The 72,089-nt window shown below is 42.6% G+C and overlaps 1 pseudogene across 1 annotated transcript; it reads left to right on the top strand.

The window, feature by feature from the left end:
* The first annotated feature begins 20,683 nt into the window (after positions 1-20,683).
* LOC308512402 (centriole and centriolar satellite protein OFD1-like) lies at positions 20,684-54,005 on the top strand (annotated as a pseudogene). Its single transcript has 5 exons — positions 20,684-20,756; positions 49,027-49,145; positions 51,151-51,224; positions 52,804-52,898; positions 53,799-54,005. The product of its transcript is annotated as a centriole and centriolar satellite protein OFD1-like (transcript).
* Positions 54,006-72,089: the final 18,084 nt, after the last annotated feature.

The raw sequence follows: 72,089 nt of genomic DNA, 5'->3' as shown, positions 1-72,089 counted from the left end.
TGGCTATCTTCAACAAATCAACAAACGACAAGTGCTGGAGAGGATGTGGAGAAAAAGGAACACTCGTGCACTGCTGGTGGGAATGCAGACTGGTGCAGCCACGATGGAAGACAGTCTGGACCTTCCTCAAAGAACTAAAAATGGAACTCCCATTTGATGCTATGGTCTCACTTCTAGGAATATATCTCAAGAAATCAGAAACACCAATCAGAAAGGATATATGCACCCATATGTTCATAGCAGCACAATTCAACATAGCTAAGATCTGGAAACAGTCCAAGTGTCCATTAGTAGATGAATGGATTAGAGAACTGTGGTACATCTACATGATGGAATACTATGCTGCTGTAAAAAAGAAGGAACTCTTACCATTTGCAATGGCATGGATGGAACTGGAGAGCATTATGCTAAGTGAAATAAGCCAGTCAATGAAGGAAAAACAGCACATGATCTCACTCACTCATGGATAATAAAGACTATTATAAACTTAAAAAAAATAAGAAGACTATTGGCTCATGAAAGAGTGCACTCATTCATTCTTTAAAAAACATACTGAGATCTTAATGTTTCCAAATAATACATATATTTATTAAAAAAGAAAGAGAACTGTGCTCGTTTCGGCACCACATGTACTAACATTGGAACGATATAGAGAAGATTAGCATGGCCCCTGCACAAGGATGACATGCAAATTCGTGAAGCGTTCCATATTATTTTATATGAAATGCTGAAAGGTATTCTTTAAGAAGAGGAAGAAGTAAAGGTAAAGATAAAAATTATGAACAACAAATACATGTCTATCAACAAGTGAATCTAAAAATCAAGTGAGTAAAAAATCTGATCAGAGTAAACTGGTGAATATAATATAAAATTGGGCATAGAGAGGGGGTGGACTGAAAATTCTTGCGGAGGAAAGGGATGTGGGGGGTGTGGGGAGCGTGGGAGGAGACTGGACAAAAATCGTACACCTATGGATGAGGACAGTGTCGGGGTAAGGGCAGAAGGTGGGGTGGGAACTGGGTGGAGGGGAGCTATGGAGGAAAAAGAGGAACAACTGTAATAATCTGAACAATAATGATAAAATAAAAAAATAAATGAAGCAGCGTGTTACTTCTTCATGGCATGCTGCCCTGTTTCCAGTTAGGGAGAGTAAACAATTTACATATTTTCCTTGGAAAACCTAAATGGAAAAAAGGATTGGGGAACCTCCACCAAAGCTGCAAAACAATTCTTGACCTTCTTCCTGTGACATTTTGTATGTCCTCAACCTTGAAAGGAATAGTATAAATAGGGAAATATTGCATACGGAATGATATAAAAGTTTGAAGAAGTCTAAATGTGGGCATCCTTTTGCTTACTTAAGTGACATCAGCACTTTCTGAAGTGGTTATACTAAGATTGAAACAGAGATTACCACTTAAATGGAACCAGTTAGCTTCCTGACTATACTTCTGAACGGAGTGAACAAAAGTGCCCCTAGATTGTGATATGTATTTTATTGGAGAACTATTCAGGCACTTTCTCTGCAACTATTTGACATTTAATGTACCACAAAGGGTATGATCATTCAAACTCTGAGTTATCTTGAATCCTCAGTATTTTTATTAGTGAATATAAACAAACATCATGAATGGGAAAGGTTTTTAAAAACTCACCTCTTGGACTGTTGAGTGTATAGTTATCAACAAGCCTTCCAACTTCAATTTTAAATATTACCCCAATAATGTGTGTTTTTTTAACATTCTTTTTATTGAAATAGTGTATGTGAAATTAGTTGAAAATTTAGGAAGCTTGGACCTCAAAATTTTAAGGATTTTAAAATGTAGCCTGTCAGATTGCACGTTGTGGGGTGGAACAAACCATGAATGGCATGGCTCAGTGAGCCCATTTTTCATTGCCAGCTGGCATGCACCTGGATTGGTGAAATACTTAGTAAAGCCATTTGGATGCCAAATTTACTCAGCCTAATTTTTCCACTGTAGGTTTGTATTAATAACGTATTATGGTACAGAGAAATACAACAAGACAAACAATACAAAACGTCCCAGCATGAAATAGATCACTTTATATACAATCCCATGGGGAAGTGGACTAGAAAGGAAGATTAAAGGGGAAGAAGGAACAGCATATAAATCCTGACCATGACAAAAGGCTCTCTTGTATTTCTAAACGGATATTCAGGGTATCAAAACCCTAAACTATGTACATACTTTTAGATATATATATATATACATATATATATATTTATTTATTGATTTCACAGAGGAAGGGAGAGGGAGAAAGAGTTAGAACCATCAATGGTGAGAGATAATCATTTATTGGCTGCCTCCTACAAGACATCAACTGGGCTAAGAGCCCACGACATGGGCATGTCCCGGCCTGGGAATTGAACCCTAACCTCCTGGTTCACAGGTCAAAACTCATCCAATGAGCCAAGCATGTCAGGCTTTGGCTCTTCTTTATTCAGAGTCTTCCCTTTGACATTCGTGTGCTCCAGCTGCCCTGTATCCAGCCTGCCTGACTGCGGTGCAGATTGGTGGACTCTAGGGTACATTCTAGTAGTAAGGAACCTATTATGTGTGCCTTACTCTCCCTGCTTGCTTTCTGATGCCCTAGAGACCCTGCCCAAGGGCCTTCATGTACAAGATGCCTGTGCACCAGCAGTCACCTCCTATCCAGGCCCCTTCTGCGCCCAACTTCACAGATGTAGTCTCTATCTAAGCTTTCTCAGCCTCATTGCCTTAATACTATGCTTTTCTGAATATTTTATAGAATAATCCAGATTCCAATAAAGAATTTTGCTAGATTTCTCACTGTGGTCTCCAGAACAAATAAAGCGTCAAGTGCAGGACACTTGGTTTTAGAGGCAACATGCAGCAATGAGTTTTCTTTTGTTGTGTTTTAATATGGTGGGTTTTTTAAAATTAATTCTTTAGAGAGAGGTAAATGCAGAGAGACAGACACAGAAGCATGCATTCCTGTGAGAGAGAAACAATGTTGGATGCCTGGGGACTGAATCTGCAACCTGGACATGTGCCCTGGCCAGAAATCAAATCAGTAAACTTTCTGGTGCACAGGAAAATGCCCAGACACACTGGCCAGTGTGCACTGTCTTTCATTTTCTTCCTTATCTTGCATCTGGTGGATAATAAATACCATCAATGCTAATAACAGTGGGCAATTCCAGAGGAGGACATGCTGACAAGAGCTTTACATAAGTTGGCCCCACAGGTGAATCTCCACACAAGGTAATGGGCACGATCTCTTTGTGCAGAGGAATTAACACCCAGACCACAGGATGTTTTGCCTATGCCCTTCCTCCCTAAGAACCTGCCCATTTGTATACTTTTCCCCAAATTCCAGAGGTTCTGATTCCCATTATGGACACTATTTCCTGTTAAGGTGGGAATGGGAAGACAAGGTGCATGTCAGACAGAGGGACAGGGAGAGGGAGATGGAATAGGAGAGGGAGAGGAAGAGAAAGAGAGCGTTTGCTGTAAGAGATACACATTTTCTGAGCCTTGTTCTCTTATCCTCTTTTTTGGGGGAGTGGGGAGCTCACAGACTGTTACAGAGACTTCAGCATTTTCTCTTCCCACTAGAAGAAGCAGAGTGTGATGGCCAGTGTGGCTCAGTAGGCCTATGAACCAAGAGGACATGGTTCAATTATCAATTGGAGGAGGGGCCGGAGTTTATGTTTGGATCCCCAGGTGGATGTGCAGGAGAAAGCCAACCAATGATTTTGTCTCATTATTGGTGTTTTATCCATCTCTCCTTCTCCCTTCCTCTCTGAAATCAATAAAAAAATGTACTTAAGAAACGGGAAAATGAGCTCCTACTCTGATGGGCCCAAGCTAGAAGACTGGAAGGTAGAAGACAAAGACAGGAAGAGCAATAAAAAGAGAACGAAGGGCCAGGTGCTGTATGTGACAAGCTATGAACTGCTGAAACCCAGCAGAGAGCAGCAAGCACATGAGTGGCTGGCACTGAATGAGGAGCAGTAGAAGTAGAAAACGCAGGACTGACTTCCTCACAATTAGGGAGACATACAGGCAAATGGAGTCCTGCCCCTGGGCCTGGATGTGTGGCCTTCTCCCTACGTGCTTTCCGGCAGGCCACACAGTGAGCAAACTGAGACAGCCTAGGGCCAGAATGCAGTGGCAGGTGGGCAGGGAGCCTTTTCCTTGCTGGCCAGCTAACTGTCCATTGACTGTGGGATCCAACAGCACACTAGGACATCTCCCTTTCACTTGGTTGTATTGACCCTCAGGGTGGCCCTCCATACCCCTATCTCCCCGGTGTGACCTTCACCTGTGTCCACTTAAATGCTCTCTGGGAACTGGCTTGGGGTTGTCCACTCTTCAGACCCAGGGCCTGTCACTGGCTGAGAGTTGCTTTACCACCTCCTTGATTGATGGGAAGGAGGATCATGAGGGATAGTCTTCGAACATTAGACCATCCTCTACAAAAGGTTGTCCTATTCTAGGGCGGGACACAGAACAAAGCAGAGGTTTATGCCAGCTTAATATTTTGCTGAAAAGAATGTAAATGTGTTTCCAGGCCACAGGAACTTGAGTTCAAGTAGGGCCTTGATCCAGGGGAATAACAGGCATGGACTGGTGAGGCCAGGGCTCTGGGTTCCTGACAGGCTTATGTCCCTTTCAGTATTGGGGGCCTGACTTGTGTACAGGGAAGCCCTACCATGGAGCCGCCACAGGCAATTGGGGAGGAGTGTTGGAGACCAGGGCCTGGACTAGTTACCGGTGACAGCCCCAGAGAAGTTGTACCTCGGTGGTGCTCACTGGAAACCACTTGTTCCAGTCCCTATGGATGCGCCTTGTGTGTGCTGACCCAGTACAAAGAGACAGAGAGGCCCAGATTTTCTGTAGGCTCTTCTGTACCCCCTGCATTGTGATGCCCCAACAACTTCATATTCCAGGCAGAGGGACCACATGACAGATTAGCACAGTGGTGTTGTCCAGAAAATTTCAGACTGGCTGTTTAGGTTTCTGGAAGAGGTGCAAACTGTAATGAGTTCAGCAGTTGAGCCTAGACTTGGTATCATGGGATTTTAGCCTGAGGGTGCCACCTGGGGGCTGAGATTTTCTCTTTAACACAGACATTACATGTACCAGGCAGAAACTGGAAAATTATAGGAGCCCAAGCTCAGGCTGCCTCTATGAGATCCCAGTGTCCAGGAGATACAGGGAGGCAGGATGGACCACTTAGAATGACCTAGAAACAAAATCTGAGCCCAACATGCCTTCTTCATGAGCAAGAAACACTCCTCTATCCACGCCCCCCATGCGGAGCCAGCTTTACCCAGGCATGTGCTATGGCACTGTGGGCAGGAGAACTTCCTGCCCAGTAATGGACAGGCCCTGCCGACTCCCAGCACCCACACATGAATTTGGGGGATGTTTTCACCACATCCTGGTCACCTGCCACCTGCTCTCATCATAGCCCTCACTTACGTACAGAACACAGTAGCCTCTGAGCCCACGAATAGGGCCGTCCTTTGCAACCTGCTCCAGTCACAAAATTCCTACTGCGATCCCAGGTCATCTGCCCTTGTGACCTTTTTTGGAAGAAAGGGGGTCCTTAGAATGTGCTCCAAGTCTGGGACCCTCTTTATGCATCCCTGGAATGTCAGTCAGCCCATCAGAAATCTCATGCTGGGGACACCCACTGATAACAGAAATCAGGAGTTCTCCCCAATTCTTCTGAGCTGTTTTGGAGAACGTGACAAGCTACAGTGTACAGAAGGAAAATCAACATCCCAACTGCCTTTCTGGATCCAAAGAGGCACCAAAGAGGCAGGAGGATGTCCTTCCTGGGTTCCACAGCAAGCCCTGCCTCTATGGGCCTTCAGAGGCCCTGGGGACCAGTCCCCATGCATGGGCTTTCCCATCGTCCGCTCTCTTAACCCAGCCTTCGAGCAGACAGCCTTCCACCTGGCTTCTTTCCCTCTGCAGTCAGACCTCTTCCTACCCTGACATATTTTGTCCTCTGTGCCTTTTTCAAACTCACAAGTCTCTGCTGGCACTACCTGCCCTGCCCGTGCCCAACAAGACCTGGTTCCAATGACATCTAGACCTAAACAAGGGATTGCCCCTCTTTTTTGCTCCCCAAGGAGAACATGCCTCATATCCAAGACATGCCTGGCTCTAGCCATTTAATGCCAAGGGCAGTGCTTCTAGAGGCACAAGGGAGGTGCATGAGGAAGAGCACTCACTCTGGGCTAGAGGGACAGGGCAGAAAATGGCCCAGAGAATCCCAAAAGGGACCCAGAATGAGGCACAAAAGTGAAATGGCAGCAGAGCATGGGCCAGTCTTGCTGAATCTGTGATCTGCATCCCTTAAATATCAGAGACATAATCTACCAGATTATGCAGACAGCGGTGGTGTTGGGGAGGGGTTGGGGTGCAGGGTTGGCCTGGCGTAGATGAAGTGCCAGTGACATTCCCAGATCCCAACCCCAAAGGCACTGGGTCATTCCAATAGAGAGTGCAGGGCAAGGTGGGGAGAATGGCACACACCGATCCTGGACACAAAGAAGACGAGAGGTCGAGAGGGAAAGGGAGGGCCCGACCATGGCATTCAGGCCTGCAGAGGGATGCTTCTGGTGAAGATTGCACTTCTGCCTCATCAGATGGTAAGAATTATGCTTCTGACCAGAGAAGGAGAGAATGGTTCCTGCTACTGCATCCCTGTCATCCACTGACCCTAAATCTCCAACTCGAAGCCAGAGGAAGACTATTGTGGCTGAGAGGAAAACCAGATGCTATAGGCTGTACAGCCCGTTCCACTGCTGATTGTTCCCCTGGAGACGGTTCCATAAGACTCATGGCCACAAAAGTTCTGTATCCATACTTGACAGGAAATCCCTCTATGCCCTATGTGAGGGCTGGCAGGAGGCACTGGCACAGAGTGGACATCTTCTCAGGGATGTCCACGGGTCAGCTGATCCTCACCTGCCAAAGCCAGACACCTCTCCTCGCTCTTCAATCCTTGATTTACTCCAAAAAATTTACTGAGTGCCTAAGGGTACATCCACTGCTATTCTGGGTGATCAGCTCGGACACCTCATGAGACGTTCATGATCTTCCTCAGGGTATCTCTGAGCCATGAACCCTCACTAGATTGAGGAGACCAACAAACAAACAAAACAAATGAAATGCAAAATGAGTAAATCACAGACTAGTCTTGCTTTGCACTGTAGAGCAACCCACATAGAATAGTACCTCCAGCTAATACCCTGCCCAGCAATCCAAATAACCATAGGAAAAGTTGTTATTTTTCAATGGCTATTACAGAGTTATGTCACAACATTAAAAAACTGTTATAAACATACCATACATGTAAATAAATAAAGTAGTAAAATCACTAGTTAGCACTCTGTGATTTTAAATATTTGAGAATTAAACACTGACATGCGCCTTTGCAAACTATTTCAAGAGTAGTTTAAACATGGCTTGAGGGTCTTCTGCTCATACAACTTTCCACACAGAGTGAGAGTCTTTTCCATGCCCTGGTGAACTGTCACATTGCTTACTAGTTTTGGATAAGCTTCCAAGGTCCCATCCTTCCTGCTGCCTACGTGGGCACCCGTCTCTGGGAGAGTTCCTTTAGTGTGAAGCTCTTTGGCCTCATGGCTTGCCCTGGGATCTCTCCATCCTTTTTTTGGTCACAACCATGTTGCTCATTTACACTTGTCTGATAGCTGGCCATTGTGAACCTGAAGCTGGATTCTGAGTCAAGATGATGAGTAAAAGTAATTCCTCATGTTCGGCAGAATTTAAGAAATTACAGAAGCATTCCACTTTCCAAGTCTCATTACTTCTCTCTCCAGGCAAGAGACCTTGGCAGGGGCCATCAATTGACTTCCTTCTCCATGTTCAGTATCTGATGCCTGAATCAGTCGCCTGCACTCGTATCTCTGAGTGGGTCATGGGACGGTGACACAAGAACAAGGCACTGGTTCCTGATGTAAGGCTCCCATGTCCATCACCTGGGCCAGCCTGATGGGAGTGTGCCTAGAGAAGTCACCGGAGAATGGGAACATGCCACTCTATGTGTGGCAGCGGTGGACATGATCAGGGTCATGGGCAAAAAGCAGGAGTGTACATTTAGGTGACCATCACTCACCGCAATCCAGGTTCTCAGCAGGTCTGTGCTCAGTCTTGGTCTATAGACCCAGCCAGTTCTTCCAGTCAGATGGGGGAGGGGAAAACATGTTGGAAGAAATAACGACAGAAAACTTCCCTGATACAGGCCAGAAAATAACTATGCAAGTCCAAGAACCACACAGAGTCACAAATAAGATGAACCCAAAAAGACCAACACCAAGCCACATCATAATAAAACATTAATGCAAAAGTAAGAATCATAAAGGTTGACAGACAGAGACAGAAAGTTACCTACAAGGCATCTCCCATTAGAATATCAACAGATTTCTCAACAGAAACACACCAGGCCTGAAGGGAATGGAATGAAATATACAAAGTGATGTAAAACAAGGGGCTGAATCCATACCCAGCAAGGCTATAATTCAAAATTGAAGAACTAATAAGGAAATTTACAGACAAAAAAGGGCTATGAGTGTTTATTACCACCAAGTCAGCAATGCAAGAAATGCTAGAGGGATGGAAGTAAAAAGAAGAAACAGAAAGGCAAGGAGAAGCACACACATGAAGAATAAATATGACAAACAAGTACTTACAATAATAACATTAAAGGTAAATGGATTCAGTGCTCCAATCAAGACATGAGGCAGCTGAATGGATAAGGAAACAAAACCCATATTTTGCAGTCTGCAAGAGACTCACCTCAGAGCAAAGGATTCACACAGATAGTGAAAGAGGGAAAAATAAATTTTCAACAAATGGAAATGAGAAAAAAGCTGGGGTGGCAATGCTTATATCTGAACAAAATAGAACTCTAATGAAGGTCATAGCAAGGGATAAGGAAGGCCACTACACAATACTAAAAGTAGCAAATCAACAAGAGGATATAACTCTGGTAAACATATATGCACCCAGTACAGGAGTGCCCAAATACAAAAAACAACTTCTGGAAGGTATCAAGGGATAGATAGATAGCAATAGTATCAATGTAGGGTACTTCAATACCTCACTGACACCACTGGATAAATCCTCTAAACAAAAAACCTCCAAACAAACAGCAATCCTAAATGACTCTCCAGTTCAGATGGACTTGACATCTCCAGAACATTTCATCCCAAAGCTACCAAATATACATCCTTCTCCAGTGCACACGGGACATTTTCAAAGATAGGCCACATATTAGGACACAGGCAAAGTCTCTTCAAATTCAGGAGGATAGAAAACGTAATAAGCATCTTCTCAGGTCACAATGGCATAAAACTAGAAATCAAGTGCAATAAAAACAATGAAAAAAATCAAACACTTGGAGGCTAAATAGCATGCTATTAAACTATAGTTGGGTTACCAAAGAGATCAGAGAAGAAATGAAAAGCATCCTGGAAACAAATGACAATGAAAACACACAATCCTAAAATCTATGGGACACAATGAAAGCAGTCCTGCGAGGGAAGGTCACAACTCTACAGGCCTAGCTTAGAAAACAGGAAAAAAATGGTAATAAATTAAGTAATCTTCAACTTAAATAATTAGAAAGAGTGCAACAATAAAAGCCCATATTACCAAAAAAGAAAGAGATAATAAAGATCAGAGCAGAAATAAAAGCCATAGAGACCAAAAAAATAATACAAAAGATCATGAAAGCAAGAGCTGGTTCTTTGAAAAAAAGAAAAAAAAATTGATGAACCTCTAGGGAGGCTCACCAAGAAACTAAGAAAGGGGACCCAAATAAACAAAATCAGAAATGGAAGACTTGAAGTAACAAATAACCCGGCAGATATACAAAGGATTGTAAAAACTATAAGAACTCTACTCCAACAAATGGAAAACCTGGACAAAATGGACACATTTCTAGACAAATACAAGCTTCCAATACTCAATCAGAAAGAAGCAAAAAACCTGAACAGGCCGATAACTACTGATAAAATTGAAACGGTAATCAAAAAGCTTCCAAAAAACAAAATCCCTGGACCAGATGGCTTCACAGGGGAGTTTTTCCAAACATTCAAAGAAGCACTAAAACCAATCTTTTTCACACTATTTCAAATAATTCAAGAGGACGGCATACTTCCAAGATCTTTTCATGAAGCCAGCATTACCATAATCCCAAAACCAGAAAAAGACACCACAAAGAAAGTGACTTACAGGCCAATATTCCAGATGAACATTGATGCTGCAATCCTCACCTAAATTCTACAACCCGGATACAACATTACATTAGAAAGATCATACACCATGACCAATTGGATTTATTCCAGGGATTCAAGGATGGTACAATATCCACAAATCAATGCACATGAAACATCGCATAAACAAATTGAGAGAGAAAAACCACACAATCATATCATCTGGTGCAGAAAAAGCATTTGACCAAGTGCAACAGCCTTTTCTGATAAAAACAGTCAGCAAAGTAGGAATAGAAGGATCATCCTTCCACATAATAAAAGCCTTATATGACAAACCTACAGCCAACATCATACTCAATGGGCAAAAACTAAAACCATTTCCCTCTAGAACAGGAACAAGACAGGGACACCCACTTTCACCACTCCTGTTCAACACAGTACTGGAAGTCCTAGTCACAGTGATCACACAAGAAAAGGAAAGAAAAGGTTCCCAAATTGGAAAAGGAGAAGTAAATTGTCATTATTTGAAGATGACATGATACTGTACATAGAAAACCACAAACACTCCTTCAAAAACTTAGTAAACTTAATAAATGAATTCGGCAATGTAGCAGACTACAAAATTAACGCCAAGAAATATATGGCATTTTTATACACCAATAGTGAACTTACAGAAAAGGAGATTAAAAAAAGAATCCCATTCATCATCCCACCAAAAAAATTAAGATAACTGGGAATAAACTTAGCTAAGGAGGTAAAAGACCTCCAATCAGAAAACTAGAAGATGTTGAAAAAAGAGATAAAGGAAGACATAAACAGATGGAAGAACATACCTTGTTCATGGATTGGTAGAAACAACATCATTAAAATGGCTATACTACCCAAAGCAATCTATACATTCAATGCACTCCGCATTAAAATACCAACAGCATATTTCACAGACCTAGAATGAACTCTCCAAAAATCCATCTGGAATAAAAAAAAGATCACGAATAGTGGCAGCAATCTTGAGTAAGAAGAACAAAGTAGGAGGGATCTCAATACCAGATATCAAGCTGTATTACAAAGCTACTGTGTTCAAAACTGCCTGACACTGGCACAAGAATAGACACATAGGCCAATGGAATTGAATAGAGAACCCAGAAACCAATTCAAACAACCAAGCTCAATTAATATTTGACAAAGGAGGCAAAAACATACAATGGGGATAAGACAGTCTCTTCAATAAATGGTGCCGGGAAATTTGGTCAGACAAATGCAAAAATTAAACTAGGCCACCAACTGACACCATGCATAAAAATAAGCTCAAAATGGATAAATAACTTGAACATAAAGCTGGAAACCATAAAAATAGTAGAGGAATCCATAGGCAGCAGAGTCTCAGATATATGCGGAAGCAATATCTTCACAGACACAGCTCCTGGGGCAATGGAAAATAAAGTTAAAATGAACAAATGGGAAGACATCAAAATAAAAAGCTTCTTCATAGCAAAAGAAACCATCAACAAGGCAACAACAAAGCCCACTGCATGGGAGAACATATTTGCCAATGTTCTCTCTGATAAGGGTTTCATCTACAACATTTATAGGGAACACATACTACTTAACAAAAGGAAGATAAACAACCCAATCACAAAAATGGGCAACGGACCTAAATAGATACTTTTCCAGAGAGGACAAAAGGAAGGCCAAGGGACACATGAAAACATGCTCAGAGTCACTAATCATCTGAGAGATACAAATCAAAAGGACAATGAGATACCACCTAACAGCTGTCAGAATGGCTATCATCAACAAAGGGCAAGTGCTGGTGAGGATGGCGAGAAAAAGGAACCCTCCTTCACTGGTGGTGGGAATGCAGACTGGTGCAGCCACTATGGAGAACAGTATGGAGTTTCCTCAAAAAACTAAAAACGGAACTCCCATTTGACGCACTGATCCCACTTCTAGGAATATATCCCAGGAACCTAGAATTACCAATCTGAAAGGATGCATGCTCCTCTATGTTCACTGCAGCACAATTTCCAATAGCTAAGGTTTGGAAACAGCCTAAGTGCTCGTCAGCAGATGAGTGGGTTAAAAAGCCCTGGTATATCTACATAGTGGAATAGTATGCTACATCAGAGCAAAAGCTGGCCCAGTATAAAACAAAAAGGAGCGGTTGGGAGCTTCAGTCACCCGCCAGCCTGAACACAACCCTCAGCCCCTCACCCAGACTGGCCAGGAACCCCAGTGGGGACCCCCACCCTGAAGGGTGTGTGACCAGCTGCAAACAGCCATCATCCCTTCACCCAGGCTGGCCAGGCACCCCAGTGGGGATCCCCACCCTGATCCAGGACAGCCTTCAGGGCAAACCAGCCGGCCCCCACCCATGCACCAGGCCTCTATCCTATATAGCAAAAGGGTAATATGCCTCCCAGCACTGGGATCAGCGTGACAGGGCAGAGCGCCCAAACCCCCTGATCACCCAGCAGCTCTTTGTGTGACAGGGGGCATGGCCACAACCTCCCTATCTGCCCTGCTCTGTTCATGACAGTGGAAGGCGCCCCAACCCCCTGATCAACCCTGCTCTGTGCCTGATAGGGGGGAGCTCCCCAACCCCCTGATCGCCCTGCGGCTCTGTGTGTGACATGGTGCGGTGCCCCAACCCCCTGATTGGCCCTGCTCTGTGTGTGACAGGGTATGGAGCCCCATATGGAGCCCCTCTGTGTGGGGTGCAGCACTCCAACCCCCCTTCTCTGTGTGTGATGGGGTAGAGCCATAACTTCCCCATTGACTCTGCCATGAGTGTGACAGGATGTGGTGCCCCAACCCCCTAATCCGCCCTGCTCTGTGTGTGACAGGGGGCGGTGCCCCAACTCCCCTATTGGCCCTACTCTGTGAGTGACAGCGGGGAGCTCCTCAAACCCCTGATTGGCCCTGTTCTGTGCATGACAGGGGGGAGCTTTCCAAACCCCTGATGGGCCCTGCTCTGTGCGAGACATGGGGTGACTCCGCAACCTCCCCATCGACGCTGCCTTGAGTGTGACAGGGGGCGGTGCCCCAACCCCCCAATCGGCCATACCCTGAGCACGACTGAGGGTGGTATGGCAACCTCGCAATCCACCCTGCTCTGTGCATGACAGGGTGCGGTGCCCCAACTCCCCAATCAGCCTTGCTCTGAGCCCGACCAGGGGCTGCACCTAGGGATTGGGCCTGCCCTCTGCCACCCGGGAGCAGGCCTAAGCCTGCAGGTCATTATCTCCCAAGGGGTCCCAGACTGTGAGAGGGCACAAGCCAGGCTGAGGGACCAGCCACCCCCCCAGTGCACAAATTTTTGTGCACTGGGCCTCTAGTTCAAGTATAAGGGGCTTTCAAAGTTGCGGAGGGAGGTATGAGAGGAAATCAGGGGGAGATGTGACTTCAGTAGAGTCACAAGATGCAATATTCCTGGCTTTTAATGATGAAGGAAGCGGTCACCAGTCACAGAATATGGGTGGTCTCCAGAAGCTGGAAAGAAAGTCTCCCCAAGAGCCTCCAGAAGAGAATGCAGCCTCCTGATACCTGGATTGCAGCCTGGTGAGCCCCACACCAGACTTCTGTGCTAATAACTGTAACACATTTGCATTGTTTCAGGCCACTAAATTTGTGATAATTTTTTACGGCAGCAGTAGATAACTAACACACATGTCAAAGCTTAAAAAAAGCCTTGCAGGCATGAGGAAAAAATATTTAAAGAAGTGTCAGCAAAAAGGTAAAAGAAAGTGAGGATAGAGGGAGTTCATTTACTATGGCACATGGATTGTAAAACTTTGTCAGAAAGGTTGGTCTGAGCACAATGCTGCATCAACGTGGAGCTACTTACAGCAATATGGAGAAAGAGTATGGAAAAGAACAGCGTTGTGTTTTTTTCCAGCCTGATTCCCTAACACTGAGACCAGGATATAATAAGTGCTCAATGTTTGCAGAATGCAGCTGCAAGGAGGGGACTGTAATTTAGACAGTATAAGATGACCCTGAGATTAGGGCAGAGGTAATGCTGGCATGAAAGGCAGGGTGGGATTGACTAACTCAGTTGAGGACCTTTGAGGGCATGGAGGAAAGGGGTGGTCTCAGGCCTGAGAGCTGAAGTCTGTGTTTGAACAATTATCACCACCTTTTTGAGAACCGGCTGAAGTTGTTAAGGTCCTTACATAAAGCAATCCTCATTACAAGGGACAGGGCCTGTTGCCTAAAGGTAGGGGAGCCCTGACTGGCTCCTGTGGGGAAGATAGCATCTGTCTCGAGTAGCTAGGGTGACTTTGTTAGGGGCAGAAATAGAACATTCAAGACTAGCTACCCTATATAATAAAAGGTTAATATGCAAATCAACGAAAAGGTGGAACAACAAGTTGCTATGACATGCACTGACTCCAGGGAGCAAATGCTCAATGCAGGAGCTGCTCTCTGGGGGTCAGTGCACTCCCACAGAGGGAGCACTGCTTGGCCAGAAGCCGGGCTCATGGCTGGCAAGTGCAGTGGCAGTGGCGGGAGCCTCTCCTGACTCCATGGCAGTGCTAAGGATGTCTGACTGATGGTTTAGGTCCACTCCCCAAGGGCTCCCGGACTGTGAGCGGGTGCAGGCCAGGCTGAGGGACCCCTCACCCCTGAGTGCCTAAATTTCGTGCACCAGACCTCTAGTTAATTATAAAAAACATTAGTCATGTTCTGCTCACTGTGATTGTTTTGTCCTGATTAAAGAAGGCACATTCTAACCTGGCTGGGAGTTGCAAGCAGGACTTAGGACCTCACTTGGAAATACGGCCCATCCTCCACATCCAGTGATGCCTTCCCCAGGATATAAGTGACACATTTTCCCATGGAACTCTGAATTAGTACCTTTCCCTCTAACTTTCTTCAAATTAAGAGAATCTATGGAGTTCCCTATACTGCACAGTTTTAATGAAAGAAAATAAGACTTTCTAAGAGCATCAAATACATGTGTTTTTTTTATTTATAAACATACATACTCCTCTCTCTCTCTCTCTCTCTCTCTCTCTATCTATCTCTCTCCTCTCTCTCTCTCTCTCTCTCTCTCTCTCTCTCTCTATCTCTCTCTCTCTTTCTCTTTAAAATATATTCTTACTGATTCAGAGAGGAAGGGAGAGGGAGGGAGATAAAAACATCAATGATGAGAGAGAATCGCTGGTCGGCTGCCTCCTACACACCCCGTAGTAGGGATCAGGCCAAAACCTAGACATGTGGCCTGACCTGGAATCAAACTGTGACTTCCTGGTCATAGGTTGATGTTAACCCACTGAGTCACACTGGCCGGGCTCAATTCTTATTTATAAATTCATTCCAAGGACATATACAGCTTGAAAAGCTTTGAAAGCAGTTTAAAAAAAACAACAACAACTAGCTTTTAAGTAGCAAGAAAACAGTTATAGAAGAAAGTTTAAATTAAAAGAAAAAATAATTGTTTTACTTTATTCAAGAGTGGGAACATCCTCCATGAAAATGTGTACCTTGACTGAGGATGGCTGGGTGGCCTTATCACACCTTAGGAAATCAAATGCTTTTTACAATGACAAGAAAGAGAGTTTCATCTAATTTCTCTCCCAGGGTAGATGTCTGTCAACAGAAGGTGGACATGAATAAAAGGAGGGGCTTGCACAATCAATCCAGAAAATCAGCAATCTATGAGTAATCCAGAACCCAGTATTTATCTCCTCTGCCACACACCCTCCCTCCCAGCCAGTGAGCAAGACAATTACTCTCAAGTCAAGCTAAGTGCCCCCCAGTCACAGTGGCCCAATGGTGACATACAAAGCATACAAATAATTCTCACTCTGGCATAAAAGTGACAACTTTCTTGGAAGAAAAGCAGATACTGTAAATTTCTCAAAGTCTTCCTGAAACATTTTCTAAAGTAATTTTTACTTCTTTAGAAAAAATGCATACCTGGCAAACCATCTGTAATAAAAGGCCCATTCTATAAAACCTTACCTGGTCCTACTCATATCTGCAATCATAATCATATTTACAGACAAATATATCTATACTAAGAAAAGAGCAATATGCTAATTAGACTGGGAGACCTTCCAGGAGACCTTCCAAATGTTCTTCTGGACAAAGCCATGGTGGTGGGGCCAAGGTAGAGGCGGTTAGAGGCCAAGAGGGGAGGGCAGTTGTGGGTGATCAGGCTGGTGGGGGGCGGGGCTGTTGGGGGTAAGCAGATCAGCAGGGGGGCCAGTTGGGGGCAAGCAGGCCATCAGTGGGGGTCAGTTGGAGGTGATCAGGATAGCGGGGGTGGGGGGCAGTTTGGAGTGAGCAGGCCAGCAGGGGGACAGTTGGGGATGAGCAGGCCAGTGGGGAGGGAAGGGAGGGACAAGCAGGCCAGCAGGGGCGGAAGTTTGTGGTGATCAGGCTCGTGGGGGGGGGGGGGGCATGTGGGTGCAAGCAGGCCAGCAGCGGGGGGCGGGGGGAGGTCAGCTGGGGTCGAGCAGGCCGGCAGGCAGAGTGATTAGAGGCAACGAGGCAGGCAGGCAGGCAGGTGAGCGGTTAGGAGCCAGCAGTCCCAGATTGCGAGAGGGATGTGTGACTGCTGTAAACTGGCAGTAGGACATCCTTCGAGGGGTCCCAAATTGGAGAGGGTGCAGGCCAGGCTGAGGAACACACTGTCCCCCGTGCATGAATTTCATGCACCGGGCCACTAGTAAAAATATAAACAAACAGATAAAAACAAAGATAACATGCTAAAGACCACAAATTTATTATATGGCAAAAGTCAAGATTCAAAAATATCTCCCCTACTAGCAGAATTAGGTGGGAAATTAACAAAGTAGAATTTAATAGGATGCAAAATAAAGTCTCGTACTAGGGCTTTAAAAAAAAAAAAACCTGCACAACAGGATAACCTAGTTTAAGACCAGTGCATCTACAAAAACACATTTTCGTTTATTGCAAGCTCAACAAGAGGCAGCAGTCTGAAACAGTGGTCCCAAAAAGCTAATGCAATTCTAAGTTGCATTAAGAGAAGACAATGTCCTCTTCACAAATAATATCATCCTGGGGACCATACTCAGTTCTGGGAATCACATTTTAAAAGAATCAATAACTGAACTGTGTGTTGGGAGAAGGGTGGGATCTAGCCTAGGGAATATTCTGCACAAAAGCTAGTGAAGGAACTGGGGATGTTTAAACTGTTTTATTTTGTTTTTCATCTCATCTGTAAAGAGGATATGCTGCATAATGGAAAAGGGAGTGGACTAGGAATGGCAAATGGGTTTCCTTTCCTGAGCCAGTTCTAATCAACTGGTAGTGACTCCCAGGACCTGGTGCTGAGAAAGATTCTGAGAGTAGAAAGGAGGGAGTGAGGGCAGAGAGAGAGACATCAACTGGTTGCCTCCCACATTATCCCAATCTGGGGATTAGGGGAGTAGAGGAGCAAACTGCAACCAAAGTAGGTACCTCTGACTGGGAATTGAACCCAGGACCCTTGGGTATGCTGCAATTCTCTAACCACTGAACAACACCCGCAAGGCTTCAGTGCATCTTAGTTCCTATACCATTCTCTGGCTATGTTTTTATTACCGTGTTAACATAAGAAACATTCAAACCTGTAAAGAATTTTGTGTTTATTTGAGCAAACTGTCGACAAGTGCCTGGAAGCAGTACCTCAACGGATTGGGAAAGTGCTCTGGAGAGTGGCGGGTTTTCTTCTATTTTTATACATTACAACCAAAGGAGGAGACATAGGTAGGTTACAAGAAATTCATTGGTGATACATTAGAGAGGCGGGAGAAACCAAAGGGGGTTTGGGGGTGAGGGAGAGAACCTGTGGGACTGGATAAAAAATAAAATGATAGACACATACTTAGAAGGGTGTAGGATAGCCAACAGTCAACAATTAACATGAGAACAATGAAGGAATTAGTGGTAACTGTCCGGGAGCCCAAGCACATTAGGTTGTGCCACAAGGGGCCCAGAAAAAGGGAAGTTAAAAGTTACCCAGATATTTCAAGGGTATCCTAGCTAATAAAAGACAAAAGGGTAATTAACCGTACCTCCGCTATGCTTCCCATTGGCTAATCAGGGCGATATGCAAATTAACTGCCAACAAAGATGGCGGTTAATTTGCATACATAGGCACAATGATGGGAGGCGAAAGGGGAAGGACAGAGGAAGCTGCCTGACGCTGACAGTGATCGGAAACCCAGGCAGCAGGCAAGAGCCGGGTGGCAGGGCAAAGGTGGAGAACCTGGGCCGCCTTTGCCCTGCATGAACTATGCAGCTGGGAAAGGGGTGTGCGGCCGCTGGGAGCAGGGCGGGAACTTCCCGGGGTTTGCATCAGGCAGCCGGGAGAGGGGCGAGAACTATGCAGCCAGGAGAGGGGCACCAGGTGGCTGGGAGCAGGGCGGGAACTTCCCTGGGTTTGCAGCAGGCAGCTGGGAGCGGGCGGGAACTTCTGCCGCATTGTCATGGCAATGCGGCAGAAGTTCCCGCCTCCTAGCTGCTTGCTCATTCACTTACTCGCTCATTCATTCACTCATTCACTCACCCATTATTCACTCACTCACTCACTCACTCAGCAAACCATCTCAGGTCCCTGGCACCAGGCCAGGCACTGAAGTTGAAGAAGGATAAGACAGAGCAATGTCCTCAAGATGTTAGTAATTCAGTAGGGCGAAGCAGGCACATGAACAAGGCAGTTGTACGCACAGATGCAGTGTACTGGGTTCAGTGAGAGCAGTAACTAATGCCGACTTTGTTCTCTTGATACAATGGGGCCTCGGGAGCCAGGCCGCCCCAAGCCTGTAGGCCTGTGCCTAGGCCAGGAGTGGCTGGGGTCCAGGAACATGACAGAAGGCGCAGGTCGGGCTGAGGGGTCTGACCCCACCCCTCACCCTCACCCCCGAGTGCACAAATTTTTGTGCACCGGGCTACTAGTCTATATATATAAAAGACTAATATGCTAAGTGTCCTGCCGTCAGGGTAATACGTTATGTCGCAATGCCCAGCTTCCTCTCCCTAGCGACTAGCCTCCTAGAAGTTTCTTCAGCCCAGGAACACAAGTTGCTTTATAGCCAGGTAGAAACATTCACAGTTAACCAAATGTCTGTGAAGTATTTTCCTGTGCCTCATCTCATTTGATCCTCACACAAGTCGTGGAGTAGGTAGATCGGAGACTTGGTAGAATCCTATTTTCTTTTCATTAAACAGAAAATGAAGATTTAGAAAGTTTAGAAACTCGACCCAACTGAAAAGAATTGAGAAATGGTGGGCCCCCACCCCCTCCCCCAACCCCCCCTTCCCCCGCTCAAAAAGAAATAAAGAAAAGAAATGGTGGACCTTAAAAATGACTTCAGGTTTTTTCACTGCACAAAATATAGTCAAACACTGCTGCAAATTAAATATTTTACCCTTTGTTCTCCCTGCATGATCTACAATAATAATGTGCTTCTTCGTGTTGATATTTACTGCTGTGTTGCTGACAATTACCTGAAAAGAAGTTGGAGTGCTTCACTGGGCTGGAAAAAGTTTAGCTAAATCAGAAAGCAGCTCTAATTAACAAGTTTGTTTTATATCTATAAAAGGCTAAGTTGACTCGCACATGGGTGATACATATAAAGCTCTCATTGGCAGCAATCACATGCATTTCAATCTGTCATTGTCGATCATGAATTTGGTTGACACTTCTATTATTGAGAAAGGGTGAACAGGGATATTAAAATATTTCTTCTAATTAATTTCCTTTCAATGTGCACAAATTCATGCACCAGGCCTCTAGTGTTATTATAGATGCAAAAAGACAGATAGGCTCAGTGAAGATACTGTCCTAGAATGTAACTACCCACTATTACTGCTTTTGGTTAAAGTTTAATTTCCGATCGTCCTTTGTGGTTACTTCAGGTCTTTGAGTTTGCAAGACCATCATACAGGCCTTCCCTGAGCTTGTCAGGTTACCATGTGGCCCCTTTCACCCACAGCATCTTGGTAAGCCAGCTTACCTTTATCTTCCTCGGTATGCACAAGAGTGGGTACTTGCCATGGCCTGTGTTGCTCGGTGGTTAGAGCATCAACCTGAGCAGCAGAGTCACCTATTGGATTCCTGGCCAAGGGCACATACCTGGGTTGCAAGTCCAAGCCCACAGTGGAGTGGAATGCGGGTGCTGCAGGAGGCAACCTATAGATGTCTCTTTCACATTGGTGTTTTTCTGACTCCCCCCCCCCCCGCCACCCCCCCTTCCTTCCAGTCTCTAAAATCAATGGAAAATATGTCCTTACTCCTTGGGAGAGGTACAAAGAAAACCAAAAACCAAAAAACGATAAAAAGGTAGATACTTAAAGTTTAGCTCACTGATTTTCAACCAGTGACTTTTGCCTCTCCAAGAACATCAGGCAATGTCTGAGACATTCAGTAAGGTCAGAACTGGTAAGAGGCGCTGCATTTAGTGGGCAGAGAGGCCAGGGATGCTGCTAAATCACCCCGCGGTGCACAAGACGGAGCCCCCTACAAAGGGTTTTCGGGTCCCAAAAGGCAACAGTGCCGCGGTTACTGCGTGACTTAATGAAAGGCAAAATAAGCAAAGCCCGAGCTGGCGGAGCTCGCTGGGTGCAATGCCTGGGCTGTGATGGGACCAGCTGGCCAGGGGATAGCCAGGTTGGGTCCAGCGCCCTAGGCCCAACAGGATGAAGACACAGGGTTAACACCCAGATCCCGCAGGCCCCGGATGTGGTGCAGAGCACATGGCTTCTCCTCCAATCCCCGCTCTAGCCCAGCGGTCCTCTCGGGACTCGGAGGCCAAGCTCTCGCGAGAAGTGGGCGGAGCTTCCGGCGGTTGTTGGCATTGACTTGGCTGTAAAGCTCTGGGTTCCCGATTCCCGGATTCCCGGATTCCCGTGCTGGGCTGGCTGGGTCTCGGGGAGAGGGCGGGATCGGCTGTGAGGCCCCCACCCGCCGCGAGGTGCCTCCACTTCCAGGGCCGCGGGTTTCACAGCCTCGCTCGGTATCTCTACTCTCCAGCCGCTGGTGAGAGTCGCGCCCGGTACACAACCCGCTCACCCGTGGCAAGCCGAGGGGAGGAAATGTGTTTATCCGCCATTTCCTAGTTCGAGTGGGCGGGAGAGCCTTGAGGTATACCCGTTCCTCTTGATTCCCGGCCCGCGGTTGGGCTCTGAGGACAGGTGAGGAAAAAGTACCGGGAGCACACGTGAGGAGATGTAGCATCTTGTTTGTTTCCGTTAAAGCACCAACCCGGTGCGCGGGTGAGGAGGCGAACCTTCTTGCTTGTTGTCCTGCAAGCGCCGTCCCCGCTGGGCTTTCGTGCTTTCCCGCTTTCCCGAAGGTCAGCCACTGTTCCGTCTTCAGAAATTCCCGTGCCCTCTGCCTGCCTGGTAACCGTTGGCATCTTCTCTTCCAGCTCACCGTGCCCCCCAAATATGACGTGTTGAGTCAAGACGAACTACGCACAAAGCTGTCCCAGACCTTCAAGCGCCGAGGTATCCTGGACTCCCTCAAGGTGTCGGCTTGAGGCATATCTGTTCTGTAACTTTTACAAGTGGAAGCGGTGACAGGGAGTCCGCATTTAAACCCACTGGGTCTTGGTTTTAAAAATAATATGATATGCAGGTGGTATTGGGGAGTGACGCTTTTATGTTTTGTAGAACTCGTTATCCTGGAAAGCATTCTCAAACGGTTGAGAGTTTGCCCGGTCTTCATATTCAAATAGATTTATTGACTGACATTCAGGTAGGAGCGAGTAGCTGTATAAAATGAAAACATTTTAGCAACAAGGCAAGTTTTGTGAAACTGGTTTGTAGGTTCTTGAATTAATACGTGGTTTTGTAATAGTCATGTTTGGATGAAGGATATTGAGACAATATAATAAGCATTGTGTGCTGCTTACAGTACAATAGTCTGGAGAATGACAGCTTTTTTCTTTAAAATATAATGAAAGCTCTGAAGGTTTCACTTGGGCAGCACATACGTATAGTACGAATTAACAGCAAGGAGTAGGGTTACCTCAAATGTGTTTTCATTACTATATACAGTTAGACGTGTATTTTACACTTATCAGGGGAAATACTGAGTTTTTCCTTCTCCCCCCATTGTTTTCGTAACTTAAAAAACAAAACAGAACACTTTATACCTATCTGAAAAACCCATAAAAACATAGAGGAAGAGAGTCTTTTCTGATTCAGCTATTATTGGCACAGTGGTGTGTGTGTGTATTCTTAGTTCACTGTTGTATAGTGAGCATTTTCCTGTGACCCGAAAAGTTCCTTGAAACCCTCCATTTAAGTGTCCCATGATTGGATGTATGGGTAATTTATGTAGCAGTCCCTGGTGAATGTTTAATCTTGGCAGAGAATAATTTACTAATACACTTTACATGTAAAGTAACATCAGGAATAGAATTGGTTTAAATGTGTTTTCATTACTACATATATTTCAGAAGTATATCTGAAATATAAATGCTGAATAGGTTATAACCAGGTCTGTGCATCCTTCAGTTGCATTTCTCATTTTTGCCTAGGTTACGTGGCATTCTTACATTCTTGTATGACTTTATCTATATAGAAAAGGCTAATATGCAAAGTGTTTCCTTGGAGGTTAGCCCGGGAGACCGGGAATTCGATTGCTCACTATGATGTGGTCTGACCATCGGGGGTCGCACAGAAAATTGCAGGCAGCGAGCTGGTGTTGGCGGGGTACTGAGGGAGCAAGGAAAGGGGGAAGCAGGAACAGGGGAGGGGGGAACCGCGTGGTGGTGGTGCATGAGGGAGCAGGAAAGCAGGGAACCTGATCAGCCGTGATTGCCAGCCAGGCCTAGGGACCCTACCTATGCACTAATTTCTTGCATCAGGCCTTTAGTCCTGGAAAATAAAAGGCCATAAGCATTTTTTTAAAAATCCATTTTATTGATTTTTTAAAGAGAGGAAGGAAGAAGGGTAGAGAGTCAGAAACATCGATAAGAGAGAAACATCGACCAGCTGCCTTCCGCACACCCCCTACCCAGGTACATGCCCTTGACCAGAATCGAACCTGGGACCTTTCAGTTCTCAGGCTGATGCTCTATCCACTGAGCCAAACCTGTTAGGGCCGTGGTTGCCAAACTGTGGCTCGCGAGCCACATGCGGCTCTTTGGCCCCTTGAGTGTGGCTCTTCCTAAGCCTTAGGAGTATCCTAATCTACACTAATAAAAGAGAACAATGGTAATTGGCATATGGCGATACCGTTTTTATTGGCTAATCAGGGCCATATGCAAATTAACTGCCAACAAAGATTGGCCGTTAACTGCCAACAAGATGGCGGCTAACTTGCATATGTAGGCACAATGCAGGGAGGCGAAAGGGAAAGCAGGAAGAAGCCCCCTGCCACTGACAGTGGTCGGAAACCCAGGGGGGAGCTAAGAACTGGGGGGCAGGGCAAAGGCGGCCCTGGGGCCGCCTTTGGCCTGCCCCCCAGCCATGATCGGAGAATCAGGCGCCTTTGCCGCCCTGGCCAGTGATAGCAGGAAGTAGGGGTGGAGCCAGCAATGGGAGCTGGGCACCGTCAAAGCTGGTAGTCCCGGGAGCTAGGGGTCCCTTGCCTGGGCCTAATGCGAAGCCCACGATCACGGCGCCCCCCGCTGCCACTGCAGGTCCCCGCTGCCCGGGACGGACGCCTAGGCCAGAGGCGTTAGGCCTGGGCAGGGGCGGAGCCTGCAACCGTGGGGAGCTGGGGTTCCCCTTCCCAGGCCTGACACCTCTGCCGGAGGCCTCAGGCCTGGTCAAGGGGCCGATCCGGTGATTTGTGATCGGAGGGTGATGAGGGTCAACTCCTCTGGCTGAGGCGTCAGGCCTGGGCTGGGGGTGGAGCAAGCGATCAGAGGGAGATGGGGGTCCACTGTCCAGGCATGATTCCTGGGCCAGAGGCCTCAGGCCTGGGCGGGGGCCAGAGCCAGTGATCGGGGGGCAATAGGGGTCCCCTGTCCAAGCCTGACACCTCTGGCAGAGGCGTCAGGCCTGGGCAAGGGTCGATCAGGCGATCGGAGGGTGATGGGGGTCAACGCCTGAGGGCTCCCAGTATGTGAGAGGGAGCTGGCTGGGCTGAGGGACACTCTCCCCTCACACACACACCCAGAGCACGAATTTCGTGCACCGGGCCCCTAGTTACGTTAATAACAATGTACCTACCTATATAGTTTAAGTTTAAAAAGTTTGGCTCTCAAAAGAAACTTCAATCGTTGTACTGTTGATATTTGGCTCTGTTGACTAATGAGTTTGCTGACCACTGGGTTAGGGCAAAGCATTTTTTTAAGGCTCTTTGGCAGAGCATGTGTATTCTTCTCAGTATAAATGTCTTTTGTACTATAGGATTTTTGATGTGTAAGTACTGTTCTGAACTTGTAGTTATATACTCTTGTTCTTTTCAGGTGTAGGATAGAAGATAGAGGTATAGCAACTCTATTTGTTTCCTGCTTGTATAGTATTGATATGAATACGTTGCGTGGATATAGGCAACATAGTCTTGAGCTCTGCTCAATTAATATGTTTCCAGATTATATGCAAAGTAGATTAGGACAATATTCAGTAGTTCAGTTAATTTAGAGGTTTTCTTAAAACTCAAAGGAAAACTAACACATTATAACCTTGAAGAAAATTACCCACTTTGAACCTAAGTTTTCATATTTATAAAATGTGGGAAAATTACTGTATTTCACAGTGCCTTGAGATGTAAATAATATATATGGAAGTGCATTTTTAAAAATATATTTTTATTGATTTCAGAGAGGAAGGGAGAGGGAGAGAGAGATAGAAAAATGAATGATGAGAGAGAATCATTGATCAGCTGCCTCCTGCACACCCTCAACTGGAGGTGGTGTCCTGCAACCTGGACATGTGCCCTTGACCAGAATCGAAACCAGCACCCAATATTTCTTCCAATATTATTTTCATAGTCTTCATCAATCCACAGAGAGTTGAGGAAGCAACAGAATTTTCTCTTATACATGCTATCTGAATCAAAGACTGCTGAAATGGACTCATAGGGAAGATAGTTAGAGTCTTCATGTGTTCTGACTAAGCAGCAATTCACTTGGAAGCAGGTGAAAACAGCTTCTCTGGCCAGAATCCATGGGCTGCTTATCTCATAGAGTAAGACAAAGTGTGCAGCAGAGTAGTACTAACTTTTGGCCATGGATCTAAAACAACTCCCCCATCAGACCTGCCTTGAGTGTGACGGGGGGCGGTGCCCCAACCCCCCAATCGGCCCTACCCTGAGCATGACTGAGGGTGGCATCACAACCTCCCAATCCACCCTGCTTTGTGCATGACAGGGGGCGGCGCCCCAACTCCCAAATCAGCCCTGCTCTGAGCCGGACCAGGGACTGCACCTAGGGATTGGGCCTGCCCTCTGCCACCCGGGAGCAGGCCTAAATAAAACGATTCTAATAAAACGATTCTAATTTGTGTGGCAATTCTGTGTATTCCTAGTGCAGCAAACCTGAAAGTTTGTTCCCATTTGTTTTTTTTTTTGTTTTTTTCTTTTTTGTCATTGAGCTAGACACAACTGAGAAAGCAGGTCATTCACGAATTGATGCACCCTGTATTGAGTGGAAGTCCTCCACCATTTCAGTGGAAGGGAGTGCCCTCTTCTTTTTAAAACATATTTTATTGATTTCAGAGAGGAAGGGAGAGGGAGAGAGAGAGAGAAATATCAATGATGAGAGAGAATCATTGATTGGCTGCTTCCCGCATGCCCCCCTACTGTGGATTGAGCCCACAACTTGGGCATGTGCCCTTGACTGGAATCGAACCCGGACCCGTCAGTCCCCAGGCCAACGCTCTATTCACTGAGCCAAGCCAGCCAGGGCAGGAGCACCCTCTTAATAGGCAGGTATACCTGTGTCCCACATGAGAAACCAGAGTCTGCAGAAGTGGGTAATTTGCTTAAGGTCACAGGATTTCAAGATGGCAACACAGGGCAGTAAATCTAGATCTCTAAAATGTGCTCTTTAGATAAGAGAAATAAAGAATACATTAATTTTTTTGAAACCTGTTTTAATCCTCAAGTATTAAAACATATGTTTACCACTTCTTAATTATTTTAACTGTATTCCTACACCATTGCCTTTGAACATATTAGTTACATTTTATCTTAAAGGCAGATATAGCAAACTTTCCATATATTTTTTAAATTGACTTAATATTTTAGAGCAGCTTCATAGCAAAATTGAACAGAACGGAGAGTTTCTGTATGTCTCCTCCTCCTTCATGCACAGCCTTCCCCATGATCAACATTTATACAGTCAATGAGCCTACATGGTGGCATCATTGTCACCTAAAATCCATAATTAACATTAGGGTGCACTCTTTATGTTGTCCCTATGTTTTAATTCTCTTTCTATTAGCTGTAGTTGTCCAAAAGTTTCTTATTCAGAAGTTTTAAGAAATCTTGAACAGTGTTAGTATTTGAAAAACTTGAAACTTAAATATGCTGTATTTAAGTTTGCCTGAGCATTAGTCAATTACATAGTTACTAGAGGCCGGATGCACAAAAATTTGTGCACTGGCGGGGGTGGGGGGTGTCCCTCAGCCCCACTTGTGTCCTCTCACAGTCTGGGACCCCTCGGGAGATTACGACCTGCTGGCTTAGGCCCACTCCCGGGTGGCAGAGGGCAGGCCCAATCCCTAGATGCCTGCACCGCAGCTCCTGGTCGGGCTCAGAGCAGGGCCGACAGGGGAGTTGGGGTGCCGCCCCCTGTCATGCACAGAGCAGGGCAGATCAGAAGGTTGCGATGCCACCTCCAGTCACGCTCAGGGTAGGGCCGATTGGGGGCTTGGGGCACTGCCCCCTGTCACGCTCAGAGCAGGGCCCATCAGGGGGGTTGGGGCTCCGTACCCTGTCACACACAGAGCAGGGCCCATCAGGGGGTTAGGTAGCTCCCCTCTGTCATGCACAGAGCAGGGCCGATTGGGGGGTTGGGGAGCTCCCCCCATCATACACAGAGCAGGGCCGATCAGGGGGTTGTGATGCCACCCTCAGTAACGCTCAGGGTAGGGCCGATTGGGGGGTTGGGGTGCTGCCCCCTGTCACACTCAGGGCAGGGCTGATGCGGAGGTTGCGTCTCCACCCCGTCACACACAGAGCAGGGCCCATGTGGGGGTTGTGGCGCCGCACCCTGTCACACACTGTGCAGGGCCCATCAGGGGGTTGGGGCGCTGCCACTGTCACACTCAGGGCAGGGCCAATGGGGAGGTTATGGCTCTACCCTGTCACACACAGATTAGGGCCCTGCTCTGTGCGTGACAGGGGGCAGCGCCCAAAGCCCCTGATTGTCCCGGCTCTGTGCGTGACGGGGGGTGGCGCCACAACTTCCCCATCAGACCTGCCTTGAGTGTGATGGGGGGGCAGTGCCCCAACACCCCAATCGGCCCTGCTCTGAGCCGGACCAGGGACTGCACCTAGGGATTGGGCCTGCCCTCTGCCACCCGGGAGCAGGCCTAAGCCAGCAGGTTGTTATTTCCCGAGGGGTCCCAGACTGCGAGAGGGCACAGGCCGGGCTGAGGCATCCCCTCCCCCCCCCCCCCGAGTGCACAAATTTTTGTGCACCGGGCCTCTAGTACTAATATAAGGGTAATACGCTAATCAGACTGGATGTCTTCCAGACATCCTTCTGGACAAAGCCATGTTGGTGAGGGCTGAGGCAGAGGCAATTAGGGGCAATCAGGCCAGCAGGGGAGAGCAGTTGGGGCAATCAGGCAGGCAGGTGAGCGGATAGGAGCCAGCGGTTCCAGATTGGGAGATGGATATTGGACTGCCGGTTTAGACCCATTCCTGGCAGTTGGACATTCCCCGAGGGGTCCTGATTTGGAGAGGGTGCAGGCCAGGCTGAGGGATCCTCCCTCACCACTCCCTTACCCCACTCTTTCCCCCTACCCCGTGCATGAATTTTGTGCACCGGGCCTCTAGTATTATATATTTAAATGAATTAATCGTGAAGAACATAGTTAATTAAGCACCTGTTGATTGAGATTTTGTTGTTTTATTGTTTGGGTTTTGCCATTAGAAGCGGTGTGCAGTGTACACTCTTTGTTTCCCTGTGGAAGTGTAGCTGTGTGAATTCCTAGAGGTGAAAAGACTAGGTTAAAGAACACATGTCTTTTTGAATACACAAACACTAACAAATTTCCCTCCTGAGTGATTGAACCTGCCGACTTCCCCGCTTTCTTGCCAGCACTTCAAGTATGATGAGAGTTTTAATCTTAGCAGTCTTATTGGGAAAATAGGACCTCTTTGTTTTAGTATTAATTTGCATTTTCTTAGGATTTTGTTTATCGACATTAAATTGTCTTACTGATTTATTAGATCTCTTTAATATTATGAAAGTTAGTGTGCTTTCTCCTCATTATAGCAAATATTTTCTTCCAGTGTGTCATTTGTCTTTTGACTTTATTTCATGCCATATATAAGTTCTTAATTTTTATGTTATTAAATATTTCTCTTTATCACTTCTAGATTTTTGTATCATGCTTGGGAAGGACTTCCTTCAGAAATTATTCTTAAGAGATACATAACGTACAACAGGATAATGTCATAAGTCCAAAATTTATAAAGTGACTGAGTAATGGTTGAATGAAAGTTGTGAGACAAAACTATGTACATTGTGTTTTTTAGGTTTTCTCGTGGAGTTTTTAAAAGAAATGGCAGAATATCATCAGGCTAAAGAGACTTGTGACATGGACCCTCAGACAAGTGCAATTTTGCCTAGCAAAGACTCTCTTGGTAATTTCAGGCTTTTTTCCTGATTCCAGGTTTCTATTTTCTTTTTGAATGAAGAAAAAGATCTGCTTTCCTATGTTGTGTGTGTTCCTAAACTGTGTGCAGGTGGAGTGCTCATTTCCCATTGTGTCAGCACAGTCCTACCTTCAGTGCTGCCCCTCCCTCTGTGATCACCAGGTGGATGCAAAGGCCCATGTTCTTGTTTGTTGGGTCAACCCCTCAACTGGCAGGCTCTTCCCTGTGACTCATCTAACTTTATCGTATAGCCATTAACGTGAGAAGATCCTAGACTATTTGCATTGCGGAAAACTAGAGAAGTCAGTGGCCCGTCACTTCATGTTATAGTTGAGGAAACCAAGGTCACCAGATGAAGGAAAAGTGATACTGGAGTCCAAGTTTTCTGGTCCATGATCCAGATCCTTTTCCATGGGACAGCCTTTCTACATACAGTACCATCCTGCCTTTAGGCGTATGCTCAGAAGGGAAACAGGTGGCTAAAATGCTGTGATTAATCCTGGCTCCTCCTTACTCATTAAAAGCAATAACTTGTTAGACAATAAATTCAAATATCTTAATCTGATTCTGCCAGTCTTTTTTTCCTGTGCATACTTTTTAGTGGGCACTGGTGTTTACATGATTGAGATTGCACTCTCGTGTGGGTTTTGCACTCTGTTAATGTTTGATTCTAATCCACATTTGGTTTGAGGGCTTCGGGTCTGCTGCAGAGAGCACTGGAATGAGAGGAATAGCAGACCTGGCTTTTGTCCCAGTTATGCCGTTGTGTAGTTGCTAAGCCCTCTGGGAGTCACCTACACTGTGTGGGCACCTGTGTCCTCTGTAAAATGGAAGACTTAAAACTAAGAATCTCTGATTCATTTTAAGATCAGTGTTTTGAACATGTGACTCAGCTTTCACCAAAGACCATAAAAGAACTCTTTGGCACTTGGAGACTGGAAAAAGATGCCATTGTTTTCTGACCTACCTTTTGCTTTCTTTATCCTGACTTTTATGATGGAAATTTTCCAGCATTCAAAAAAGTTGAAAGTTTTACAGTTCACCAGTAAGTTTGTATTATGTTTGCTTGATCACTTTCTGTTCATCCAGTAATCTATCTCAATTTTTTGAATTGTTTCAGAGTAAATTGCAGATGCCCCCTGTCCGTATCCCTGTACTCTTTGCTTTTGAACAGACTTCTTGCTCACCTACCCTGAGTCCTCTGCCCTGTTTATGTTTTTTTTTAATAGCTGAGAAGCTTCAACATATTGATGACCAGTTTTCAGGTGCTTACCCTCAGCATCCAACATTAGGAACTCTAGAAATAAAGTTAAATGAATATAAGAGAGAACTAGAACAGCAGCTTCAGGCAGAAATGCATGAAAGGGTAAGTTTATCTTGTTGCTGTTAACAAAAGTGGTATTTTTGCTTATCTTTTCATTCTTAATCTTAGGTATATAGGAAAATATCTAGAATCTTTAATAAACTAGAGGCCCAGGGCATGTGTAGGTTCCCTAGTAGCTACCTGCTGGTGGGGCCTCCCTTTCCCTGGCCACCTGCTGCCAGGTGGGGCTGGTCTCAGGGAACGGGCTGCAGGTGGTTGGCCAGCCCCGCCCCTGCTTGAACTCCCGGTGAAGGGGACAATTTGCATATATGGCTTTCATTATATAGTTAATATGATATATACTCTTGTGTATGTTATTATTTTTTTTCCACTTGCTGTTTCTTTTTGCCTTTTGAATGAGTTTTACAGGAACAGTTAATGAGACTAAAGATGAATTAAACTATAAATATAGGGTGTCCCAAAAATACATAAACACACCTTGAATAATTATAAAGGCAGTGAATATTAAAACAACATTTTCACAATTGAGCTATCGGCTGTTAGAGTGTGTATACATTTTGGGGGGATACCCTGTATAATTAATGAATATTGAACTTAAACATGGAGAATTTGTTACTAATTGTTTAGTATTATTATTTACAATGATTTGTAGTCAATTTGCAGTTGAAGCATTTTAAAAATACTGAAGTAGTACAAATTAAAATGGAAGAGAAAGGAAGGTCTGAGGAGTTAGTGGTTTGGGAATGATGTTGGAGAGCTTGTCAAGCAAGATCGGAAGCCTTCTTGGGAAAAGATGTTCCTTGAGAGAAATCAAAAGCACCAGAAGACAATATTTTAAAATCATTTACTGGATGGCTCCTTCCTGCAGCTTGCTTGTAGATTTGCTAAAAGTCCAGGGGTGAGATGAGACATTTGCTGGAACAGTTGAGGACCTAGAGCAGTGATGGTGAACGTTTTGAGCTTGGCGTGTCAAAATTTTGAAAAACCCTAACTTAACTCTGGTGCCATGTCACATATAGAAATATTCATATATTTTTTTTGATATTTGCAACCATAATAAAAAAAGATTTATATTTTTGATATTTATTTTATATATTTAAATGCCATTTAACAAAGAAAAATCATCCAAAAAATATGTATAAAATGAACAAAAACAGAAAAACAATGTACATTTAACAAAAAATAATAATAAAAACAATGATAATCAAATGGTACGAAAACTAGAAATTAGTGACTTTTTTGGTCCTGAACTTTGTCTGCTAATTCTTCGATTGCAGGTTCATACTTGGTGCACTTCAAAGCCAAGCAAGCGCCACTAACATCATGCTAGCCGGTTCCTTTTGTTCATTTTAATATTATTTAATGCTGAGAACAAAGTCTCACAAAAATATGTTGATGAAAAAATTGTTAGCAAAGCCATCGCTAGGTTTTTTATATTGCTGAAAGTGTCAGGAACTCTGTTCCAAGCACTCAAAATTTCTTCTTCATAGTTGCACTCTTCATGTTTCAAACGATTTCGTTCCAGATTTTCAAGTTTTGACCTTAAGTCGACAAACACGAGTCCAAATGCTACCTTGAAAATCTGCAAGTTGCATCTCTAAATCATCAATTTGCATCCATTGGAAATTATTCAATTCCAAAGTACTGTAAACTACATCCAGATACTTAATTATTTTAATGGTCTGTTCTAGGCTTCTAAATTGGTTGAATCTTTCGCTGAACTGTTCAAAGAACGTGTTTACTATATTCTGGTACATAAGTATAGACTCCATTACACTTGTAGTAGCCTTCTCGAAATACTTTTTCATCTGAGGAAAATACGAGTTTTAGTTTCAATATCTTGCTTGAAAATTTTAAGTTTACTTTCAAAAGATTTGATGTATCCAAACATAACGTCAATATTTTTGCCAAAACCTTGTAATTTTAAGTTCAGTTCATTCATATGAACAGAGAGATCTGTAAAAAACATCAAATTGCTGACCCACTTATGATCATTGATCTGAGGAAAGTTTGCCAGATCCTTATTCTCAATAAATACCATAATTTCTTGAAAGCACTCCACAAATCGCTCAAGTAGTTTTCCTCGACTTAGCCATCTCACACGATTGAACATCAGTAGTCCACTGTAGGTTGAATCAGCTTCCTGTAAAAGTACAGAAAATTCTCGCTTGTGAAGGGGTCGAGAAGCTATAAAATCACAATTTTTGTTACAACTGACATTAAATCATTCAACTCAGAGAATCCCGATTTGGCACACAACACCTCCTGATGGATAATGCAATGAAAAGGTGCAAGTGGATGTCTAATAGCTTCCATAAACAATTTCAGGAATCCCACTTTTTTCCCACCATCTTTGGTGCCCTGTCTGTCGTGACTGACACAATTTTAGAGATATCAAGGTTTAGGACACTGAATGTTTTTATAACAACTTTACATATTTGGTTTCCTGATGTACTCATTGGCACTTAATCTAACTTTATCAACTCTTCTCTCATAGTGAGACCATCAGAATATCTAGCAATAATGGCCAACCGAGCATATGATGTGACATCAGTAGTTTCATCAAGAGAAATCAAAAAATATTTACATCTATTTAAGTCTTTTTTTTATTGACTTTGTACGTTTTTGCCAAGATCTGTTATTCTACCTTTTTTTAAAATTAAATCTTTATTGTTCAGATTATTACAGTTGTTCCTCTGTTTTCCCCCCATAGCTCCCCGCCACCCAGTTCCCACCCCACCCTCTGCCCTTACCCCCACCCCCTACTGTCCTCACCCATAGGTGTACGATTTTTTTTCTATGTCCCTGATTCTATTATGATCACCAGATTATTTATTCACTTGATTCTTAGATTCACTTGTTGATAGATGCATGTTTGTTGTTCATAATTTGTATCTTTACCTTTTTCTTCTTCTTCCTCTTCTTAAAGGATACCTTTCAGCATTTCATATAATCCTGGTTTGGTGGTGATGAACTCCTTTAGCTTTTCCTTATCTGTGAAGCTCTTTATCTGACCTTCAGTTCTGAATGATAGCTTTGCTGGATAAAGTAATCTTGGTTGTAGGTTCTTGGTATTCATCACTTTGAGTATTTCTTGCCACTCCCTTCTGGCCTGCAAAGTTTCTGTTTAGAAATGAGCTGACAGTCGTATGGGTATTCCCTTGTAGGTAACTGAGTTTCTTTCTCTTGCTGCTTTTAAGATTCTCTCTTTGTCTTTTGCTCTTGGCATTTTAATTATGATGTGTCTTGGTGTGGTCCCCTTTGGATTCCTTTTGTTTGGGATTCTCTGCGCTTCCTGGACCTGTAAGTCTATTTCTTTCACCAGGTGGGGGAAGTTTTCTGTCATTATTTCTTCAAATAGGTTTTCAATATCTTGGTCTCTCTCATCTTCTGGCACCCCTATAATTCTGATGTTGGTACGCTTGAAGCTGTCCCAGAGGCTCCTTACACTATCTTCGTATTTTCGGATTCTTTTTTCTTTTTGCTTTTCCAGTTGGGTGTTCTTTGCTTCTTCGCATTTCGAATCTTTGACTTGATTCTTGCGCTCCTCTGGTCTGCTGTTGGGTGTCTGTATAGTATTCTTTATTTCAGTCAGTGTATGCTTAATTTCTAGTTGGTTCTTTATCACAACATCGAGGGTCTCATTAGATTTCTTGAGGATCTCACTACATTTATCGGCGGTCTCACCAGTCTTTTCGAGGGCCTTACTAAGTTTATCGGCAGCTTCTAGACAGTTCTTGAGAGACCTTAAAAGTGTGGTTTTGAGCTCTATATCTTCCATTTCTGACATTTGCGTCCTATTTCTTTGTCTCCGCATTTTTTTATCTTTTCTTGGTGCATCCCCCAGTGGTCTTTGTGCGCAGTCTTGTTGTAGTTAAGCCTTGATTGTTGTCGGCAATACTGGGGGTGATTTGGCCTCCAGGCTAACTGGCTATGAGAGCTATTCTGCCTTTGATAGTATTTCTACTGAGTGGTAACTTAAAAATTCTTTTAATAACATCATCTTTTTTTTCATATCGTGAAATAGAGCTGGTGCACCTCTTAGAAATGTTTCCTTACTAAATTCTCCGTCACTGAGGGCTTTTTCCATGCTGAGCTATGGAGAGAGCAACATAGTAACTTGCTGATATTAAATTTGTAGATCATCTTACAAATTTAATGATGGAATTTGATTGACTTTTATAGAGGTGTAGCTGCCTAGAAATGCATTCCTTCCTCTCATCAATACTTTTTTTCAAGAACTGACAATGATTAGTTTCAAAATGTCTCTTTACATTCCACGTTCTGCTTACTACTGTTTCATTAAACAGTATGCACAATGAATTGTTGTTTCTGTTGACAATCCCGTACATCTCGGTGCATATGTCTTGAAAGGGTCGGCTACTGCTACTTCCACTTCCCTTATCATTCAATCTTGCTTTTTTATAATTTGATTCTCCATCACAAGGCTGCAAAAATAAATATAAATGACGGCATTTTTTACAAAAGGTTGATAGTTTTCTTACCTATTAACTTTTTGCAGTGTTGTTGCACTGACTCCTGGTGCAAAACAATTCAAAAATAGTATGTATAACCAACAAATATATGGTGCTGTAATCAATTATGACACGCAGAATGTCTCGTCGAGCACTGTTGCACTGTATATCTTTTTCTTTTCTTTTTCTTTTTTTTATTAGTTAAGGTATTACAAATGTGTCCTCTTCCCCCCCATTAACCCCCAACCTCCCCAACCTCCCCGCACACTCGTGCTCCCATCCCCCTGTTGTCCATGTCCATTGGTTTGGCTTATATACATGTATACAAGTCCTTCGGTTGATCTCTTCACCTTACCCCCGCCCTCCCCTACTTTCCTTCTGGGGATTGATAGCCTGATTGCTGTTTCTCAGTCTTTGGATCTGTCCCTTTTCATCAGTCTATGTTGTTCTCTATAATCCACAAATGAGTGAGATCATGTGGTATTTATCTTTCTCTGACTGACTTATTTCACTTAGCATAATGCTCTCCAGTTCCACCCATGCTGTTGCAAAAGGCAAGAGTTCCTTCTTTTTTACCGCAGCATAGTTTTCCATTGTGTATATGTACCACAGTTTTCTAATCCACTCATCTGCTGATGGGCTCTTAGGCTGTTTCCAAATCTTAGCTATGGTGAATTGTGCTGCTATGAACATAGGGGTGCATATATCCTTTCTGATTGGTGTTTCTGGTTTCTTGGGATATATTCCTACTAGTGGGATCACTGGGTCAAATGGGAGTTCCATTTTTAGTTTTTTGAGGTGGCTACATACTGTTCTCCACAGTGGCTGCACCAGTCTGTATTCCCACCAGCAGTGCAGAAGGGTTCCTTTTTCTCCACATCCTCTCCAACACTTGTTTGTTGATTTTTTGATGATAGCCATTCTGACAGGTGTGAGATGATAACGCGTTGTCGTTTTGATTTGTATCTCTCCTATAATTAGTGACTTTGAGCATGTTTTCATATGTCTTTCGGCCTTCTGTATGTCCTCTTTCGAAAAGTGTCTATCTAGGTCCGTTGCCCATTTTTTTATTGGATTGTTTATCTTCCTTTTGTTAAGTTTCATGAGACCCCTGTAAATGTTGGAAATTAAACCCCTGTCGGTGGTATCATTGGCAAATATGTTCTCCCATACAGTGGGTCTTCTTGTTGTTTTGTTGATGGTTTCCGTTGCTGTGCAAAAGCTTTTTATTTTGATGTAGTCCCATTTGTTTATTTCCTCTTTAGTCTCCATTGCCCTAGGAGCATTATCAGAGAGGAAATTCCTTGGGCATATGTTTGCAATTTCGCTGCCTTTGGATTCCTCTAGTATTTTTATGGTTTCCCATCTTACATTGAAATTTTTATCCATTTTGAGTTTAATTTTGTGTATGGTGTGAGTTGGTGGTCTAGTTGCATGTATCTTTTTGCATGTATCTGTCTAATTTTGCATGTATCTGTCTATCTTTTTGCATGTATCTGTCTATCTTTTTGCATGTATCTGTCTAATTTTCCCAACAGCATTTATTGAAGAGACTGTCTTGACTCCATTGTATGCTCTTGCCTCCTTTGTCGAATATTAATTGGGCATAGTGGTTTGTGTCGATTTCTGGGGTCTCTATTCTATTCCATTGACCTATATGTCTGTTCTTGTGCCAGTACCAAGCTGTTTTAAGAACAGTGGCTTTGTAATACAGTTTGATATCTGGTATTGAGATCCCACCTACTTTGTTCTTCTTTATCGGGATTGCTGCAGCTATTCGGGATCTTTTTTTTATTCCAGATGAATTTTTGGAACGTTCGTTCTAGATTTGTGAAATATGCCATTGGTAATTTAATGGGGATTGCATTGAATCTATAGATTCCTTTGGGTAGTATGGACATTTTGATGATGTTGATTCTACCAATCCATGAACACGGTGTGTTCTTCCATCTGTTTCTGTCTTCCTCTACCTCTGTTTTCAGTGTCCTGTAGTTTTTTGCATATAAGTCTTTTACCTCCTTAGTTAAGTTTATTCCTAGGTATTTTAATTTTTTTGGTTCAATGGTAAATGGGATTGATTTTGTAGTTTCACTCTCGGTAAGTTCACTTTTGGTGTAAAGAAATGCCATGGATTTCTTAGCATTAATTTTGTATCCTGCAACATTGCTGAATTCATTTATTAAGTCTAATAATTTTTTGATGGAGTCTTTTGGGTTCTGTATGTACAGTATCATGTCATCTGCAAATAAGGACAGTTTTACTTCTTCTTTTCCAATCTGGATGCCTCTTATTTCATCTTGTCTGATCGCAATGGCTAGTACTTCCAGTACTGTATTGAACTGGAGTGGTGAGAGGGGGCATCCCTGTCTTGTTCCTGATTTTAAGGGGAATGATTTTAGTTTTTGCCCATTGATTATGATGTTGGCTATTGGTTTGTCATATATGGCTTTTATTATGTTGAGGTATGATCCCTCAATTCCTATCTTGCTGAGAGTTTTTATCAAGAAAGAGTGTTGGATTTAGTCAAATGCTTTTTCCGCATCAATTGATATGATTATACGGTTTTTTTCTCTCAATTTGTTTATGTGATGTATCACGTTTATTGATTTGCGGATATTGTACCATCCTTTCATCCCTGGGATAAATCCTACTTAGTCATGGTGTATGATCTTTTTGATGTACTGCTGGATCCGATTTGCTAGGATTTTGTTGAGGATTTTGGCATCTATGTTCTTGAGGGATATTGGCCTATAATTCTCTTTCATTGTGTTGTCTTTATCTGGTTTTGGTGTTAGGGTGATGCTGGCTTCATAGAATGAGCTGGGAAGTGTTCCTTCCTCTTGGATCTTTTGACATAGTCTGAGGAGGATAGGTTTAGTTCTTCCTTCAATGTTTGGTAAAACTCCCCTGTGAAGCCGTCTGGCCCCGGGCTTTTGTTTGCTGGAAGCTTTTTGATTACTGCTTCGATTTCCTCCATAGTTATTGGCCTATTGAAATTTTTAGATTCTTCCTGATTAAGTTTTGGAATGTTGTATTTTTCTAGGAATATGTCCATTTCCTCCAGGTTGTCTAGTGTGTTGGAGTAGAGTTCATAGTATTTTCTAACAATCCTTTGTATTTCTATGGGGTCTGTTGTTATTTCTCCTATTTCATTCCTGATTTTGTTTACTTGGGTCCTCTCTCTTTGTTTCTTGGTGAGCCTGGCTAGAGGTGTATCAATCTTGTTTATCCTTTCAAAGAACCAGATCTTGTTTTTGTTGATCTTTTGTATTGTTTTTTTTGGTCTCTGTGTTGTTTATCTCCGCTCTGATCTTTGTTATTTCCTTCCTTCTGCTTAGAGTGGGCTTTTTTTGTTGCTCTCTTTCTAACTCTTTGCGTTGTAGAGTTAGGTCATTTATTCTCATTGTTTCTTGTTTCTTGCAGTAGGCTTCTAGAGCTGTGAACTTCCCTCTCAAGAGTGCTTTCACTGTGTCCCATAGGTTTTGGATTGTTGTGTTTTCATTTTTGTTTGTTGCCATGATGTTTTTTATTTCTTCTTTGATCTCTCTGGTAACCCAGTCGTTGCTTAATAGCATGCTATTTAGTCTCCATGTGTTTGATTTTCTTGGATTGTTTTTGTTGTAGTTGATTTCCAGTTTTATGCGTTTGTGGTCTGAGAAGATGCTGGATATGATTTCAATTTTCTTGAATTTGAAGAGACTTTATCTGTGACCCAGTACATGCTCTATCTTTGAAGATGACAAATGTGCAGTTGAGGAGAATGTATATTCTGTGGCTTTGGGGTGAAATGTTCTGAAGATGTCAATTAATTCCATCTGATCTAGTGAGTCATTTAGGTTTGATGTTTCTTTGCTGAGTTTTTGTTTAGAGGATTTGTCCAATGGTGATAATGGGGTGTTAAGGTCCCCTACTATGATTGTATTGCTGTCAATCTCTCCCTTGATCTCCTCCAGAAGTTTTCTTACATATTTGGGTGTTCCTATATTGGGTGCATATATATTTACCAGAGTTATTTCTTCTTGTTGGACTCCTCCGTTTAGTATTATGAAGTGGCCTTCTTTATCTCTTTTTATGTCCTTCACTTTGAGATCTAATTTGTTAGATATAAGTATTGTTACCCCGGCTTTTTTTTCACTTCCATTGGCCTAAAAAACCTTTTTCCATTACTTCACCGTCAGTCTGTGTGCGTCTTTTTTTCTGAGTTGGGTTTCCTGTAGACAGCGGATATATGGGTCATGTTTTCTTATCCACTCATTTACCCTATGCGTTTTTACTGGGGCATTTAATCCATTTACATTTAAAGTTATTATTGATAGAAACTTGTTAGTCACCATTTTTGATCTTTACCATTGCGTTCCTTCTTTGTTTCCTATTTTTTCTTTTTACAGCAGACCCTTTAGCATTTCTTGCATTGCTGGTTCGGTTGTAATAAACTCCCGTAGACCGTTTTTGTCTGTGAAGCTCCTGATTTGATCCTCAATTTTGCTTGATAGCCTCGCTGGGTACAGTATTCTTGGATTCAGACCCTTCCTTTGCATGACTTTGTATATTTCATTCCATTCCTTTCTTGCCTGATGTGTTTCTGTTGAGAAATCGGTCTCTAGTCTGATGGAGGATCCTTTGTAGGTAACTTTCTGTCACTCTCTGGCTGCTTTTAATATTCTTGCTTTGTCGTTGTTGTTTGCCAATTTAATTATTATGTGCCTTGGTGTCGGTCTTTTTGGGTTCATTTTGTTTGGGACTCTGTGAGCTTCTTGGATTTGTGTGAGTTTTTTCTTCCCTATCTCAGGGAAATTTTCCGTTATTATTTTTTCAAACAGGTTTTCTATTCCTTGCTCAGTTTCCTCTCCTTCTGGGACCCCTGTTATTTGGATGTTGTTTCATTTAGTGTTGTCCCAGAGTTCTCTTAGGCTGTCCTCATGCTTTTTAATTTTTTTTTCTAGAAGCTGCTCTGTTTGGGTATTTTTTCCTACCTTGTCTTCTAGCTCGCTGATGTGGTCCTCTGCGTCTTCTAGTCTACTGTTGATGCTTTCTATTGAGTTCTTTATAGCAGTGATGTCATTTTTCATTTCTTCTTGGTTTTTCTTCATTTCCTCTTGGTTCCTACACATATTGTTGAATTTGTCTTCCATTCTTTTCATCCACCTTATGGCCATTTCTCTGATTTCTTTTTTTGACAGGGTGCTTGCCTCCATTGCCCCCATTTCGTTTACTTCCTTTTCTGATGATGCCTGTTTTTCTTTCATATGTGGGTTGGTTCTTTTTTCACCATGATCTCTCTTCTCCGGGTGTTTGGTTATGTAGTTCTCTTTCTGATGCGTTGATTTAAAGGCACAAAATACAACACAACAAGGCACAACATACAAGGCACCGAAAACAAATGTATTTACGATATTAATAACCCCAAATAAAGGTGACCACTGAGCGAAGAGAATTAGGGGATAAAGAAGATAAAAGAGAAAAAAATTAAAGAGAAAAAGAAAAAAACAAAAAGGAATGCCGAAATGAGATTGGGAAAAGGGAGAGAAGAAAGAAGAAAAAAAAAAGTGAGAGAATGAATTAGAGGTGGGGAAGAGGCTATTTGGGGAGAAAACTCTAATAGAACCACAAATAATCCCAATGAATTCCAGCAGCAGATCCCTGGAGATTAATGCAAACTACAATCAACCACTAATATCAAGCGAGGCAAGGGAAAACAGAAGCACAAAAATAACCAGAGAAAGAAAAAGCAAAACAGGAAAATAAAAATGAAAAACAAAACAATCTCCCAAACAAGCATAAAAAAAAAATATACTCAAAATCAAGCAAACACTAGCAAAACGACAGAGAAAAAAAATTGGATAGTGAAGAACAATAAGAGAGAGGTGTATATGGATTTAGAGCAAGGGATTGGAAATTAGGTATATAAGTAGGGTGAAATTTAGACAGTGGGTAAAAAGAATGAATAGGGAAAATCTAAAGCAGGAATAGGGTAAGAGAAACAGGACAACAAAAGGGGAAAAGTGAGGAAGAGTTATGGCTTAAGGGTAAAGGTGAGATAGAGAGAACTGATGCTAAAGGAACGATGAAAATAGAGTGTAGAACACTAATTCCAAAATAAAATAACGAAAAAAAAATAAAATGACACTTGAAAAAGTGGTAAAATGATAGCAATAATACTGGCTAAAAAAATGTAGTAATTACAAAGGTAAAATCAGGTGATGAAAAAAAATAATAATAGGTTCTTTATGAAATGGTGAAAAAAGAATTAAAAAGATAAAAATGTGCAGTAGTGAAGGTGCTTCAGATCTTCTACTCTTCTTTTTGTCACGCCTTAGTCCTGCCAGGCATTTAGGAGAGTGTTGAATTTCCCTGCGATACACTGTCCCTCCGTGCTGTAAACCACAGTCCTGATTTTAAGGCAGGTTGTATTTGTTTACCAGACTGCCTTTATTTGCATTTACAGAAGAGACAGTTCGTGGCTCTGCCTCTGGGTGGCAGTGTGTCTGGATTGACCTCCGAGGCTATAAGTCCTCTCTATCCAGTAGTTAGGGTTTATTTTCTCTATGTTACTTGAAACTGGTTTGGGGAAGTCCACTGCCCAGAGCTGGTTCTTTAATCATTACTCCCCGCTCTGTTTCCCAGGCTCCCCAAAAAGATCTTTCCCCTACAGGCTATGTGAATGACCCCACCTGGGGAATCCCATTCACTGGGTTTAATAATCAAACACACGGATCTAAGGGGAACTGTAACAACAAGAGCCTGAGAAGTTGTGCGAATTTGCAAGCCTCCACCTTCCAGGTCTGCGCACAGTCTCCACGCACCCACTTGCCCCTGGCACCAAGCACCCGGCAGACTGGCAGAATCCGAGGCTGCTTTTTTGCATCCAGTCTAGCTATGTGCTTATTTTTATCGTTCCCTTCTGCCAGCAGCCCTGTGGGGCCCCTTCCCCACTTGAGGGTCACGCTGGTTCCAAGGGCCACGGACTCTGTGGGGCGCAGATTTCACCCCTCGCGGTTCTCTCTCCAACCTGAATTGCAAACCGCACCTTTAGGGGAAGTCTAACCTTTCTGTGAGAAGAAGCAGTGCTCGTCTGAGTTCACGCAGTCACGCTGCTTGAGATCCCTTGTTTCCAGGTTAGTAGCTGATCTCTGGTTGTCTGTAACAGCCACTCAAGATGGCACAGTCTCCGCTGCTGAGCCAGCACACAGGGAGACGTTTCAGCCGCAGTCTCCAACCGTCCTTTTTTTTCTGGGAGTTCTCTGTCTTTCCCAGCTGCAGACTGTCTCTCAGCTGAATATCCTCTGCCTATTCGGGCTGTATGTTACCCGTTTCAGCTGCTCACCCTTATCTGCTCCAGGACAAGGCACAGGACACGTCCGTTTATACCTCCGCCATTTTTCTCCCCTTATATCTTTTTCTTCTAACCCTCCCACTCCTGTCTCCTAATGAACTTGGCGATCAAGTGCGTCCGTTTGCCGAATGCACCCTAACGCACAGGAAGCTTACCCGAGGCACATGTTGACAATAATGAGGCCGTTTCCAGAATTGGGCATTTTGTCACTCAAGTAAAAATAAAGTGTCTTGAGTAAAGATTAATCTCTTTATAGTGCAATTCTTAACCTTTTCATATTAATGCCAATATTGGAACAGTGTATCTTGGATGTTTTCACAATGTATCTTTGCTACGCAACACTGATGTACATGCTTACATCTGGTTTTAGAATTGTGTAATTGATCATGAGTAACATGAGTAATAATATTACTCGAGTGATGCCCAGCTCTGGCCATTGTGAGAGACAAATATATGAATACGCAATTTTTTGTCTCTGTTGATGCGTGTCACCCAAAATGGTACGCGTGTCATAGGTTCGCCATCACTAGCCTAGAGGACTAGTAGGGACTGCGGTCAAGAATACACCTGGAAGAATCAGCTTTGAAAAGGATACTAAGACTTCTTTTTTCGAGATTACTGGAAGGAAGAGTGGAAGTGAATGTCCGAGTCAGGGGCGTGAGACAACCTCACTAAAATTGCAGCAGATGTTAGAATTAAGTGATAAGTGACCTTTGAGGAGAGGACCAGAGGTATGGAATGGCCACTGGGTGGCGGGGGGTTGCAGAAGGAGCAGAGCAGCTCTCTGAAGCTGACAGGATTCTCGAGCTGTTTTGAGGGTACTGCTGAAGTGGGCAACCTGGAATTGAAGTAGACCAGACCAAGTGCATGTAGGTGAAGAATTTCAAACACTAACACGAACCAAGTTTATGTGGGCTGCAAAACAAAAGCTTCAATTTTCATAGAAAGGTTTATTTCGATAAAGACATGCTGAATACAAAGGGCTGAAATAAATGAGTAATCGTTAACCAAAAATAATAGAACGTTTTAATAAAAATTAGTATTTTGCATTGAACATTAACTTCCCAGACACTGAATAACTGGACAGATTAATAAGCACAATGCAAATAAACCTACTTTTCTCATTCTCCAAAAGCAAAGTATTTCCTGTTGCACATACCAAACAAGTCAGTACAAGACTAATGATGTGGCCATCGGGTGCTAAAATATTGTCTGCTAGTATTAATGGAGAGAAATGGCACGCCTGCGCATAAGGCGCATAAGGGAAATGAATGCAACACAATTATAATCAGTCATTAGCAAATGTAGTTAGTAATTAATAATTATGTAAAACAGGTTATTGTAAAAATCAGGTTACGAAATTTTTATTAAAACGCTACATACTGTTATATTCGCTGAGCCACAAAAATATTCATTGTGGGCCACGTGCGGCCTGTGGGCCATGCGTTTGACATGCTTGTTGTAGGTGATTGTTCTGTTGCAGCTCTTGGGAGGATTTGGAAGGTCAATGAGGGCAGAAAAATGGTCGTAGTTGAGGAGTGTAGCTTTATAGAGCTGAATTTATTTCATTTGAGAAAGGCAGCCTGTTTAGTTGAAGACATTGGGGTTCAGCATGATGGTGAGCGGAACCAGAGCAGAGTGTGGATGACTAATAATCCAGGAGAGAAGGGAGAGCTACGTGGCAGTCTCAGACATCAAGGAGTAAGTCTGGGGATACAGACAGATGGAAGAATAAGGGTGGACCAACAGGACAGAGTTGCAGGTTGGGGTTCTAGGTGAAGTTGGAAACCAAATGCAATGTGCTTCCATCTGAGCAAAGGCAAAGGTCCCTGCAGTAGAAGGGTCTGGGGCTTATAAGTGTCATCCAGTGGCCATTTGATCTTGTCACCCAGAAAATGACTGGACAGGACATGAAGAGGTTGAGGAATGGTGGGGAGTGCATGCCAGCAAAAGAGATTGGATTGTTTCTTTTGGAAAAACAGTTCCTTTCCCAAGGGTTGTCAGACCTAACTAGGTTGGGGTCATGGTTTCCTCAGCCAGGACTACTGATACCAGGAGATGGTTGAAGTTAAAAGGCTTCCTCCCAGTGTCAACCTTTCTTGGAGCTTCTCAGTAAAACCCAGTTATTAATGGTGACCACACCCCCTCTCCAATTTTTTCTGGCATTTCTGGGAATTGGGTTAATTTTAGCTATAAAAATAAATGGAAGCACTGGTCTTTGAGATGATGGGTTGTGTTCAGACTAACACTTTGAACCTTAAAATGAGTGACTGACTAGATCAGATCAACCAGTTGACAGCCTGTCTCCATTCAGTCAGATTCTCTGAAGGCACTGGAGAAGCTTGGCATCCTCATAAAAGGCACCATACTTTTACTCTGCCACCCGACTGTTCACCCCCTTCTCTCCCTGATAAAACTGTCCTGTCCTTCAAACTTTAGCTTCAATGATGCTTCCTGGTGACGCCTTCCCTGAATCCCATTGATAGACTCATTTAGGCATCATTCCTGCCGTGGAGACTGGACTCTGGTTGTGAAATTATCACATTGTAGTATTATTTCTCTCTCCCTCAGTAAATTGTGAATTTTTTAAAAGATGGGGACTGTAGCTGTTCCTCTTTTTATATCCAGCTCACTGTGCTTTTTGACATGATATTCAGTAAATCCTTGCTCAGTGAACACACAAATGTAAGTGTGATCTATTTTTCACAATTTCATTCCAGCTTGTTCATTCTGAGTCAGAACCGCCCATGAATTGAAACTTTCAGACGACTATTGAACCATGGGGATTCTACTTTGTTAAGTTCCCCCATTTTGTTTTTTGTGTTTTTTTTTCTGGAGAACTTACAAAAATGTTAAGGAAGTGTCAGGATATTCTGCACAAGGGATATTAGGGCAATATAGCGTAACAGTCATTGGGCTAGGGAGGCCATGGGCAAACTACGGCCCGTGGGCCGGATCCGGCCCGTTTGAAATGAATAAAACTAAAAGAAAAAAAGACCGTACGCTTTTATGTAATAATGTTTACTTTGAATTTATATTAGTTCACACACACACTCCATCCATGCTTTTGTTCCGGCCCTCCGGACCAGTTTAAGAACCCATTGTGGCCCTCGCGTCCAAAAGTTTGCCCACCCCTGGACTAGGAGGTAAGTTCTTGTGTAACTAGAATAGGCAAAATGCATACCTTGAGATGGAATGTTTTAAAAGTGAAATTGTTCCTCTAAATGTCTGTACTTTGTTCTCTGGAATGTAGGAAGCAGTCCATTAGTTCAAACCTGTCTTATTTTCCTCAGCTTGCTTGCTACAATTAATGCTTTCCTCTACAGATGGAAACAAAAGAACTTTATGCTCAAATACAGCTTCTACTGAAAGATACCGATTTCCTAAGAGGCAGAGAAGCAGAACTGAAGCAAAGAATTGAAGCTTTTGATTTGTAAGTAATGTTTTCATTTTGACTATTCAGAGACTGTGAGTTTAAAACAAATACTACTAATTATTCTAATGCTAATTGCCAAGTAGAGTTCTTGCTTGTAAAGGTACATTCGGCTAGTTTTAAAAGGCATAAGTTGAGAGAAACAAAGACTAGGATTTTGCTTTTGAAATATTAGTTATTGGGATGAAAAGCAGTGAGACACCATCATCAGGCTACAGTAAAACCAGACCAGTACTTTGAAGAAGCTAACAACTGTTAACAAATTATGTTCAGTCACACACTTATGTTTAGTCATTGAGATCTAACGGTTCCACGTGCATGTAGTAACTCAATGCAGTGGCTCTGACTTGATTTGTACTGGGTGATGGATGTGTGTGTACTAAGTGCTCACCACTATTTCATTCTTCACATTGTACCTGCCATTAATGGCAAGCTCACCAGTCTAGTTTATGAAACAGGTTTCATTTCCATTAGGTTCTACTATTAGTTGACTCTTACTTCCTTAGTGGATTTGTCCTGGTCTTCATTAATGTGGTTAGATCATTTATATAGGCTTTAATTCATTTTATTTTTCATCTCTGCTACATTACTCTGTTCTAAGCAGTACTGAAGTGGTAAATTGATCATGACAGAAAAGGAAAGTGACAAATAAGCCATCGATTTTCAACTGGTGTGCTGCAAGAATATATAAAACATGACATACCTGACTGTAGTCAAGGGCATTAACCTCTTTTTCCTTAGCTTTTCAAATAAAAAAAAAAAGACAACAGTCTACACAAAATAGCGGTTCATTGTGAACGATTCAAAAATATACCTGTTGTGTTTTTTATAAATGGGCAAATATATTTTTGGCATGCTGCAGAATTTTAGTAGTTTATGTGTGTCAGAGATAAATAAGGTTGAAAATCGCTGATATCTTACGTAATAAAAGCCTAATATGCAAATTATTCCCTCTACTGGAGTTCCACTGTGAGTTTGACCACTGGATCAGTCGATCAGTCACTATGACGTGCACTGACCACCAGGGGGCAGATGCTCGGACCAGTAGGTTAGCTTGCTGTGGGCACTGGTGGGCTGGACTGGAAAGTGAGATGTGAGGTGAGAGCTGTCAGGAAGTTCCTGGGGTTTGTCTTGAGCCCTGGGCAGAGGCAGGTGGGGGCGGGAGCCAGCAGGGACCGGGTGGCTGGGGAGGCTTCTATGCTGAGAGCCTGGACTATGCAGCCCTCCGCAGCCTGTGGCCTTCTCAGTGCTCAATTTATAATCTTCAGAGCTGCTTATGTTTATTTAAGTTTCACTAACTACTCCAGGAGAGTGGGTAACACCATTATAGGGGGCAGGCCAGGCATAGCTGCCCAAAGCCAACGTGCAGCCTCAGGCTCCTGGAACGCAGCTGAGAGGGGGGTGGGGCTGAGTCAAAGAAACTGAGTCCAAAACTTGAGGCGGAGGCAGCAAGAGGTGGAGGATGATAGCTGTGCAGGGGCCTAGAAAAGCTGCTGTGTGGGGATAGCCCAGGAACCCAGTGCCTCTCCCACGGGACAAGGTCTACATCCCTCCCTCCTCCTCCCGGTGACCTGTCACCCCAGCTCTTCTCCAAAGGTTGGACTTGGCCCACAGAGCTCTCCACCACTGCACACCCTGTACTGCCTTGTCTGCCCCACCCCACTCTGCACAGCCCACTCCATTCCCACACAGCCTTTGGAGAGCTCTGCCCCCAGAGGAGAAAGTGGGAGGCTGCGGACAGGAGGTCACATGAGGAGGGGGCAGAGCAGGGCCCACCAAGTTAGATGGAGGGGAAGGAGGGAGAAACCCCACAGGACTGGGGGCAAAGACAGTCGGGGAAGGAGGTCCATGTGGAAGCTTTGCCCTTGGTTGAAGTAGAAATCCTGACCCCATTTTACAGACCGCAGCAGAGTGTGTGTGTGGGGAGGGTCAAAGACAAAAGAGGGTTTGAGGGGACTGGATGGAGAGCAGCAACGTTTGATTAATGGCCTACTTACTATTTTTATTGATTTCAGAGAGGAAGGCAGAGTGAGAGAGAGAGAGAGAAACATCAATGATGAGAGAGAATCCATGGCCTCCTGCATGTGCTCCATACTGGGGATTAAGCCCGCAATCCAGGAATGTGTCTTTGACCGGAACCAAACCTAGGTCCCTTTAGTTCGCAGGCTGCGGCTGTACCTACTCTACCAAACCATCTGGGGCGACCCATGGCCTATTTAAAAACCACTGCAGTAGGCTGAGCAGGGGTCTTACCATGATGGTGTTACCTGATAATGAGGGTGTCTGTCTTTATGTTGGAGTAATTGGAACTGCAACGAAGTAAAGACACAGCAATGGAGCCTACAAAGGGTTTCCACGCACACAATGCAATTTACTTCATGTGGCAGCTGAATTTGGTGAGCAGAGCCTTAGAAGAACATGCGGTCTCCAAGACCAGGGGCAGGGGAAAGTTCATGCTGAACATTCTGTGCTGTGAGTTACAACCTATATATATAAAGGCATGATATGCTAAGTGTCTGACCGAGTGGTCAACTGACTGGTCGCTACGACTTGCACTGACCACCCGGGGGCAGATGTTCCAACCAGTAAGTTGCTTGCTGCTGGGGTGGGGCCCATCAGGACCAGGCAAGACAGGACCAGACTTGCCCTGGAGCCCTCCTGTGATCCCACCCCAGCCCCAATTGGGACTGGGTGAGAAGATCAGGACTGTGTGAGACCACCGTGATCAGCCAGGTGGAGGGACCCCTGCCATTCATGAATTTGTGCACCAGGCATCTAGTAAGCTAATAAGTATTGTTTACTGCTCCTTTGCTTTACATGTTAGTCAGCAGAGGGTGCTAACACATAGAGCTTTTATCCTTTGCTTGGAATGGTCAGCATTCCCTAGCACTTACCTGGCTCGATCAAAGGGAAGACCATTCCATTCTTCAGTATTTGGAAGTTCTGATTGACCTATCTATCTTTTTCTATTGTTCAGCACTCTTCAGTATTCAATCACTAGATTATTAAATATCAGAAACAAATCTTTTGTCTTTCATACCTATGGGCTGATCAGTTAAACCTCACAGAAATAATCTTACTGAAGAAATAAGTACTAAAGCAAAAGTACACTAACTTAAGTTTGGTATGTAGCTTTTCTCTGAATTTATTATGGCCATTTATTACCTGCAATCATTTTTTAAGTGTTCATCATCTTCTATGAAAAGCACTTTGGTCTTGAAACTTGCACACTCCCTGCAGCCTGGTGCACCATGCTGCTCCATCTGCTACTTCAGATCCCACATAACTTGGTCAGTTCATAAAATAGATGGAGAACTCCAGCTCTTTCCAGTTACTTCCCAGCAGTGACAGTCACATAACAGTTTTAGCTTGTGGAGCTAAAATTATGTTATTTTTTTCTCCTAAAGTCTTTACTTCAGCAATTACAGTTTTATTTTTTTTGCTTTTTATATTTTTGCTAATATCAGAGGCTACAGAAGAAAATCATAAAAGTGTGGCTGATGCACTTAGGAGACAGGATCCTGAATATAAAGAGCATGGAGGAGACCTGTGACCAAAAGCTCAAGAATGAAATTCTAAAGAAATTGTTTGGTGTTCTTAAACAAGTAATAGATTTGGAATAAGTTGATGGAAACACAGCAATACTAGTGAAGTAGATAAGACTTAACATTTTATGGTGATAGTGTTTAAAAAAATACGTGTTTTTTATTGACAGTCAAGCCTTTCCCATGAATATTTAAGATAATTTTACGGAGTTACAGTATAGGGAATAGCATCCTCTGCTCTTTCTTACTCATAGCTTTTCTAACATGTATTGAGGGTCTGTGATTTGCTTTCATTTTATGGCACATTGTGAGTTGCTCAGCTCACATTGTAGATAAACTATAAAAGTGGTTGATCTAAGGCAGTTGTTCTCAACCTTCTGACCTTTTAAATACGGTTTCCCATGTTGTGACCCAACCATAAAATTATGTTCGTTGCTACTGCATAACTGTAATGTTGCTACTGTTATGAATCGTAATGTAAATAGCTGTTATGCAGGATGGTCTTAGGCGACCCCTGTGAAAGGGTCGTTCAACCACCAAAGGGGTCGCGACCCACAGGTTGATCAACTTTTTAAAAATTGACTTTTTTTAAAAAAAATAATAATAATTTTAGGGAGGAAAGGAGAGAGACAGATAAAAATCAGCATGAGAGAGAAATATTGATCTGTTGCCTCCTGTATGTGCCCTGATCAGGAATTGATCCCATGACCTTCCAATGCACTGGACAGTGCTTCAGCCATCTGAATCAGGCTGACCAGGGCTGGAATTATAATCCCTTTTAGTTCTCTTTTCCTCTCCCGCCTCATACTTGCCACTACGATGGAGGTATCTATCAATTTATAAATTATTCTGCCTAGTGGTTTTAGTGCTTATCAGGTAACATGTGCCCTGTATTCCTTCAAGATTCTGCAAAGCCAGAATCAAAAGAAATAAATGGAAATTAACAATGGAGCAAAAAAATTATACAGGAAAAGGAAAATATGATAACTATGGTTACTATGACTTCCCTATAATCTGAGTTTTAATGTGTTGCAGTGATTAACTACTCAGTGCAGACATCAAGCCCATATGGTAACTTTTCTCTACAGTGCTCAGTGTAGTGTCTAGCACACAGGTGTTCATATAATATTCATTGAGTAAATGAATTTGTGGTGAAGAGATGACTCAACTAACTTTTGGTATGTCTTAATAAGTGGTCTCTTTTTACTGCCTTGCCCGTAATTTGTCATGAGATTACATTACATAGTACTTACATTACATAGTACTGAGCTTATTCTTTAAAAGAATTCTAATTAAAATATAGTACCTTTCCATGTATAGATTTTGAAATGATGACATACATATAGTATGTCAGCTTCTCGAGTGTAATAGCAAGTGCTGACATGTCTGTAGTTGTTAAACCCTTAGGAATAAATGAATGAGTAAATGTGTATGTTAATTTTCCCACTGCTTCGCAGATCATGTACTGTTTGATGTTGTCTGGTTTGGGTATCCTCTATGACTTGAGCAAGGGTGGGAATTCACAGGATACTCACCATCTCTCTCAACTGAAACGTCTGCTAGTGGCAGTTGGTGGAGATAAGTAAAACTTGAAAGTGTGCTTTTGGTATTGCTAACCCAGATATGAGGGTGGTCGAAGTTGGCCCCGAACCCTATGCCCAGCCCTTGAGGGCAAAAGTTCTTTGGGGTGGGGATGGGGTGCAAGGCAAGGCAGGTGGATGTGACTGACTTCTTGTTCTTGGGATTTAGAGTCAGTTGTACCAGTGTAAATTGAACTTAATTTACTTTTGTGTGCCAATCCAGACCACCATGGAATAATTGTTCTCAATAACCTCACAATAACGAGTTTTGGGGACCAAATTAAAGGATTGTAGCAGGTTTTATATTCAGAATTTGCATCTCTGGGCTTTGGTACTGATAGTCCTTGAAGTTATGCATGGCCATGTTCATGCCCTTAGGTGCCCGGGTGCCACAGAAACCCATACATTGATAGGAATCTGTTCAGGAAAGTGACAAGAAAATCATTTTGGTCATTCTAATTCTCAGGTATCAACTTGAGCTAAAGGATGACTACATCGATAGATCTAACAGACTGGGTGAAGAGGACAGGAAGAATAAAGGTGATTCTTGTGGAGAAGAAAGCTGCATTTGTAAATTTCTGGTATAGGTTATTAGCTTCCTAAATTGGGCCTGTTCTAAATTTATATGTGTGTGTGTAGCTTACATTTTACTCTTACTACAAAATTAATCATTATTTTGTTCTTTTAATTTTACGTATCAAAAATGACCTTAACCTGAGAGAGGTAGGGTATTCAGGAGGTTTTTCTTCCCCCATCTACTTTCCTCCCTCCCCTTTGACCACCACTTGCTTGTTATCTATATTTATGGGCCTGTCTGTTTTGTTTTGTTTATTTTTATTTCTTAAGATTCCACATGTAAGTTAAATCATAAGGTATTTGTTTTTCTCTGTAACTTATTTCATCATAATATCCTTTAGATTCATCCATGTTGTCACAGGTGGCAAGATTTTATTCATTTCAGTGGCTGAGTAATATATCACATCTTCTGTATCCACACATTCATTTATTGATGGTAGTCTAGGTTGCTTCCAAATCTTGTCTGTTACTAGTAATGGTGCAGTGAACATGTGGGTGCACATGTATGTCTTTTCAAATTGGCATGTTGTTGTTTTTTACATATACTGAGAAGTAGAATTATTAGAACATATGGCCGCTCTTATCATTATTTTTTTTTGGGGGGTGGGGGTGGGGAGAGTGACTTCACACTGTTTTTCCATAGTGGCTGCACCAATCTGCATTCCCACCAACAGTGTATGAGGGTTCTCTTTTTTCCACATCTTGGCCAGCACTTGTTATTTATCCATTTATTGATGATAGCTGTTCTAACAGGTGGGAGGTGATATCTCATTGTGGTTTTAAGCATGAGAGACTTCATTTTTTACTTATGGAAAATTTTAACTTCTCCATTCCCTGTGACCTGTTTCCTTATTTCTTTTACTTGTAACATATGTTTATGCCTCATGATATTTTTACCTGACATATAACTTCCTAAACTGTTTTATAACTAACCCAGGAGTAGGAAAGTTGAATAATTTTTCAATCTCCTGATATTTTATGTCTCAGTATATTTGTAGAAACTTGTCTATGAAAAGAAGTGAACTTAAGTAGAAATTTCAAAGGAACCAGAGCTGGGTACTTGATAAAGACCCATAAGGTCACCCAGTGTGTGGCTGCTCCTCTGTGACTATCTTGTGAAAACTAGACTAATACTTCTTAGGAATTAGTACCATCATGTAGTCAGCTAATTTTTTTTTAATGATATATCTGCAAAGACTCATATTGAATGAAGTGAAAATGATGAAATAGACACTAAAATCATAAGACAAATCTTTGTATTTAAGGAAATTCAGATCTTTGGGTATGAGGGCTCTGAGCAGCTGGTGCAACTGGTTGGTATGTGTAGTGGAAGAAAGTTCACAATATATGTGACCATTAAGACTTCCCATCACCTGTTGGGTAATAGGACTTATTTCTTACTTTGCCTACTGATTTTTGACTATGACACCTGCTATTTTAGATGATGAAATAATCGTCATTAGGTCTGACATTGTACATAAATTCTTAAATGAGTTTTTATTCACTAGAAAAACATCTTAAATTGGTTGGCTTTCTCTTTCAGAAAAACCTATTCTTTTGCGAGAGCAGTCCATGGCTACCAATTCAAAACAGGAAGAAGAATGCAATCATTCTGCAACTCGTGTGAAAGAACTTGAGGTAATTGCTAAGCCTATTGTTTTTTGAAGTCGATAAAACTTCAAGGCAGTAGATGAAATTTTAGTTTCAGCCATACATTATTTAGCTTGATGTGTTTAGACTGTTTATTTTATGACTGAGAAGGCCCAACTTAAGTTAATTTAGTAGTTCTTCCTTTTAGTCCTTCCTGCTTGTTGCCTCGAACAAGTTCCTTAATCATTGGGGTGGTTGAGGTTCCGTGGTGAGCTGACCTATGTGCCTAGCCCATAGCAGGTGGCCAGTGCTTTTAGTTTCTGCCTTAGCCTCTCCTTCCTTCCCATCAGCAGAAGGTGAACATTCCTGTCATTACATTGGGATCTTACAGGATAAAACAGAATGAGATGTGCTTTTCACATGCCATTTATTTTCTTGCTGTTCATCACGTGTGCTCTCTGAAGGACAGAGCTGGAACTTGATGTACCTGGATATATCCTGCACATAAAATGTATTTTTGCAGCTGTAATGATCTATTTATTTGAGAACATTGTAGACTTTTGTATGTAAACATGAAATGTATAAAAAAAGGAAAGCACCACAGCATGTTTGTGATAGCTCAGCTTTTCATTTTTATAAACATTGCTGCAGTCTGTGATTGCTATTGGGACCTTAGTTGTATCTGGAAAATGGGCAACAAACTTAATCTGAAGCACTTGCTTTGTAGGCCAGGGTTCTGCATAAGTGTAAGGTTGGATGAACTTCCCCCGCCCCTTCTAGGGCAAAGATAAGCTTCCATGTTGGAATCAGGTTCTTCTTACTGCAGAGAATGAGTCCTCTGTCCAGTGACCTTACTTACTATGACACCCAGTTTATAGCAGCCTGCCAGTTTTTGCATAAGAAGTACTGCAGTAACTGTTCAAATGCAAGTTTTTTTTTCAATTCCAGCTTGAACTCGAATCTCTCAAGGCCCAGTTCTTGGCAATAACCAAGCAAAACCACCTGCTGAATGAAGAGATGAAAGAGATGAGTGGCTATTCGCTTCTAAAAGAAGAGAAATTAGAGCTTCAGGCTCAAAATAAATTACTTAAACAACAACTGGAAGAGAGCAGAAATGAAAACTTGCATCTTTTTAACCGTATGTCTTTTTCCTGATTTGCATGTCTTTGTAATTCATATTAGCTTAATATTATGACACTATGCTTTGTATCTGTAAGGAAGGCTTCAATCAGGAAAATTTTTGTAAAATTAAGATTCTCAATTTGAAGTTACTTCCTTTTTTGCTTGCTATTACTATAGTATATTATTAGTGTCACTAAGAAGTATCTTTAAACTACAAATCTGCCTTCTGGGTTGTACAAATCTCCCCTCACTTTCTGCTGCTCAGATTTGGCCATTGAGAAGGAGGAATGAGAGTGAGGTTGAGGTTATTATTCCCTCTCCACCATTGCATCCTCACCCCCACTGTATATATTGGCTGTGGGCTGGCCCTGTGCCTCTCAGCAAGGCAAGATCCAGTGCTTACAGGATGACCTCTCACCATTGCTCTGTGCCTGTGCCAGATCTTTCTCTCCCAATTCTGGGAATTCTTCCCTCCCTGATGGTTTAGGCCAAGTGTGGAGACTGTCCTGCCCACAGGCTATAGAAGACCCATAAAATCTTTTGATCTGGCCCTGCCAAGGCATTAGGGGTGAGTTAATTAAATGTTTGACCAAATATAGGAGGCTAATTAAGTTGATAATTTTGTATGACCTGCAAATGATGTTATAAATATCCATGTCAAAACCGGTTTGGCTCAGTGGATGGAGCGTCGGCCTGCAGACTGAAGGGTCCCAGGTTCGATTCCGGTCAAGGGCATGTGCCTGGGTTGCGGGCACATCCCCAATGGGGGATGTGCAGGAGGCAGCTGATCGATGTTTCTCTCTCATCGATGTTTCTGGCTCTCTATCTCTCTCCCTTCCCCTCTGTAAAAAATCAATAAAATATATTTAAAAATAAATAACTAACTAAAAATAAATATCCCAATGGCCCTTGGCAGAAGAAAGTTTCCCCACTCCTACTTTGGGCCCACGGAGTTAACAGCATGGCCCGATTACTAGCCCAGAGAACTATACCACCCTTAGTGGCTAACCTACATGAATCACCCTTTAGTGGTTCTTCAGTGACTGAAATGGTGGAACTCCATCTGATGTCTGCTTGAACCCTGAGTGTTGCTGACTGGTGCACAGATCAGATTAGACCTAGGGGTACTTAACAGGTTTTGATGGAGAACTCCTTTTATGCCTCCTGTGTGTGATAGAGGAAAGAGGTGGGCTTTCAGGTTAGTTAAAGGATTTGAAAGAATTTCTTTCATTTGCATTAGAAAAGAGTAGTGAACTTTGCCTCTGCATGCATTAAACTCTTCTGAAATTTGTGCTCTTAGTCCATTCCATAGAATTAATATGGTATTAACTACATGTGTACAAAGAAAAGAAAGAACAATTTAAAATATCTTTAGCTGCTTTTGCTAAGTGAAATGGGAAAACTTACTGTTGATAATCACTAGGCTTTTTTTACCTTCTTAGTTATAGCTCAACCACCTCCTGAACTGGTAAATTTGCAGAAACAGTTGAAGGAAGCAGGAGCTGCTTTCGTGTTAGGGCATAAGAAGTTTGAAACTCACAAGGAGGCTCTGCAGAGACAGGTGCAAAGTGAAGTGAGTACTGATCTTTATTTGGTCGGGTGTTAGTCTGATCCACTGTGTACACATGTAAGCTTGGTGTGTGTCACACCAGTGTAAATCAGATTGGTTTTAACATCAAAAATTATCCCCCCACTATTCTAAGGTAACCTTCTCACCTGAGAAATTCTTGGGTGATGATATAACTATATTTATAACAGTAATAAAATCCCAAGGAAAGCGCACTCATAAACAGAAATTGTCCCAGTCTCGGTTGTGCCCTCTAGTAATGTCTCTTGATTCTTGCCCTGTGACTTAGAATTGTTGACACTCTGGTGTCTGCCTCATACCTTATAGAACTGTTCTTAGAGATGAGTGCAAATGGAGGTGGCAAACTTGTTTGTGTGCTCTATTGTTTTCTAGGGACCTGTGGACCACAGGCATGAAGCTGCTCAGAATGGGCAAAATGGAAAAGAGAATAAGCCCTATAAAAGACTTGTTCCTTTTGAAGTGAACTGGGATTTCTTTTACATTGATTTCTTCCCTTCTTTAAATCTTTTCAGACTGAGCATTCTGCAAAGCTGAAGGCCCGGATATTAAATTATGATGCTTCTGTAAGGAGGTTAACTATGCAGGTGGCTGATTTAAAATTGCAACTGAAGCAGATTGAGACAGGTTAGAGAGATTTTTAACTTACAAATGTGTATGTGTAAAACTTCCAGTATATATGGAAATGTAATGATCATTACTGAAGTTTCAGTAATTCTCATAGTAGGGGAAAAGCCATAGAAATATGTCATCTTAGAAGTAAAAACTCTGTCCATTTCAGGAATACCAACCAGTCAGTCATCAGCTAACGTGACTTGCTTTTATAGGTTCCTTTGGCTTGGAAGAGCCTTGTACCCCAAATAAGAAAGGTGTAATGGCACAGAGGTTCCCAAATTCATGGACCTTGGTTTTTCTTTTATATTTGTTACCTTGATAATAAGATCAATCTGACCCTTCAGGGTTTTTACGTGTTCCTTGAGAGATGAGTAAAATATGTGAGAAGCAGGGTGACTTATGTCACTCTAGAGGCCTGGTGCATGAATTTGTGCATGGGTGGGGTCCCTCAGTGTGGCCTGTGGGGATTGTGCTGAAACTGGCAGTCCAGCACCACCTGCTGCTACTGCCTACCACTCTCGCTCATCCTGATCCTGCTGCACCTGCCGCAGGCTCACGCCCAGTCAGTCCTGATCAGGAGAAGCTCGTCTGCTGCAGTGGCGCTTGCCTGCATCTGGCGCCTGTCCCAATGGGTATGGGATGGAGGGGCAGTGGGGGGAGAACGCAATCTGCCCTTTGGGCAGGTGGTGGGATGCCCTTGCCTGCCCAGGATCCAGATCTGTCCCTGACGTTCGCAGGGATTGTCAAGATTTCTTCCTTGCAGAGTGTCTAGGGAGGGGAAGCAGCTGCGGTGCCTGAGGCCAACTTTCAGGAGGCTAGTGGCCCTGTGCTAGTGGTACTGGTCTGTTGGTGCCTGGCCTGTTCTCTAGAGATTGGACCTGCAGGACTACTGAGGGAGTGAGTGGCTACTGCTGCTGGCTGGTGGGCCTCCAGGAACAGGTCAGTCAGCAGAGCGGCACTCCCCCTGTGGGAGCGCACTCACCACCAGGGGGCAGCTCCTGCGTTGAGTGTCTGCCCCCTGGTATCAGTACATGTCAGAGTGACTGGTGGACCTGTCATTCAGTTGCTTTAGATAGAGGTTAGTATATATCACATTGATTATATACAGTGTTTATGTTTTTGCACCTCAATTTTGAAGTTACTGATTAACCTTGGTTGGACACATTTAACTTCTTTGTGATAACCATTATAATAACCTGGTTATTAACAGGGAAGGAGTAAAAGGAAGATTAGGTAATAGAGACATGCCATTTATACAGCTTTGCCAGGGAATTGCAGTTAATAGTCTCCAAGTTTATTACCTAAAGATCACTGTGGGAAGGCACTAGACAATGGACCCATGCCCAGTGAGGTCTGCATGACGTGGGATGTTGCTTATCTGTTAGTCAGTCACACCAGGGAATAAGTCAGTAGCCAGAAATAGGCATGCCACCGCAAGTACAGGAATATTTAATTTTTAAGCTCCTGAACAAAGAAGCCCCTCTCTCTCGCTGCTCACCTCAGATTCCCAGCTTATGGTGTTCTTACCTCCCTCTACTCACCCTGTGACCCACAGCCATGTAGACTTCACACAGTGTACTGATGTACTAAATGTAGCCTGACACTAAATCATGCCCTGCTCCACCATGGAATGGACACTCTGGATACTGGCCCTACTCTTTGATTCTGCTGGAGCCCCGTCTGCACTCTTTTCAGGACTAGGCTAAGGGACATTGAACCCTGCAGACCAGAAAATATAATTACACACCAATAAAATACATTCATTCTCCCATGGGAGTCTTAGAAAAGTCTTTTTCTAAAGATACTGCAAGAGCCACCCACTACCACTAAAGTCGGAAAAATTTGACCCAGTGATTTCTCCAGCTACAGTTGGACCTCAGTTTCCTCATTTGCAATGGGGATATGAATATCTACTTTGCCATGGTGAAGAAGGCAAAATGAGATGGCTCTCAGTTGAGTGCCTGCAACACATCAGATACTCAGAAGGATTACTGCTATCATGTTACTGCATGTTTGCCCTGAGGATGCATACTGCCTGCCTCTTCTTCATAACAGGTGTACTGAAGCTGAGATACAAAGCTCAAAAAGAAAGTTTCTGTGTGTTAGCAGTTGAACTGGTTTCCACATTTCCTGGCCTGGAGCCTTCCTCAGTTCCTATTTGTACTCACTCCTCCTCAGTTCCTTTTCCCATCTTCCACGCTAGTTTCATTTTTATCTCTTGACTCCTTCCCTGTTCCTTATTTTCTCTCACGCCTATTTGCTAAACTGCCCACAGCTGAAATCACAGTGATCTCGAAAGATGAATAGTGTGAGGATGGAACCTTTTCAAACACATACATTGCCCTGGAGGCATTGCTGGAGAGTAGCGGCCACAAGACTGGCTATGCATGTTCAGGTTTTGCTTAGGGAGTCCCAGCATCTGTACACCTCCCTACCTGTATGACCTAGCCTTAGCTCCCCAGGTGTAATGTGGGAGGAGCAGAGTTGTTAGTCTTGTTGTGGCTGCAGGTCCTCATACCCTTATCTGAAAACTAGAGGCCTGATGCATGAAATTTGTGCACTCACCTTCGGTGGCTCGCCTCAGACCTCGCAGCTGTGGCTTTGTCTGGAAGGTTGTCCAGAAGGATGTCTGGAAGGTCATTCGGCTGTCCGGTCTAATTAGCACATTATGCTTTTATTATCGACTAGAGGCCTGGTGCACAAAATTCCTGCAGTCAGGCGGAAGGGGCCCCCCAGCCTGGCCTGTGCCCTCTCAGTTCTGGAGCCCCACGATAGATCGCCCCAAAGATGTAGGCTCCTGGATGAATTGCCCCAAAGAGGTAGGCTGGAGTAGGGTCCCTGCCTGCAGGCATGTAAAGCCTCGGGACCCCCAGTGCTAGAAGCTAAGACCAGCAGGTCATAATAAATGCGAGAAGTTCACCAGAAGGCTGATGGGCTTCGATATTCAGCAGGGCTGAAAATCTGCAAATTATTACCTGCTGCTAGAGGAAAGGCCAAAAGCAGTTCCTCTAACCTGATAATTTTTTCCTGTTTATCAAACCTGACCTTTGATATGTGTGTTTATTTTGCTAAAGGGCAAAATGTGTAAATAAAAAGCCATGGGTCCAGAAATTCGGCAAGCCACTCCACTAGAGAGCTGGTTTCCGCCTGGCTTTCCCCCATCCCTTCCAAATTTATACTTCTTGTCCAGTGTATCCATTTATGTGTCAGCCCCTTCTCCAAATTCCTGAACCCTTGATGCAAAAAGACTGCGGCACCCCAGGCCACGCCATGTGGAGCTAGCTGCCAGGCCCCACCTCCGTGCACACAGCATCAAGTCTGCGCCCACCTGTGCACGCAGCCTCCTGATGATGGATGTGATGGGCATGAGGGCATTGCGGCGTGAGGGCTTAACAACCACATAAACTTATATTAGCATAGATAGATTGGGCCCTATAGTGGTTTTGCCACAGCCCTGGGAGTTCTGGGGCAGCATCCTTTAGTGAACCATGTTTGCAGTCAAATATGTGACTATCCATGCTGGGTAGAATAAATAAAGGTAATGAATGGATTTGCATCAGTTCAGGTAAAGTTTATCAACAGTGAATTCAGGTCTGCTTAGGCTTTGTTACCAAATTTATGAATATGATTGTGGATCGTGGGTTGTGAAATAATATCATGCATTAAGAAGGAAGGCCTAGCTCTGGCTAATTTTGTTCAGTGGTTAGAGCGATGGCTTGCAGACCAAAAGATGGTGGGTTCCATTTCTGTCAACCACATATACCTCAGTTGTGGGTTTTCTCACCATCTTTGGTTGGGGGTGCATGTGGGAGGCCAAGTTGAGGTGTCTCTCACATCAGTGTTTCTCTTCTCTCTCCCTATTCCTCTACTCTTCCCTTTCACTCTTCAATGGAAAATACATCTTTAAATCAGGACTAAAAAAAAGGCCTAAAAACAAGGTCTGTGAAGTTATAACTGGTACATAAAGCTCTCAAAAAAATGCTAATAAATAAGAATTGGCTTCAGAAATTGTTTAGTGTGCATATTTGTTCTTATTAATACCTCTCTCTTCATTTAAAAAAAAATATCAAGCATATTTGAATTTTTTTTCCTGCTCATTGGTCACATTATTTTCATTTAGCCCCCAGCCAAAGCCATCTCTGTTTCATCATTCTGCCAGCAGATTTATGGTGTCTCCTACTGGTGAAACAAGCAGGGATTTCTTGAAAAAAAAAATCATCTCAAACAGGAAAAGCTGATGGGAGAGACAGTTACACCAAGGATCATAAATCATCCAAATACAAGCACAGTTGTTTGCTCCCACATTTCTGATCTTTAGTTTGTAATCACACCAAGGCAAGAATGAAAGAGCTAGAGCAAGAGATTGATTGCTTAGAAAAAGCTTTCTTCGGTATTCTGTTGCTAGAAGCCCACTAGCATCTAAGAGTCTGCCTCCACTCATGTAGGTAAGCTTCTGCAGAAAGGGTTTCAGGACTTTCATGGTCCTTTTATCTGAGTACGAGTGAGTGAGCTGTAGAGAGCAAGAAGGAGGAGAAGTCTATGCTTGCTGTACCTGGGAAATCTTTAGCCTGAGTAGCTTCATCCTCACTGCACCTATGGTTGCCTGCTTACCAGAGACTTCTCCCCTGTGACATAACATTGTGGGAGGCAACGGGTTAGAGCAAGTTCAGCATTTTGCTTGACATGCAGACGTGTTCAGAGAATGGTAATCAATGGCTTTTCCCTTACTGCTGATTAGTTTTATTATTAATGCTGAATCCTTAATAATGTGGGTCAGTTATACGTCATACTCAACTATTTGCAAGGATAATAGAATTTCTTTTCAAATTAAACTCCTTAGGAACCATGTTGCTGTTTTCACTGTGTAATTTGTAATACTCTTGTCCTGATACCTTTTGCCCTTTAGGTCTGGACCAATCCCAGTCCTTTGCTTTTCCCAGTCCTTGTCCTGAAAGAATGCTCCCGCCTTCAGCAACTGAATCTAGGCACAGCCTTTCCATCCATTCACTCTCAAGCCTTCTGGAGCAGAAAGCCAAGTAAGTTCCACATTCTGATTGGCCCAGCCAAGTCTGGTTAGCTGAATGGCCCTGACTTTGCGTTGTTTTAAAGTGACGCTCAAGACCATGTGGAGTGTAGAATCAGATTGTAAGATGATGTGTAATCTTCAAGAATCATCTGAATTATTTGGGGAAAATTCCTTTTAGCAAATAATTAATTTTTCCTTGTTTGCTAAACCTGATGTGTACACAGTGCACTATGGTAGCAGTAAGCATTTTCATAGTTCTATGAATAGACTTGGTTTATAGAAATAAAAAAGCAACATACAAAATCTACAAAAGCAAATTCAGTTTATTTTTAAACTTGAAGTAGTTTCACACATTTTAATTTTAAAGTCCTTCAAAAAAAATAAGTCAGTTAAAAAATATTTGGGCATTTAGTCCAAACAAAAGTCTAATTTGTCTATTGAGATAAATACTGAATTGGTAGTGGGTTGTAGGGTCTGATTGCTGAAGTAGAATGGCGTATGTAGAAGTTGGGTGGCGGGTCACCCAGGCTGGGATTGAGGCGCATAGGAGACTCCTGTCTGTGCTTGATCCATATGGACGGCACTCTGACTCCTTAGTTCTGGGCTCCAGGCTGGACATCTGTCTGCATATTTTGATTCACTCCCAGTGTACAGAGTTGAAAACTGCCACATGTGTCCATCATGGTCCTAATGCGTGTAATGTGCATTTATTTATATTGCTTTCTCATGATAAAGCCAAGAGGAGAAACAGCACACCCATGTGGGAGTTAGGGCACTTGGATGCACATGGGGCTTGTAGTTTTGCATCTTCAGCTGACTCATACTGATGCTGTGCAGAATTTGTTCTTTTCAAAAACGTTTTGTGGTTCTTGAAAATATAAAAGCATTGAGAGTGCCACATTATTTCTTGTCAGCAATATAATTAATACCTGCCTCACAGTGTAAGGTGGTTCTGCAGAGTGCCCAAGCTAATGTCTTGATTACTTGGAATGATGCCAGTTGCATGGAGCGTGCCCAGTGCAGGACAGCTTTCATTTTCACAGAGCACAGTTCATTCTCTAGAGCAGCGGTTCTCAACCTGTGGGTCGAGACCCCTTGGGGGTCAAATGACCCTTTCACAGGGGTCGCCTAAGACCATCGGAAAACATATATATAATTACATATTGTTTTTGTGATTAATCACTATGCTTTAATTATGTTCAATTTGTAACAATGAAAATACATCCTGCATATCAGATATTTACATGACGATTCTCAACAGTAGCAAAATTACAGTTATGAAGTAGCAACGAAAATAATTTTATGGTTGGGGGTCACCACAACGTGAGGAACTGGATTAAAGGGTCGCGGCATTAGGAAGGTTGAGAACCACTGCTCTAGAGCCTTTTCCAGAGTCACAAAGGCTTTTCATAGCCCTGTGCTCTTGGTTTTACCTTATTACAACTTCACACTCATGAATTTTATTCTTTCAACCCAGTCTTTATCAAAGACAAACTGAAGTTCAAGACAGACATAAATTTTCAAATGTGGATGAACTATCTTTTGAGGATAATGAGGAATTTGGATCATCTTTTGAACGTTAAGTTTAAATGTAAGTACCAGTTTTTAACAGTTGAAAATGTAGAAAGCTAAGTCTTGGTGAAATATATCCATTGTTAAATCAAAGGCCTTAAAAATTACAACATTTGTATTTTGTGATAAAAACATGGATACAGATGTATTACCTTTTTTATATCACAGATTTTGATGGGTCTATTTGAGTGTTACTTTTTTTTAATTTTCAAGATAACCAATAATTTCAAAGTTGGAGCTAAGCTCACAAGTGAACCCTTAACTTAATTTACCAAGTTTGGGATTGCCTCAGATTAAAATACCTGATTCTTAATTTTTTTTTCTTTTTATGGAATATGAAGATGCTAAGTTATTTAAGTTATACAGATTCTGATGACTGCATCAGATGTAGAAACCTCATTCTTAGTGAATGAGTGGAGGTGGAAGTATATTAGCTTCCTTATCTGAAAACTGGAGGCCTGGCTCTGGCTCTGCCTTAGATTGTTCTCTGGGAGCATACTGCTTAAGTATAAAATTAGGATATAGAAGTCAGTCAGCTCTAAGGTTCTCTCTAGCCTAGGAAATCTTTATATTTGTATATAATCTGTAGTTTTGCATTGTGAGCTTCATTGTCAAATCTGAAAGTACTCTACTTTGAACAGTTAAATGAAAGAGCTTAGTAAAATTGGTAAATTCTTTGCAACTAACTTTTTAACAATTTTGTTAAGGCTTTACTATCTAAATGGAGTTCATATAATTATCAGCAAGTCAGGTGAATTCTGTCACTTTCCTGTTGGGTTATAAATCTAGTTTTGGAAACAAATCTAATTCTTTTAAGTGTAATAACACTTTGAGAAGCAAATAGATTGTCAAGTGGTATGCTGAAAGTCTTAGGATTAATTCTGTAGGAAAAGATCTGGCTTGGTTGCTTTGGCTGAGACTTGAGCGCAGCCAAAGTTACCCCCATACTGCCCTGCCTTCTTTTGCTGTTGTTAAGGACTCCTGGGACACTCATTTGTACCTATTATAGATGCAGCAGACATGCCGATACAGTTTGAAGTGAATGGCCTCCATCCTGCTGGTGACATGCCTCTCTTGGGAACTGCCTTGGGTGCTCCTCCTGCCAGACCTATCTCCTCTCATTACCCAAGTAAGTTTTCCTTGGTTGTAACTACAGATAGTATGATAGCTACTAAATGCCAGCCTGTTCCTAGTGAGTTATTTCATTTATTGAGGGAGGACCTTTATAAGCATAAATTATTCAAAGTCTTAGAGTTGAGTATTGCCATTGTTAATACATTTCTGAAATAAATTTGAACATGTAAAGAGGAGAAAATTAAAGGAGTTGCTTCTCATTAATCTTCCCCAACAGTGGCTTTTTTAAAAAAAAAATCTTTATTGTTGAAACTATTACAGAAGTCCCCTTCTTTCCCCCATTGACCTCTTCCAGCCTGCTCCTGGCACACGCCCGCCCCCCCACCCCCACCCCACACACACAGGCCCTCACCATCCCATTATTTGTGTTCACTCATTATGCATATATGCATACAAGTTCAATGATTGAGCTCTTCCTACCCACCTCCCCTCCCCTGACTTCCCTCTGAGGTTTCACAGTCTGTTCCATGCTTTTATGTCTCTGGGTCTATTTTTGTTCATCAGTTTATTTTGTTCATTAGATTCTACACATGAGGGAGATCATGTGATACTTATCTTTCTTTGACTGGCTTACTTCACTTAGCATAATGTTCTCCAGGTCCATCCATGCTGTTGCAAATGGTAAGGGTTCTTTCTTTTTTACTGCCACACAGTATTCCATTGTGTAAGTGTACTATAGTTTTTTTTATCTACTCATCTGCTGATGAGCACTTAAGGCTCATTCCAAATCTCAGCTACTGTAAATTGTGCTGCTATGAACATAGGGGTGCATTTATTCTTTCTAATGAGTGCATTGGGTTTCTTAGAATATATTTCTAGAAGTGGGATCACTGGGTCAAATGGGAGTTCCATTTTGAATTTTTTGAGGAAACTATACTGTTTTCCACAGTAGCTACACCAGTCTGCATTCCCACCAGCAGTGTACTTTTCTCCACATCCTCGCCAACAGCTGTCATTTGATTTCTTGATGATAGCCACTCTGACAGGTGTGAGCTGGTACCTTATTGTTGTTTTGATTTGCATTTCCCAGATGATTAGTTACTTTGAGAATTTTTTCATATGTCTCTTGGCTTTCTGTATGTCCTCTTTGGAGAAGTGTCTATTTATGTCCTTTGCCCATTTTTTAATTGGACTGTTTACCTTGTTTTTGTTAAGTTGTATGAGTTCTCTATATATTTTGGAAACTGACTCCTTATTGGATGTATCATTGGCAAATATGTTCTCCCATGCAGTAGACTCTCTTGTTATTTTCTTTTAAAAAAAATACTTTTATTGATTTTTTACAGAGAGGAAGGGAGAGGGATAGAGAGTTAGAAACATCGATGAGAGAGAAACACCAATCACCTGCCTCCTGCACACCCCCCACTGGGGATGTGCCTGTAACCAAGGTACATGCCCTTGACCAGAATCGAACCTAGGACCCTTCAGTCCACATGTCAACGCTCTATCCACTGAGCCAAACCAGTCAGGGCTCTTGTTATTTTCTTGATGGTTTCTTTTGCTGTGCAGCTGCTTTTTATTTTGATGTAGCCCCATTTGTCTATTTCCTTCTTAGTTTCCTTTGCCCTAGGCATTGTATCCATAAACATGTTGCTGTGTAAGATGGCTGAGATTTTGGTGCCCGTGATTTCTTCTAGGATTTTTATGGTTTCCCAACTTAAATTTAAGTCTTTTATCCATTTTGAGTTTATTTTGTGTATGGTATAAGTTGGTCTTATTTCATGTTTTTGCATATATCTGTCTAATTATCCCAACACCATTTCTTGAAGAGACTGCCTCTGCTCCATTGTATGCTCTTGCCTCCTTTGTCAAATACTAGTTTAGTATAGTGGTGTGGGTCAATTTCTGGGTTCTTAGTCCTGTTCCATTGCTCTGTATGCGATACTTGTACCAGTACCAGGCTATTTTGATTACAGTGGCTTTCTAGTATAACTTGATATCTAGTATTGTTATTCCTCCAACTTTTCTCTTTCTCAAGCTTGCTGCAGCTTTTGAGGTCTTTATTGGTATAATTTTTAGAGTATTTTTCTAAGTCTGTGAAATATGCCATTGGTATTTTAATAGGTATGCATTGAACCTAAAGATTGCTTTGGGTAGTATGGACATTTTGATGGTATTTATTTCTGCCAATCTATGAACATGGTATATTCTTCCTCTAGTTTATATCTTCTTCTACCTCTTTTTTCAATGTGCTATGGTTTTCTGAGTATAGGTATTTTACCACTTTGGTTAAGTTTATTCATAAGTCTCAATTTTTTGTTGTTGTTGCAGTGCTAATTGGGATTGTTCTTTTATTTCTCTTTCTGAGCGTTCAATATTGGTATATAAAAATGCCATAGTTTACTGGGTGTTAATTTTATATCCTGTTATGTTGCATCCCTGTCTTCCTATTCTTAGGGAAAATGGTTTTAGTTTTTAGCCATTGAGTATGATATTGGCTGTAGGTTTGTAATATATGGCTTTTGAATATGTTGAGATATGATCTATTTCTACTTTACTGAAAGTTTTTATCAAAAAAGGGTGTTGGATTTTGTCATGCTTTTTCTGCATTGATTGAAATGATCATGTGATTTTTGAGTGTTGCAGTCTGTTAATGTGATATATCACATTTATTGATTTGTGGATATTGTACCAGCCTTGCATTCCTAGAATAAATGCCATTTGGTCATGATGTATGGTCTTTTTAATGTATTGCTGGATCTCATTTGCTAAAATTATGTTGAAGATTTTAGGGTCTGTATTCATCGGGGATAATTCTCTTTCTTTGTAGTGGCTTTATCTGGATTTGGGATTAGGGTAATGCTGTCCTCATAGAAAGTGTTCCTTTCCCTTGGATATTTGGAATAGTTGAGGAGATTAGGTATTAGTTTTTCTTTGAATGTTTGATAAAACTTCCCTATGAAGCCATCTGGACCAGGACTTCTGTTTGCTGGAAGTTATCTAATTACTGCTTCAATTCCATCAGTACTTACTGGCTTATTCAGGTTTTCTGATTTTTCCTGATTGAGTTTTGGAAGATTGTATTTTTCTTATTTGTCCATAGTCTGACAAAGCAGTTACCTTTTTGCTTAAGACAGTTCTTCAGAAACCATTCCATTTTGGGAAATCATAGTATAAAATTGAAATGGCGGTTAATACCCATATACATCTTCAATGTGATTGTAGTATGTTAATAATTCTTTGTTTCCTTCATGTCTTTAAAAAAAAAAATAAGGACAGAAGAACCTTTATATTTCAGTTTTCAGAAGAGCTGATGACATTGGAGGAAAACTCGTCATCAAACTTGTCTGGCCCACTTTCTCTTTCTTCTTACTGTCTCTAATTTACACACTTCCCTCCCCTGTGTGGAATCAGGGAGGAAAGCTCTAGGGGGAGATTAGAGCTTTGTCTCATACTCCAGCCAGATCTTTTTCTCCTTGAACTAAAGAGTTTAAGCCTCAAGCTTGAAAGGAGATTTCTTAAGTAAAACCACCTCTTGTTTTTCCAGTGTTTGGATGGGACTATCATGTTCAACACCTCTTGTAAGTAGTTTCTTGGTTCAAGTCAGCATACTCAGGGAGATGAGGAATTGCCAAAGGAAACAAGACTTTGAAAGGATTGTTCTCACTGATTCCAGGGTACACCATCCTGTAAAGCACTCATTCAGCGAGACTTCATTGAGAACCTTCACTTCATATATGAAAACTCTATCACCCAATATCACCTCATTGATTTAATTGTGAAAAAAGAAAAACAAACACCTCCTGTGTGCTGGGTGCTGGGCATACTGCAGTGGGACAACCCAAGCCCTTTCTTCATGGAGCTTCTAGTGGGAAAGTCAGCAGTCAGCTAGCCATCACCAAGACCTCTGATGGGATAGATACTGAGTAGGGGCAGTGGCCACCCAAGAGTGGCTGTGATAGGTTGTTTCGCAGAGACCTGGGTGAGTAGGAAATAAAAATAATACAATAAAGGAAACCAACTGAGTTCATAGGTGTTCTATCTCAGAGATAGAATGAAAATTATAACAATGGCTTTTAAAATTATCCTTAAGTAATGTTTACATTGATCATTGAAAAATTCTCTTATAATCATCATTTCCCCTCTTCGTTTGGATACAAAGGGAAGTGAAAAAATCCAAAACTTGATATCTTTGAGATGTCCAGTGGAAATACTAATTAGGTAGCTACAAAGTACAGTCATGCACCTTTTAATAGCAGGTATATATTCTAAGAAATGTGTCCTTCGGGAATTCATTGTTGTGTGAACATCAGAGTGCACTTTTGTAAATCTAGGTGGTACAGCCTCCTGTACATCCAGGTAGCCTATTGCCCCTCCGGTACAAGCACATACAGCATGTTACTGTACAAAACAAGATTAAATCAAGCACAGGAGAAAATGACGCCATCGAGAGATGTAATAAACATGAGGTATATGAAGTTGCTGCCCATATAACATGGGATGCTGTTTCACAGCACACTTTTCTTTATCATTAGAAAAAAAAAAAAAAAAACCACTATAAAACAGTGATTAAAAGGGTAGTGTAGTAAATACATAAACCAGTGACATGGTCCTTTATTATATTTATTAAGTATTAGGTACTAGACGTAGTTGTATGTGCTGTACTTTTATATGACTGGCAGCACAGTGGGTTGGTTTACATTAGCATCTCCATAGACACGGGAGTAATGCATTGTATTACATTACCATGTGGTGATAGCCACACCACTTAGACAGTAGTGATTTTTCAGCTCCATTATAATCTTACCAGAGGCCTGGTGCATGATTTTGGGGGGTCCCTTGGCCTGGCTGGTGAACAGGGCCATCTTGTCCACTCCTGATCGGGGCCTACTGGCAGGGGTGGGGTTGCGGGAGCAACCATGGGAAGTTGTCTGGTCATGGGAGCTTGGCTATGGGAGCACACTGACCACCAGGGAGCAGATTCTGCCTTGAGCATCTGCCCTCTGGTGGTCAGTGCACATCATAGCTACCGGCCAGTCTTAACCGTTGCTTGGACTTTTATATAGAGAGAAGATGGGACCACTGTCATATATGTGGTCTGTTGAACGAAATGTTGTTATGCAATGCACAGCAAAGATATAGTCCTTTTTTCTTCTTTATTGTTTAAAGTCAGCAACCAAACAGCATTTCTATTTTGAGATTGCTATTCCATGTGATAAAGTGATGGCATTTAGGTCTGCAAGCAAGAAGAAGATTGCATTTCTGCCTGTGAAAATGATCAACTGCCTCCTCTGGTATTTGAATTTCATGACCAGGAGTATGAGTCCGAAATGACTGTGTTGTTTCTGTCCTGTTAGCAAAAACCTTCAAAATCCTTTGGTGAACCTATGAATTTGTCTCTTAGCATTGCTGGGGGGAAAGTGTAGCCTACAAAAGTTTAGGCTCTTCCAGAGCCAGAGGAGAAAGGCAAGCATAGCCATCTGTGGGATTGACATTGAGTTAAACCTGTGACAGGTGAGGACTTTTGCTTTGAGCTACAGGGAATAGACAAATAAAGCCTGGAACAATAGATGTAGAACAAACAGATTCATGTGGTTGTGAGAAGGCAGGTACAAAATACTGTGTAAATGTGGTGGTGGAGAGGTGTCACTTTAGGAATACTGTTTTTCTTAGTGGCTGTATCTTGTATTCCTTAGCCAGAAGTGTGCTAAGGTTCCTTCTTATCCACAACCTCACCAGCACTTATTGTATGACTTATTAATGGTTGCTATTCTGGCTGGTTTGCAGTGGCACCTCATTGTCATTTTAATTTGCATCTCTCTAATAATTAGTGACATTGAGCCTATCTTCATGTCTCTTGCCATTTGTATGTTGTCTTTGGAGAAGTATCTATTTAGATTTTCTGTCCACATTTAATGGGGTTGTTTTTCTTTTGGTGGATTATAGTAGTACTTTATGTGTTTTGGAAATTAACCCCTTACCATATGTATTATTGGCAAATATGTGCTCCAATACAGTGGATTCCCTTTTCATTTTGATGCTGATTTTTTTTTGCTTTGCAGAAGTTTTTTTAGTTCAATGTAGTCTCATTTGTTCCTGTTTCTCAAGAATGTTGAGGCTAGGGGACCCTACCCCCCTCCCTATGTGGGAGTCTGTTCTGTGGTACTCTTTCCCCCTCCCTACTTTGGAGTCTGTACTTGTTCTTTAACAAATCTCCGCCTTTGCTATACCGAAAAACAAAAAACAAAAACAAAAACAAAAACAAAAACAAAAACGAATGTTGTGGCTATTTTGGGGTCTTTTTCAGTGTTCTGTATCTCATTTGAATGTTCAGAACATTCAAATTTATATGCAAATATAAATTTTTTGCATATTTCTAGATCTGTGAAATATGCACTTGGCATTTTAATAGTGATTGCATTGAATCTAAGGATTGCTTTGGATAGTAGGCACATTTTAATGATATTAATTCTACCAGTCCATGAACATGGTATATTCTTCTGTTCGTTTATCTCTTTTTTCAGGGTCCTGGGCGCTTGCTCAGTGGTGGGGTTGTGTGGGAGAGGTGGGAGGAAGTGAGTATTAGGTTAGGGAGAGATTGAAAGCAAAGCACAGAGCAAGGGAGGCACAAATATACCCAGGTAGCATGAGTCTGCTGCTGGAGGTGCAGTGTTCCCAGTGCAGAAGTAGTGTACTATTTCAGGTCAGTCCGGAAAGAAGGTGTGGACACCACCAGAGCAGAGACAGCAACAGAAATCCAGGTCTTATTTTCAGGAAATGAAGGGTGCTGCTGATGGTGGTTGCTTGAAGGCAGAGAGACTGATGTCAGGGTGAGCACATTGATTAGGTTATTTCAGCTCAGCTGTCCAGGTAAAAGGTGAGAGGTAGTCTTATTGCAGTATCTGGGGGAGTTAGAGCCTGTAAGCCCTGGTGGATGAGTGAATGTAGTGTAGAAAGGCATGATAAAAAGGGACAGGAATGATAACTTCAGGTCTGAAGCTGATGCTGTGGGATTTCCAAGTGTTGATGGTAGGGAACTGGCCAGAAATGCGGATGAGACTCGGGGAGAGATCTGTGCTAGAGAAAAAGATGTGAGAATGATCAGGGCAGAGGTAATAGCTAAAACTCCAGGAAGGGATCGGCCCAGGGCAAGTGGGAAATGTTGGTAAGATGACTAGGGGGGTTCAGGGGCGGGGTGCTGGTTTTGTACTAATTTTGTACTGTTCTGGGCGGGAGAGGCTCGATTGCTTTTGTGGGAATTAGGGGAAGAGTTATACAACTGCTGTATAAATACAGACTAATGTTTAAGTTAGAATCCTAAATAGAGAGTTACAACTGAGGATAGAGGCAGAAATGCAAGGCTGGCGAAGGGCAGAGTACAGAAGAAGGGGTGAGGAAGATAAGGAAATGTGTTGTGGCAGGAGGACAGTTGAAGTTGTTCATGGCAAGGGTGACTTGTTTTCATCTAAGTAAAGTAAAAGGCAGATGCTGTGCCAGGTGTGGGGCTGGAGGCTGCGAGACCATGAAGATGGATCAGCAGGCCAACACAATCAACTGAGAGTCGAGCAGTCTCCCTGGGCCTCTGCTCTTTATTTTCTGTCTCTTTAGGTGCAGATGAGAAAGAAGTTAGAGAAGAGAGTGAAGAAGCAAGAATATGGAACCTGCTGAAAGAACAGAAGCTGAGAGAAGAAAGAAGGCAGAATGAACAGAAAGCTTTGGAAAGAGAACGGAGAAAACTAGAAAAACTGGATCGAGAAAAGGTATAATAAGCATAGCTCAGTTCTCCATGCTAGTAGGTAACTTTTAAAAAGCTTGCTGCAGGCATCCCAATCCTCTCCTGTGCTTAAGCCCACTGAAAAGGGCTGTACATGGGCATAATAGGAGTCTCATAGGAAAAGGGAGCTTTGCAAGTCTGTGAGCATGCATTCTCATGTTCCTGAAAACACACTCGGAAAGGAGATGGACTCTGCTTTGCTGTAGAACTTCCCTGTGTAAGGGGTTTCAAGGTCAGCTGGCTAGGACCAGAAGAAACTGGGGGAGGTGGCTGCCAATCTGGTGGCTTCCTCAGGCTGCCCTGCCCTCCTCCCTCCTCATTGTCTTTGACTTTCTATGTCCTGATTCTGGTCCCAGGCAGATGGATTACCCTGCTACTTCTCATGCCTGCTGGACCTTACGTAGATTAATCTTCTGTATCATGTTCCTTGAATTCCTGGCTCATTTGATCTGGAACACAGACACTTTAGGC

Source organism: Myotis nattereri (assembly GCF_964212035.1).
Source record: "Myotis nattereri genome assembly, chromosome: Y".
In the NCBI taxonomy this organism is placed as follows: domain Eukaryota; kingdom Metazoa; phylum Chordata; class Mammalia; order Chiroptera; family Vespertilionidae; genus Myotis; species Myotis nattereri.
This window is presented reverse-complemented; position numbering and strand designations above follow the sequence as displayed.